We start from the raw sequence: 72,089 nt of genomic DNA, 5'->3' as shown, positions 1-72,089 counted from the left end.
AAAGTGCCATAACTAAGCACTAAATTAAGATACAACTATAAAATTTGGTGCAGAGGATCGCAATAGTAAATTACCTGTGGGCAAAAACTTTTAAAAAAGAGGGTGTGGGCCCGTCCTCTAATAAATTTAATGTAGGTATGTATCTCGAAAACTAGTAAAGCCCTAACAACCAAATTTGCTGAGCGTCGGTATTATAATACAGTGTGAAAACGGGCGAAGTCGGAAGATAACCCCGCCTAGTCCCATATAACGGTAATGTTTAAAACTACTAAAAGCGCAGCAAATCAAAAACTTATTACGCCGGAGGCATTAAATTTTTCTTCCGAGATGTTATGAGAAGGTTTTATGCGAGCCGGGTGCGAAATCGGATCACAACTACGCTAACTTCCCATATAACAAAATTTTTAATGTGGACCCCAGTATCTACTTGTTAGTTGAATTTTGTCCGAAAATATCGGTTAAATTGTGAGATATGCAATTGAAATTCATGCAGAATCCGTCCTTCACAGTAATAATTCTGTGTATCAAAAATGGGTTGTATCGGGTCAATTCTTAACTTGAATTCCAATCCTGGGGTTTATGTTTTACATCTTAAAGCATTTCCTGACTTTGAATTTTGCAACTTGCAAGAGCATAAAATGTTCGGTTGCACTTGACCTTCGCCCTTTCTTACTTGTTCTTGTAGGTGTTGTCGATTACAACGAGAATTCAAATTTGGTATTCACCAAGCATCCCCAAATTCTCGCCTTAATCTTAAAAAACCTATTTTTCGTACTTTTAGGCACTATTAGCCCTTAGCTAATTATTAACCGCTTTTTAATTTAAGAACGGTTTAAGAAGGAGAAATTCAGATCTATCGAATTATAAATAGATGCCTTAATAAAGCTTAAAGGTGATCGAAAAATGTTTTGAAGAGAAAAAAAAACAAGAAAAAACGTTAACTTCGGCTGCATCGGAGCTAATATACCTTTCACAGGTGCATTTCTTTTGGTAACTATGTGTTCAGTTTTTATGGAAGCTATATGCTATAGTAATCTGATCAGAACATTCGGAGATTATATTATTACATTAAGCAGTAATCCATGGCAAATTTCGTGAAGATACCACGTCAAATTCGAAAGGTTTCTGTACAAGCCCTTGATTACGATCGTTCGATTTGTGTGGCAGCTATATGCTATATTGAGCCGATCTGAACCATTTCTTCCGATATTACATTATTATGTTAGAAAATAGCCTGTGCCAACTTTTGTGAAGATACATTGTCAAATGTAAAAGTTTTCCATATTCCATAATATGTTCATAGAAATAAATTCTATTGGAAAAAATAACAAATTTAAGGCTGCTTTCTTTCTGGCTACCAGCCTTTCTAACCTGTTAATAGAGTTGTCCGCTTAATAGAGCTTTCACTGTATATTTTATTTATGAATTGTTTTTACTATTCTATCTTCTAAGTTGGTTCAAGCCGGACACAGTGTGCTAAAATTTACTTAAATCGGTGCACTCGTTTAGGAGTCCATCACGGACAAACAATGTGACACGCACTTTTTATATAAATATTTTATAAAGCAGATATGAACATAGAAGTATGTAAGTATACGTATGTTCATATGTTTTTATGCATATATGTTTGAGAACTCGTATACAAAAACTAACACCGTTATTATTGCATTTTAATTAAGTGCATACGAATACAGCTTGCATATCGTACATATGCAACTGGAAAAAGAGAGATTAGCGAGGGAATTAGCTGCAAAAGTAGGAGTCTTATTAGTTGTAATTGTTTCTGTTTGTAGTATTAACAATATCGATGGTAAACCGCTGTGTAGTTACAAGCCAACTGGAGGATTACAAAAATTAAACCATTTCGTAATTATAAGACCCATGTAAGAGCAAGGCATATTTACATACAAGTACACAGTGATGGATTACCGCCTAGGCCCGCGAGGCCTGGGCCTAGGGCGGCACAATTTGGGGGGCGGAAAATTTTTCAGAATGTCAAAATTTTAAATCTGCTATAATGTAACAACAATAGAATGTAATTCATTTTGTGATTAACTTTTTTATTCGTGAGTGCAATACTGATAAAAAATGTTTTATAACAGAAATAATTGAATATTGATAAGCTTTTTCTGACGAATTTTCAAAGCTCTGTTGACTTGTTGTATCTTTAGTAAAGTTAATCTTACAAGTGATCCGCTTCTAAAATTGCACAACGTTTTCTTATTTTATTTTCAATGATTCCGGTGTTTCATATATGAATTGATATAAGTATTCATTTAAAATTCATCTTTTTTTTGTATATAAAAATATTTTTATTCTTAAAAATGATTTCTATAGAATCAAATAAATGAATATATTCATTTTATAGCCAATTTTTTGAAAAAGAGAAACAATTTGAAGAAAATAAAAATTTGATAACAATGATGTTTCATTTTCGCAATATTGAGAATTATATTGACGAATATTAACGAACTTTTATAGCTTAAAGCAATAATTCGTAATTATTGTAAAATGTTACCTACCTTGTTGCAGCTAAGATTCGCATCCGCCTCTGTGCAGCAAAACACGCACGCCAATAAACACAAGGAAGGTTCGACGTCGAGAAGCTGCAATAACAACAGACAGCCGAACGATTCTCTACTCGGCTTGCACTCCTGCTCTCTGAGAGCACTCGTCAACAACTCGGTATAAGGGAACTGTGGGACGGCATTTCAAACTCCTTACATACAGCTGCAACCGAAACCATTGGTTTTCGGTAAGTGCAAAAGAACAGCTGGTACAACGAGGAGTGCCGTGTCGCAGCGGAGAGAAAACAGGCTGCCTACCACGCAACGTTACGATCGACCACAACACGTGCGGGATGGGATAGATACCGAGAGTTGAAGAGGGAAGCGAGACGCATTTGCAGACAGAAAAAGAAAGAGGCAGAAATGCGTGAGTACGATGAGCTTGATAAGCTGGCCGACAGGGGTACTGCTCGAAAATTCTACGAAAAAATGCGGCGACTTACAGAAGGTTTCAGGACCGGAGCATACTCCTGTAGAACCCCCAAAGGTGATCTAGCCACCGATGCCCAGAGCATACTTAGATTATGGAGGAAACACTTCTCCAGCCTGCTGAAAGGCAGTGAACGCATAACACCAGGAGAAGGCGAACCCGATTCCCCAATCGATGACGATGGAGCAGACGTTCCATTACCCGGCCATGAAGAAGTTCGAATAGCAATTGCCCGTCTGAAGAACAACAAAGCGGCGGGGGCCGACGGATTGCCGGCTGAGCTATTCAATCACAGCGGCGAAGAACTGATATGGAGCATGCATCAGCTTCTTTGCAAAATATGGTCTGACGAAAGCATGCCCAACGATTGGAATCTAAGTTTGCTCTGCCCAATCCATAAAAAAGGAGACCCCACAATCTGCGCCAACTACCGTGGGATTAGCCTCCTCAACATCGCATATAAAGTTCTATCGAGCGTATTGTGTGAGAGATTAAAGCCCACCGTCAACAAACTGACCAGATATTCACCATGCGCCAAATCTTGGAAAAGACCCGTCAAAGGAGAATCGACATACACCATCTCTTCGTCGATTCCAAAGCTGCTTTCGGCAGCACGAAATGGAGCTGCCTTTATGCCGCGATGTCTGAATTTGGTATCCCCGCAAAACTAATACGGCTGTGTAAGCTGACGTTGAGCAACACCAAAAGCTCCGTCAGGATCGGGAAGGACCTCTCCGAGCCGTTCGATACCAAACGAGGTTTCAAACAAGGCGATTCCCTATCGTGCGACTTTTTCAACCTGCTTCTGGAGAAAATAGTTCGAGCTGCAGAACTCAACAGAGAAGGTACCATCTTCTATAAGAGTGTACAACTGCTGGCGTATGCCGATTATATTGATATCATGGGCCTCAACACCCGCGCCGTTAGTTCTGCTTTCTCCAGACTGGACAAGGAAGCAAAAGAAATGGATCTGGCAGTGAACGAGGGCAAGACGAAATATCTCCTGTCATCAAACAAACAGTCGTCGCACTCGCGACTTGGCACTCACGTCACTGTTGACAGTCATAACTTTGAAGTTGTAGATAATTTCGTCTATCTTGGAACCAGCGTAAACACCACCGACAATGTCAGCCTAGAAATCCAACGCAGGATAACTCTTGCCAACAGGTGCTACTTCGGACTAAGTAGGCACTTGAGAAGCAAAGTCCTCTCTCGACAAAAAAAAACCAAACTCTATAAGTCACTCATAATTCCCGTCCTGCTATATGGTGCAGAGGCATGGACGATGTCAATAACGGATGAGTCGACGTTGCCAGTTTTCGAGAGAAAAGTTAAGCGAAAGACGTATGGCGCGTTGGCCACGGCGAATATCTCATTCGATGGAACGATGAGCTGTACAAGATATACGACGACATTGACATAGTAAGACAGTGGCTATGCTGGCTAGGTCATGTTGTCCGGATGGACGAAAACACTCTAGCTCTCAAAGTATTCGACGCAGTACCCGCCGGGGGAAGCAGAGGAAGAGGGAGACCTTCACTCCGGTGTAAGGACCAAGTGGAGAAGGACTTGGCTTCGCTTGGAATATCCAATTGGCGCCACGTTGCGAAAAGAAGAAACGACTGGCGCGCGGTTGTTAACTCGGCTTTAATCGCGTAAGCGGTGACTACGCCAATTAAGAAGAAGAAGTTATTAAAATTCAAGTATAGATATATTTATTTCAATATATACCGCCGTGGTCACGCAAATAGCACACATTGTCATAAGAAGCAATAAGAGCTTATACAATTGACAAAGTTCTTTAAAAGGCTAAAAAGGGCTAAAAATATCATTATTTGTTTATTAATTTATCCATTTAAGTAAAAAATAACAATTAGCTATTCACGAATTTTAATTGAATATTAAAATGCCTATTTGAATGTCAATAGCACAATTTACCAAACCTGCAAAAATTATGTGAAATTAATGAAATTTAATCAACGATGTGGTTCCATAATATATTTACGTTTCTAATACTTGGTACAATATCCCCGATTTTGCATTACATCTGCGTACCATACTTTCTACAAGCTTCTCACACCTTTCCTTTGGGAAAGAGTACCAAGCTTCCTTAATACCTTCCCATAAATGTTCAAATTTTGAGAAATTTTTAGCCGCAATTTTAATCTTAACATCGTTCCATAGGTTTTCTATGGCATTAAGGTCAGGGCTTTGGGCTGGCCAATCCAAAACATTTATATTTTATTTCATAAGCCGTTGGGAAATTTTAAGACAGCATACAAGTTTAAGACTTAAAAGCCCTTCTCAAACTCGTTGGTCGGCTCGACATGATGCATGCTACACATTAGAAAAAGAGTGGCCTGGCATAATTGTTGCACTAAACTTTATTGGCGAAAACAAAGATGAAAAACCTACTATGCGAGCTGAAGCTAAGGGACTGCAGCAAAAATTACAACATCTAGAAACAGCAATTCTAGTCATTGTTTGGAATGCAATTTTGGATCGCTTTAATGCTGCGAGTAAGAAGCTTCAGGATTCTCAAGCCGATTTATCATCTGTGATAAGAATATACATATAGTTCTTTGACATTATTTCTCCAAGATATGAGAGATAAACAATTTTCTGATTATGAAAAAAAACCAAAGCACTATCTGGAGTTCAAAGTTATTACCACTATGACGCCCGTCGTAAAAAAACACGAAAACTTCAGGCTGGCGAGTCATGGGAAAATGAAAGAAGATGAAACAAATTTAGAAAAATTAAGAATTACAATTTCTATTTGTTTTTATTCAAAAAAGTGTCATTTATCGCCTTTTTTATAAATTTTCCCCAATAACTCCAGACTTCTGGCCATACTAAAAAAAATAAAGTAAACATTTTTATAATTTCTTATTTTTATTTTGTTTATTTATTTTTATTTATTTTAATAAATATTGCCTAAAAAAATTTATAAAAAAGGCGATAAATGACACTTTTTTGAATAAAAACAAATAAAAAGAAATAGAAATTGTAATTTTTAATTTTTCTAAATTTGTTTCATCAAAATCGGACAAGTGGTTCGCGAAAAAACATCAAGATAAGGAAAAAATTTAAAAGGTCATAAAAAAACTGACACATACGAACGCCAAACCCTTTGAGGGTTTTACTATACTGACCTAGTACCATCACCCTGACTTGGAATTTCTCACCCCCCAGATTAGGTGTTGTACTGTGTAATATTTCGAATTCCTTTAGAGATTTAAGCAAAAAAAAAATAAATTTTTTGAAACTTCTAAAGCTGAAGTACAATCGATACAATTATGTTCTTAAAATAACATCATTCAAACGGCGTCCATGACTTCTTTTGCAGGAACGAACCGAATTTTCGAGTACTTTCTCCACTAAATAGACAATTTGTAGATTTTCTTTGCACCAAAATCTACAGTTTTGTTTATTTACCGCACCTCTCAGATGAAAGTGTGCCTCATCTCATTTCACCTCAGATAGTTATTTGTAGGTTATATTGGAAAAATGTTATATTGTGTTTTTCTTATCAGAGTTTTTTTTTAAAGGACGTTTGGATGGATTGACTATGGAACTTTTGTGTTACATATCAAAAATAAACTTTTTTCAGTTATATCTTTAGTATGGCACCCTCATGACATTAAAACATTAGAAGGTATTGAAGATGTCAGAATTCAAAATTCAGCTCTCCTGAAGCATTACTTTACCCTTGTTCATGCACAGCGACGGATGCATCGCCATTCCAGGTGACAATAAAGCATTTCATCCTAATGGTTACTGATAGTATGGTAAGACTTACCACTCTTTTAGTGCCAATCTCCTCCAAGTTACAGAAAAAAAGTAAATGAGTTCGAAGACTATTGTGATAAAGGAGTGCCATAGTTCTACAACTATTTAAGGCAGTCATTACACATACTACCAAAAAATCCAAATTATTTATATATCGAATCTATTTTTGATTTCAGCACACAAATAGTGTTTGTTTTCATTGTTGTCAAAAGAGAGGCAAGAGCACGAGAGATAGTGTCGCTTTCATCGCTCGTTGTGTACAGCATGTACAAGTACATGTACATTGCAGAGAATGAGTAAGAAATGTCTTCGAAAAGTTGTAAAGGATACCATGACTAATTTTGTCATATTTGCGGCGCATTTATAAAAATGAGAGAGAAAAAGTATGATTTAAGTAAAAATTTACGAAGAATAGCAAAAAATGGACTGCCCTTGTGAGATCATCTTTCAAATATTTGAAGAGTTTTTTCCAAAGCTTTCAGAGGGAAGAAGATTCTGGAATCTGTATAGGCCTTCAAAAAGTATATGGAAGAACAAGCAGAACGCTTCCATCAATATATGTATAATGGAATTTGAGAGACGTTATTAAGGCCAGTATAAAGTATTGGGGATTATATTTGAAATAATGTATGAGAAACTCCAAAACATAGAAAAGTAAAACCATTAATTTTGAAACAGGTGGAATCTATTTTAAAATGTCTGTCAAGGGAATGGATTCTAAATGAATGTTTGGTATCTTTTAATAATTATTTATATATACATAGATACATATGTAAAATTTGTTAGTATTTTTATTGAGTTGCATTTTTTCTACATAGAAGCAAATACAGAACTTTTTTATTCTAATTTTGAAATATTAAAGTAACAAAAATAAGATATGTATCACAAAATGAAAAGTAAGTCTACTTGTAGCAATATACATACATAATAAATGCAACAACTGAAGTATTACCAAGCATTAGCTCTATATGTATACCATCAACTGCAGGGTCCCCTACATAAAATGGGTTTATGGTCCACATAAAACTCATAGATGATGGGGGCGCAGCAGACATGAATGTTTAAAATTTATTTTTATAGTCAGAAGTTGCAAATCAGAACTACATATATTTCTATTGAACTAAAAAATGCGAGCCAATGTCAGGCCTTAGTGAATGAATAACAATATTTTAACGAAAAATTACCAAAAATAGTGACCGTGCCCGGTCATTGCAACATTCTCATGTCCGCTTATAGAAATTGTTTTTGTATGACAATGCTTTTTGATAGTGAAAGCATTGTGTTCATGAAATTACCGGCTATGATAACTGTTCGTAAAATTTCACCCGGGAACTTCACTGTACATATTTAATGATCACCATAACGAACGAACCACTATAGGCAGCTATAGAAACTGACCGATCATAAGCAAGTTAAAGAAGATTTTTTATAATTTTTGTGATATGATTATGGAAATGTAAAGTTTCGATGCACCCGAAGTTAACTTTTTTTCCTGCTAATCATACATTAATCATAATTAATTAATTAAGTGATAATATGCTGGACATTAGGGACCAAATATAACTTAATATGTTTATCAAATTTGTCCGTATCGATCGATGGGAAAGGCAAAAAGTTCGTATGAAGTGTAAACCTAACATTCGCATTACAATCTTGTTGACATAGCATTAGCTTTCCATTTAATATTACAGTGACACTGGTCATTAATGACCGTAGGGGAAAGCAAATTGTAGAATGTTGGAATATTCGTTTTTCGCGGGTTACACTATGTGTAGTTTCTTCTTCAAAAAACACACTATTAAATCAACTGTTTAGCGAATTTGCCCATATCGTTATATTATTTGGATCAGTCATTCAGCCGTTTGCTTCATCCGTTCAACTTGACGCGTTTGAGTTGACGCACGTGCAGACCGTTCAGTTTTAATTGTGGAGAGGGTTAAACGAACAAATAGCGGTTGTTGCGCCACAACCAGTGGTTAGAACGCCTGGTCCAGCGGCATTCTTGTTGGTGACGGCAACAAATTTTGTTCTGTTCAAATATAATTGCAACCAATTTACAAAGTTCTCAGTCAATGCCTCGTGCTCGCCATGGGGAACTCACTGTATGAGCAACAGCAGCAGGCTGGATGTAAATGCCACGCCTTTGCCACCTCCTACCACAAGAGCGGCCGCCGCACCAATAAACAACAAAAAGCGACTATTCATAAATTCTTGATATCAATCGTGGAGCGTGGCACCCTGCAGAAATACCATTTACATGCCAAATTAAGAAAGGCCATTTGCGCGGCAAGACCGGTGCTTATATTTGCCCTTCTATATTTTGAAATTTACTAACACACGTTTTCGGAGATCCTACAAAGTATATACTATATACATATCTAAATAATCAGTTGAGTTAATTCAGCCATTTCCGTTTGTCTGTCTATAAATCAAAGCTGTTAAGTAATGATTACTAATCATAATAATTAGTAATTAGATTTTTTTTTTTGAAAGGTGAAGTAATGATTATATTACGATTATTTTCAGATTCGGACGATTACTAATTGATTACGATTACAGATAATCGGAAAATAGTCAAAATTAATAAAAATTTCGAAAAAATAATCAAAAATAATAAAAAGTAATCGAAAAATAATTTGACTACTTTCGAAGATTACTTTTGATTGTTTTTGATTATTATTTTTTTTTTTTTTTTGCGAAATTATGGCACTAGTGTTTCATTTTAGTTGTTTTTTTCACTTTTTGTTATTACTACTGATGTTCATAGATTTGATAATTGATAACCTGTTGCATTCTTCTTGATTCTGCATTTTGTATAAAGTAAATATTTCTTTGGTGTATATTTTTTCGTCAGTGTTATGTTACACTTTACATACATGTTATCAGGGCTGGGCATAGTACACTAAAAAATAAGTACAATAAGGTTTCTACTTATTCAGTGGTAGTTAAACAGCAAAATCCATTATCACTGAAAATTTAGTGATAGTGGAAAAAATGTCATTATCACTAAACCTTTATTCATATTGAAAAACAAATTGCACTACTATTAAAGGTTTAGTAATAGTGAACGTATGTACTATATGTATGTATAAGCTGAAGCAGTATGAGGAAATGTATTCAAAATAAACCATATATTTGAGTAGAGACTTCTAATTATGCCGCACTAAAATTAGGCAAACATAATTTATTTTTTATTTGCTTCTTTAATACCAACATTTCAAAAGTATGGTCAGTGAGATTTTGTTTGCCATCGATTGACAATTCCAAAAATAGTACTCACTTAAATATTGCATTACAGTTACTCAAATGGGAGTGCTCACTTAAATATTGCATTTCAATACCTCCAATTTAGTAACATTAGTTCAATTTTACAAACAAACTTACAAACTAACACTTAACTTATGCATGCTTACGTATCGTCGGCTTAGCTTTTCCTTATAAGCTAGAGATACATATTGCATATATGTATGTAACATATGTACCTTTGCTAGCATAAGTGCTCATTAGAATTTTGCCACTTTGTTTTGTAACTCTTTTTCTTGAATGTACTTACAGTGGGGAGCAAAACCGAGAACATATTTGCTTTCTTGAGGTATTAGCATTGATTTTCATGATACATTTTTTTCGATAGGTTTTTTGAAAGTTTGATGTTGATTCTTTATTATACTAGCATTGAATGGACTATAAAACTGCATACCCAAAAATATTATAAACGCTCTTATTAAAGTCTTTGAAATTTGTACGAAAATTTTGTAAGTTGTCATAAATTTTGTATACAGTTTGGACTTTCTTCAAGGAGAAAGCAACATTAACTATGGTATTTTCATATTTTGGTTCTTTAAAATATAAATTTATATTAATATTATTACAGGATCTTTAATACCAACTCTTGTAACACTGAGCAATAGGCAGCATAAGCTATGCAAATCCCAAGAATTGCAACAGTTATCATCTCTTATTTTAAAAATGGAACAGAGGTTAAGAGAAAGGTTCCAACCATATTTCATGTTGAAGCCTGAGGCAAATATTGCAATTGTGCTAACTCAAAGCATCAAAATAAAATGGATCAAAGTGTTGCTGAGATTAAATCCGGAATTGCCAGAATTAACTGTCGAAAATATAACCAGCAGAGTTTTAGAAACACTTTACAGGTTTCACGCCAAAAATTGTAAAACATTTAATTTTGAAAGGAAAATTAATAATGTGTCGACTATGCCCGATTTTTTTGATTTCAGTGATGATGGTGAGCTTATTCTTACATTTATTTTGTTTTTCATTTTAAAGATTTGACTTTGCAGATGATGAAATTGAAGTAAGTTCTTCTCCACAAGAACAGATTAAAGTTTACCAACGATCCGTAATGAAACAGCAGTTCTTCAGCTATTTAAATGACAATGTAAAAGCTGACGAGATTTACCAAAAATATGATTTATTAAGGGAGGCATTTATTTTTTTAACACGCCCTTAACGTCTTCAGCTCCAGTTGAACGACTGTTTTCATTTGCCATCGTCAACAGTCCAAGGCGGCAATCATTGTCTGATTTTTCTTTTGAAAAATTAGTTGTAATGAAGGCCAATTATAAATATATGTAAATTATAAAACTTTTTTTTGTGAATTGTATGTATTTGTTTTCTTTACTATTTTTCCACGTATTTTTCCCTTTTTTTTATTTAGGAAGTACTAAAATGTTATTGGTTGTTTTGTTATTGAAGTGATTACACCTTTATTTTGTATACAAAAACTATTTAATTTTGTTTTATTTGTTCAGAATGTTTTCAATACGTATTCAATATAAGTATAAAATGATGATCTTTCAAATTTTTTTTTTAAATAATCGAAAATAATCAAAAATATTCCTTGAAAGTAGCCAATTACTTTTTTGATTACTTTTGATTATTTTCTCGTAATCCTAACTAATCTTAATTATTTTTGGATTATTTGTAATCATAATTAATTAATAATCAGGAATTGTTAAAAAGAGAATTATGTAATCAATACCATTCCTTTTCAAATTTAATCTAATTGATTACTAATCGTAATCCAAATTTAACAGCAATGCTATAAATACGCATATTGATCTGAAATTTTGCACACGCTCTTTCATCTAGAAATTGTTTATTCGACGCCAATATTCGCCACAATTTTTTATTGTACAAGATATCTGGCATGTATTATTATAGTAGGCAACACTACAAACATCGAAAAAAAAAATATTCAGATCGAACCAATACATGTTAGCTTATAGCTGTCATACGAATTGACTAATCAAAATCAGTTCACGTTTTGGTATAACAATTTGTTTAATTGTAAAGGGTATTATAGGTTCGCTTATAGCTGTCATACGAATTGACTAATCAAAATCAGTTCACCTTTTGGTATAACAATTTGTTTAATTGTAAAGGGTATTATAGGTTCGGTGCATCCGAAGTTAACATTTTTTTTTGTTATTTTCCCAAATTTTTGCTTCACTAATGATTGGTTTCAAAAAGTGTCCACATTAATATAATGGCGATGTTTTCAAATAAAACATTGCAATGCGATAAATCGATGTTTTGGAGATGTTCAATTCCATGTCCATGAATTTCAATGATGATTTCGACTGTTTTTTGATGAATTCACGCACAGTTTCGATGGAATTTCCGGTGATCACGGATTTTTATTGGCCCACATGTTGATCGTCATTTATGTCTTCAAGACCCTTTTGAAAACGTTGAAACCACTTGTGCGTTCTGCTACGGCATAGGCAATCATCGCCATAAACTTGTTTCATCAATTGAAACGTTTCGGTAAAAGTTTTACCAATTTTAAAACAAAATTTAATGTTGGCTCTTTGTTCGAAGTTCATTTTCGCACCAATAACACAAACATACGACACTTACATAAACATACTAAAACGAAATAACTTCACTTCCAATCAATGAAATGTCATGAAATTCTCACTGGACAATCGATAAATATACAAGTTCTAACGCACTAGTCGACATACATATGTATAAATAGCACCACCAGGGGGCGCTAGATTCAAAATTCCTTTTTACTTTGGAAAGCACCTTGTACATACATATATCTAAATATTACGCAGTCAATAAAATTTACAGGTAGGCAGGCGGCTTTTACTGGTGTGCTACTTCTCCTGTCATAACAACTCTCAACATGCATGGCATAGCTGTTTAAAGGACGCCAATATTAATTGTGACTACGCGTTTATCCGATTCAGTTTAGTGTTTTCGACACGTTTAATTGAAGGTTCTTTGTTGCTATACTCATTTCGTCACTTTAGTGCTGAGTGCGATGCTCATCGATTCGATTCTGTACTAAATTGTTAAGTCGAAAAATTTTATAATAAACTCTTTCGAAATTGATCACGTGCTTTAAATCGAGAGGGATCACGCTTCAACTAACTTATACAATAGTCAAAAGGGATTGGAGTGCCCTATAGTCAGTGGCGATGGCAGCGTTGACGATTGCTGCAAAGTTGACGCACCCTCTCCATCAAGGATAAAGCTTCCAAAAATGTACAGTGGGTGAATAATTTCCAAAGTATATTAATAATAACTAAGCTTAAGAAGGATGGAGTCTTGTGTGAAAGTTCGCTGTGCACAACAATCGGTAAATTCATCCTCGAGGAAACATCCCCAAATGGGTTGAGGCTGATCGACTTCGCCGGTGCTCGAAATATATAGATTATCTGTAGTACTAGATTCCAGCATAGAATAGAAATTCACTAAGCTACCTGGCTGTCTCCGGATCAAAAAATCACCAAACAAATCGACCATGTTTTGAGAGACAAAAGACACGTCTCCAGAGTTTTAGATGTGCGTACGCTCCTAGGTTCTAACATGGACTCGAACCATTGCCCAGAGCATACTAAAATTATGGAGAGAACACTTCACTGAATGGTAGTGAAAGCATAGCATATTAAGCATAGATATTAAGAAAAGGCAACCTAATTCTCAAATCCATGACGATAGAGCAGACCTTCAATTGTCCGACCATGAAGAAGTTCGAATAGCAATTGCTCGTCTGAAGAACAACAAAAGCGATGGATTACCGGCCAAGCTTTTCAAAAACGGTGACAAAGAACTGATAAGGAGCATGCCCGACGATTGGAATTTAAGTGTGCTCTGTCCAATCCACAAAAAGGAAAACTCCACAATCTGCGCCAACTACCGTAAGGTAAACCTCCTAAACATCCCACATAAGGTTTTATTGAGCGTATTGTGTGAAAGATAAAGCCCACCGTCAACAAACTAATTGCACCTTATCAGTGTGGCTTTAGACCTGGATCAACGACTGACCAGATATTCACCATGCGCCAAATCATGGAAAAACAGTGAAAAAATAAATCGACACACCACCTTTTCGTCGATTTTAAAATTGCTTTTGACAGGGCGAAAGGAGCTGCCTTTATACTGTCTGAATGGTATCCCGGTCAAGATCGGAAAGGAGCTCTCCGAGCCGTTCGATACCAAACGAGATTTTAGATAAGGCGACTCCCTTTCGACTTCTTCATTCTACTCTAGGAGAAAATAATTCGAGCTGCGGAACTAAATAACGGTGGCATCTTCTATAAGAGTGTTCAGTTGCTGGCGTACGCCGATGATATTGATTTCATTGGCTTCAACAACCGCGCCGTTAGATCTGCTTTCTCCAGAATGAATAAGGAAGCAAAGCAAATGGGTCTGACAGTGAACGAGGGCAATACGATAATATCTCTTGTCATTAAACAAACAGTCATTACATTCGAGACCAGGCTGCCACGTCACTGTTAACAGTCATAATTTTAAAGTCGCAGATAATTTCGTCTGTCGTGGAATCAGTATTAACAGCAACAACAATGTCAGCCTCGAAATCCAACGCAGAATAACAGCAGGTGCTACTTGCGCATAACTTGCATGTAATATTCCTTATTGACCGTTCTTCCCTGTGGCAAGAACTCATGATGCACCACGCCCCTGCAATCGAAGAAAACTGTCAGTTACGATTCGCGATACTTTTTGAACACACCTCGTATGTTGTTGAAGGACTAAAACTCTATCATACTGTAACAATGGTAAAAACAGTGCAACGTTTACTAACTATTAACAATTGGCCGTCAATTTGCTAAGAATGAAGAAATCGGTAATAGGTGCCAAATGGATTTTCGTCTACATAAAGGTATAATAAAATGATAAAAAGTTGCCTGTTGGCATATACTTTCATATCATATGGTATATTAACATTATTTTTGAAAATTTAAAATGTTTTAGGTTTAAGTAGCATTTGTGTGGGTGGGAATTGTTACATGAAATGTGAAAAAATCAGTAAGCGTACGAGCACATGCATGCAGCATGAGTTTTCTATTGCCGACCGGATAAGGATATATTATTTTAAATAGCTAAATCAGCTAGTTGTTCTATAAGCCAACCCACTGCGGCATGCTGCCGATCTGTTTCCAACGAGTGCGTGCGTCGAAGATATCAAGAAAAACAACAATGAGACTTGGAAACAGCAAGAGATGTCTAGGTGGTGGATGTAAGCGGCATGCTGCGAAATTCTCATAAGTGTGTTCAACAGGAAATTATGAAAAAGTGCCAATGAAGCGCTGCAAATCGTCTCCCACCCTTCAATTGAACGTTTAAAATTTAGTTGTTATTGCCCATTATACGCTTGTCTTATTTACTGTGATATATTTGTGAATTGTAGATAAACGTACATTTTACATGATCCCAACGACTTATTAATTTATTGTTATTCTGTACAGCAGACGTCTACTTCCTATAGTTTGATATTACTTAGAAGAGAAATGCTAACCGCCAAGTGGTGTGTGAACTTTCTACCCTCTAACGAGTTTTGAAGTCTCAAGAAAGATTTCTCAGGTACATTTCTTATATCATCAAGAGATATAAACAGATCTTTGCATTGATTTTGATCCATCAGTTTTTTATGACAGTTAAATATATGCTATAGTAGTCCAATCTGAACAATTATTTCAGAAATTGTACTGTTGCTTAAAAAATAATCCTCGCTAAATTTCGTGAAGATATCTCGGCATATAAAAAAGTTTTCAATGCAAGGACATGATTTTGATCTCTCAGTTTGTATGGCAGTGATCAAAACTGTCTGAGTAATTCGTTGAGTTACATTCAGTATATATTATGTAATAATTTCTTAAGTGATGTTTTGTGATTTGCATATTTTCCGTATAGTTCAGCAGAAAAAATTTGGTATATCACATGTAGCGAATTCTGTATTAATTTTTTGTCACACTCAAAATATTTTTCTTTGCTATTGCCGGCATGGGGTTCTCGCATTGGTTGTTGGATAATTGTAATTTTTGGCTAAGAAATGCCCACATCGACAACGATACGCCAACATATCGGCAAACAATTTTTACTGAAAAATGTTTAACTTTATAAAATGTAAGTTACTAAAATTGTGTGATGTCAACATGGTATAATTACATTTTAGCGCCCACCTTTTTTATTGCAACCAGTAAAAAATAAAACCTCGCTCTAGTGCACCCGACATATTTCCGCAAACGCTAGCGGTAAGAATATACAAATATATGTATATTCATGAGTGATAGCTGACGTACTTTCGATGTCAAGGCCTGAAAAAATCCTCAAAACGTGCCGCATGGCGTGGTGCTAGATTGTTGGCTATAGTACAGCCGGTTAAAGTCGTCCCTCATTGCGATGATGCTGCTTATGATTAAGTCGATTGATGGTGGGAGTAATGATAATGGTTGTGGGCACAATGGCGATGGAAGTGACGGTTGTTGGTGTTGAATGGTTGAATCACATCACTTCCATATGTATGAGTTTCAAATCGCTTCAATTCGTCAAGAATACATAGTTGTTCATATGTCTCTGCTGCTGCGCCCTTTGAACTTTGATGTGCTCTTTTTGTAGTCGAACCGCTTTAGAAACAGACAAGGAAATCGAGATTTCCGCAAGGGTCGTAGTTGACACGCGCACGCACGTTCGTTCAGCCATTTAACGGTGATGAAATTCACAAATGTACAGTCATTTTTCTCTGAAAGTGAAAATTCCATTTGAAATTCCGAAAAAAAATATTGTCATTTTTTACTTTCAGTTCAATTATAATACAACCCGCACTGTCAACGCATTTAGCTCTTTCATGTAACATTTATTTTATTACGTTAATGATTAACACTTTTTTTACTCTCACAACATTTTAAACACAAAGACCCAATATAAAAAGCTTCATAACATTTTAATCGCCAAACTCAAAAACTAACAGGACAAGAAGTTCGACACAACACTTATCTATATTTATTAAATAATACAGGGTTTGGCCGGAAAGTAATTGGACTGATCTTCTTCGGCCGCGACTGTACTTCAGAGGGTGCATTCGGTAGAGGGTGTTCCTAGCTAACGAACGAGCGGTTGGTCAGTTGTCTCAGAGCACCTGGAGAGTCGGGGAAAAATATTTTCGCGCGATGTGTTTCTGTGAGTGGTGCAAGCCGAAAATCCAGCGTTCGTTAGAGTAGAGGTACGCCATAAAATTCTGTGTGAAACTCGGTAAATCTGCGACAAAGACGTTTGATATGTTCAAGCAGGCTTACTCAGATCTTGCTTTTGCAAGAAGTGGTGCGTTTCGGTGGCACCAGGCCTTTTTGAAGGGCCGGGAAGAGGTCGCCAATCTAAAGTGAAAACGATGCTTATTGTTCGTTTTTTTTTTTTGCATCAAAGGCAAAGGAACCATGAATTTGGTTCTCCTGGACAAACCGTCAACGCCAAGTTTTACTTTATATAAATCAAAAGTAATTACAATAGTTTTAGACGTTTTTGACCTACAATTTGTTGCTATTATTGTATTATATTATTATATGTATGCTCCCCACTCAATTTCTAGTATTATTTCCGGATATTTCGACCCACTAAGTCCATGATCCAGCTTTTTGGCCTTATTTTGATGAAATTTGATGTTTTCCAATACGATTTTCAAAAAATTTCCAGATATTTTGAATAGGATTAATGTAAGGTGATTGCGGGACCTATGGAGTAATTTTTAATTCCATAACAACCCTGCACGTACAAGATGAGACGGGGGTTTTGGGTCGTTATCTTGTTATAAATAGAAGTAACCGCTATTAACAGCCGATTTAAGCGCACTTAATTTTTACATTTTTTTCTTAAAATGTTGGTGTTGAAAAACCAGGATGGAGTCATTTGTAGAAGTTCACGCAAGTGAGGAAAGTTCTCTGATTGCCATTCACTTGGGAGTGACCAGAAACGATTCTTTTACATGTGACTCAAGCAGCTCACGACTTCCGGTCTTTGACCAAGTATCCTCTGGGTAGCCTAAGAACATCCGTTTGAAGGCGAGCTAACGTGAGAAGGCGAAGCATACCCTGCATAGGGTTGTGCGCTGGGTTTGGGACCCGCCACGTAAAAAAACACCCCCAGTGAATAGTCAGAACCAGCCTCGGATGAGAGACCCCTCTTTTGATGACGACCATGGCAAACGAAATAACGACTACGAATTGAGGGCATGCACCTGGAATGTCCGGTCCCTTAACTGGGAAGGTGCCACTGCCCAGCTGGTTGATGTCCTCGTAAAAACAAAGGCTGACATCACCGCCGTCCAAGAAATGCGATGGACGGGGCAAGGACAGAGACGAGTAGGTCCTTGTGACATTTACTACAGTGGCCATATAAAGAAGCGCAGGTTTGGTGTGGGATTCGTGGTGGGAGAGAGACTCCGTCGCCGAGTACTATCATTCACTCCGGTGAATGAACGTCTAGCCACAATCCGCATCAAAGCGAGGTTCTTCAACATATCGCTGATTTGCGCCCACGCCCCGACGGAAGAGAAGGACGATGTGACCAAAGATGCTTTTTATGAGTGCTTGGAGCGCACTTATGAGAGATGCCCCCGTCACGATGTAAAAATCGTGCTTGGCGACTTCAACGCCAGGGTGGGCAAAGAAGGTATCTTTGGTACTACGGTCGGTAAATTCAGCCTCCACGACGAAACATCCCCAAATGGGTTGAGGCTGATCGACTTCGCCGGGGCCCGAAATATGGTTATCTGTAGTACTGATTCCAGCTTAAGAAGATCCATCAAGCTACCTGGCTGTTGTTGTGATAGACGGAAGACACGTCTCCAGTGTTTTAGATGTGCGTGCGCTCCGAGGTCCTAACATCGACTTGGACCACTATATTGTTGCAGCCAAAATTCGCACCCGCCTCTGTGCAGCAAAAAACGCACGCCAACAAACACAAGGAAGGTTCGACGTCGAGAAGCTGCAATAACAACAGACAGCCGATAGATTTTCTACTCGGCTTGCACTCCTGCTCTCTGAGAGCACTCGTCAACAACTCGATATAAGGGAACTGTGGGACGGCATTTCAAACTCCTTACGTACAGCTGCAACCGAAACCATTGGTTTTCGGAAAGTGCAAAAGAACAGCTGGTACGACGAGGAGTGCCGTGTCGCAGCGGAGAGAAAACAGGCTGCCTACCTCGCAACGTTATGATCGACCACAACACGTGCGGGATGGGATAGATACCGAGAGTTGAAGAGGGAAGCGAGACGCATTTGCAGACAGAAGAAGAAAGAGGCCGAAATGCGTGAGTACGAACAGCTGGATAAGCTGGCCGACAGGGGTAATGCTCGAAAATTCTACGAAAAGATGCGGCGGCTTACAGAAAGTTTCAAGACCGGAGCATACTCCTGTAGAACCCCCCAAGGTGATCTAGTTACCGATGCCCAGAGCATACTTAAATTATGAAGGGAACACTTCTCCAGCCTGCTGAATGGCAGTGAACACATAGCACCAGGAGAAGGCGAACCCGATTCCCCAATCGATGACGATGGAGCAGACGTTCCATTACCCGGCCAAGAAGAAGTTCGAATAGCAATTGCCCGCCTGAAAAACAACAAAGCGGCGGGGGCCGATGGATCGCCGGCCGAGCTATTCAAACACGGCGGCGAAGAACTGATAAGGAGCATGCATCAACTTCTTTGTAAAATATGGTCGGACGAAAGCATGCCCAACGATTGGAATTTAAGTGTGCTATGCCCAATCCATAAAAAAGGAGACCCCACAATCTGCGCCAACTACCGTGGGATAAGCCTCCTCAACATCGCATACAAGGTTCTGTCGAGCGTATTGTGTGAAAGATTAAAGCCCACCGTCAACAAACTGATTGGACCTTATCAGTGTGGCTTCAGACCTGGTAAATCAACAACCGACCAGATATTCACCATGCGCTAAATCTTGGAAAAGACCCGTGAAAGGAGAATCGACACTCATCACCTATTTGTCGATTTCAAAGCTGCTTTCGACAGCACGAAAAGGAGCTGCCTTTATGCCGCGATGTCTGAATTTGGTATCCCCGCAAAACTAATACGGCTGTGTAAACTGACGTTGAGCAACACGAAAAGCTCCGTCAGGATCGGGAAGGACCTCTCCGAGCCGTTCGATACCAAACGAGGTTTCAGACAAGGTGATTCCCTATCGTGCGACTTTTTCAACCTGCTTCTGGAGAAAATAGTTCGGGCTGCAGAACTCAACAGAGAAGGTACCATATTCTATAAGAGTGTACAACTGCTGACGTATATCAATATCATCGGCCTCAACACCCGCGCCGTTAGTTCTGCTTTCTCCAGACTGGACAAGGAAGCAAAAGAAATGGGTCTTGCAGTGAACGAGGGCAAGACGAAATATCTCCTGTCATCAAACAAACAGTCGTCGCACTCGCGACTTGGCACTCACGTCACTGTTGACAGTCATAACTTTGAAGTTGTAGATAATTTCGTCTATCTTGGAACCAGCGTAAACACCACCAACAATGTCAGCCTAGAAATCCAACGCAGGATAACTCTTGCCAACAGGTGCTACTTCGGACTAAGTAGGCAATTGAGAAGCAAAGTCCTCTCTCGACAAACAAAAAACAAACACCATAAGTCACTCATAATTCCCGTCCTGCTATATGGTGCAGAGGCCTGGACGATGTCAACAACAGATGAGTCGACGTTGCGAGTTTTCGAGAGAAAAGTTCTGCGAAAGATTTATGGTCCTTTGCGCGTTGGCCACGGCGAATATCGCATTCGATGGAACGATGAGCTGTACGAGATATACGACGACATTGACATAGTCCAGCGAATTAAAAGACAGCGGCTACGGTGGCTAGGTCATGTTGTCCGGATGGACGAAAACACTCCAGCTCTGAAAGTATTCGACGCAGTACCCGCCGCGGGAAGCAGAGGAAGAGGAAGACCTCCACTCCGTTGGAAGGACCAAGTGGAGAAGGACCTGACCTCGCTTGGAATATCCAATTGGCGCCACGTAGCGAAAAGAAGAAACGACTGGCGCGCTGTTGTTGACTCGGCTATAATCGCATAAGCGGTGTCTACGCCAATTAAGAAGAAGAACCGCTATTAACAGCCGATTTAAGCGCACTTAATTTTTAAATTTTTTTCTTAAAATGTTCAGATGCATATGCTTTTTCATTTTTTTTTAATAAAAAAATCCAAATGTTCAACTCCAGGGGCAGCCACATGCCCTCAAACCATAACATTACTCCTACCGTGGGAATACATTTATTCCTTACGACTCTTCATTGATCTTTCCCCACACTTTTCGTGATCTTGTTGAACCAAAATTTTTATTCGTCGGTGAACACAAAGTTTTCCCAAAACCAATACGTTTCATTTAAATATTGTTTAGCAACCGCCGACCTGTTCTTTTTATTAACCTTACTTATGTATGATTAACAACGTGCGATTCGTCTATGAAAACCAGCACTATTTAACAAATTCCCTACTATTTGGGGATTTATGTGTTTTGGGTACATTTCAAAAATGGATAAACAAATGTATCTGAACATTTTAAGAAAAAAATTTTAATTTTAAGTGTGCTTAAATCGGCTGTTCCAACAGCCGAATGGCTGTTATGGAAGTAAAAATAAATCCATAGGTCCCGCAATCACTAGACATTAATCTTATTCAAAATATCTCGAGCATTTTGGAAAACGGTAATCAAAAATAACGAATTTCTTCAAAATAAGGCCAAAAAACTGGATTATCGACTTAGTGGGTCAAAATATCCGGATATAATACTAGAAATCGAGTGGGGAGCATGCATCGACGTCTAGATACAATAATAGCAACAAATTGTAGGCCAAAACTGCTAAAACTATTGTAATTACTTTTGATTTATATAAATAATTATTAGTGTACGACCATCAACCTCAACCGATGAAGCTCACGTTCAACAAATCAAAGATTTGGTGTTGAAAAGCCGTCGATTAACAATTAGAGACCTTGCTGATGAAGTTGGCATATCGAAAGGCTCAGCCAATACCATTTTGAAGGATTTTTTGGGCCTCAGCGCGTCAAATCTCGACTGGTACCGAAAACATTGAATTTTTTGGAAAAAAGGCGTCGCGTTGAAGTGTATGAAACGATGCTTTCCGACTACCAGGGTGTCATGAAATGCATTATAACTGGCGATGAGACTTGGATCTATGCTTACGACTCCGAAACAACCGATAAATCGAGCGAATATCGAGCCAAAAGAGAGCCCAGCGCAAAAATATCGCGACAAACTCGCTCAAAAATCAAGGTCATGTTGACTGTTTTCTTCGATTATCGTGGTGTTCTGCATTATAAATTCCTTCCAACCGGTCAAACAGTCAACAAGGAAAATTATTTGAACGTTATGCGTCGTTTGCGTAACGCTATCCGCCTAAAAAGGCCGGAATTGTGGAAAGATAATTCTTGGTTTTTACACCACGATAATGCACCATCCCACACTGCCTTCGTAATTCGTGATCATTTCGCCACAAACTCAACCCATATCGTTCCGCAACCACCATATTCACCTGATCTGGCGCCTCGCGACTTCTGGCTGTTCACCAAGCTCAAAAGACCGCTCCGGGGACACCGTTTTTATACGATAGAGGAGATTCAAGCCGCAGCGAAGACGGAACTGAAGGCCATCCCGGAAAGTGACTACAACCAGTGTTTCAAAGATTGGAAAATCCGTTGGCATAAGTGCATTGCATCGGGAGGGGATTACTTTGAAGGGGATGAAATTGATTTGGAAGAATAAATAATGAGTTTTCAAAATAAATACATTGTCACCTTATTGGGCACAGTAGTATAATATATATATACCCAATTTTTTTACATAGAAAATCGGGGAATACATAGCAATTGTTTTTCTTGGCAAACAAACGGTTGGGTTTGAGAAAATAGATGAGTTCGAAAATGTTAACTAAAAGTTAACTTTTTAGAGCGGTACGTGGACGCTCAAATTCAGTCAACTTAGCCAAAAGTTTTACTTTCTCGCGAGTTAACTTTTGCGCGATTCTACTGTATATATTTTTATATATTAGGGGTTTTCAGACCAGCTTTATTAATTCTTTAGTCGTTACTCGGTAGTTTTTTAAGTGCGTTTTGTATTTGTAAAATTAACAGTTTACCGTTTTAAGCTTAGTACGCAGCTCTCAAGAAACGTAAAAACTTCATATAAAAAAACGCTTAAGAAACGGTCCAGAAACGTTCCTGCGATAAAGTTACTTGTGCTAGTACGCAGCTCTCAAGAAATCTAGTACTAATTTTTAATACTTTTTTTCAATAAAATGTGAATATGGCAAACCTGGTTTTGCGAAGAAACATCAAATCAACAATTGTTTCTTGAGGGATATTCGAAGTAATCGTCAAATTCATCCTAAATTAGTTGAAATCATTATTATAAAGTATATTCCATTTTGAAATGTTGTATTAAACCAACCAATCATCAACAACATTCCTTAAATCTCAATGAAAATATTTGTGTTACCATACACATACATACATACGCACAAAGTTTGTTTACTTTAGGCGTGTTTTATTCGACCAGCAAATTAAGCTATTAGCTTATTTTGTATGGAAGACTTAGACAACATAATTTTGTTGGCTTGTCATAAGCTTTCATAGCTTGTGTATTGGGCTAGAGGCATTGCCAGTTAAAATGCTTTTTTCATTCACAATAGCTTTGATTTTTCCCAAAAAAAGTAGTTGGCAATAGCGACAACCCCCATTTTGACAGACAAAAATGTAAACAAATGGAGATATATAAATGAAACGTATAGAAGTGCACGAAATGGAAAATTTTATAAAAGATGCGGTAAGTAAGGATTTTAAATTAAAATTAAGAGAAAATTAAATTTGTGTGTTTTCTAGTTGCTTCGTACTATGTACACAAATTCAAATGTTGAAGAGTATAACGAAATATTGACCATCCTTGCTGGCTTAGCTGCTGAATCAAGTTCGTCATCGGAGGATTCAGAACAAGAGCAGATAGAGCATCCAAACTGCTCTGATTTTGTGGACACCATTGATAGTTTTGAAGATGAGGATTTCAAATCTCACTTTCGTTTGAGCCGCACCACTTTAGATTACTTAATAGGTATGCTTTGTTTTTGTTACGATACTTTTCTCTATGAGTATTTTTTGCAGGAAGATATGAAGAAAGTGAACAAACCCGTTTTGCTACGAAGGCCGGAAAAACCAAAATTCCTGCTAAAACAATGATGTACATGTATGTATGGTATTTAAGTAACACAATTACCTACAGACAACTAGCCGTATTGTTTGGTGTAACGAAGTCCACAGCATGGGCGATTGTTCGTCGGGTTGTAGCGTGGGTTATCTCAATAGGTCATGAGTTTGTTAAGTGGCCAATTGGAGATGCGTTGGAAGAAACAACTCGCAAGTTTTTACAAAGGAAACAAATACCAGGTGTTATTGGTGCTATTGATTGTACCCATATAACAATTAATGCACCAATAAAAGACAAACATATATATTTTGATCGAAAACGTAATTATAGTGTTGTTCTACAGGCCATTGTCGATGCTGATAAAAAATTTATTGATATTTATTGTGGTGAACCCGGATCATATCATGACTCTAGAGTGCTAAAAAGGTCAGCATTTTATAGAAAAGCGGAATGTAATATGGAAAGTTTATTTCTCAATTCTACTTTTATTCTCGGGGACTCGGCATACCCTTGCAGAAATTACCTCATACCGGTATTTAAAGATTATGGTTCGTTAACGCCTAATCAAATCAGCTTTAACAAAACACATTCAGCAAGAATAGTTGCTGAAAATGCATTTGGAGCACTGAAAGGACGTTTCCGAAGGCTTCTTAAGTTTACGGAGCACAGAAATTTATGTGCAATTTCGAATTTAGTTGCAAGTGCATGCATTATGCACAATATATGTATTATTACTAACGACGATACAATTATTGACTATCAAATTGAAAGTGCCGAACCGGAGCCAGAAACTGCTAATGAGCTAGCGAGAGAAGAAAGTGGAGATCGCCGGAATCAGTTGTTTACAATTTTAACACGAAGAAATTAATAAATTTTAATTTTTTTAATTTTTAAAATACACTTTTAGAGCAACATTTTCCATTTTCAATCTCAAACAATAAAATTGTTTATAATTTTACGACATATTTGTTTTATATAACCACGTATACGTATGCATTTGTTCAAGATTTGAATGTAAAAAATGTTTATTTTATGATAAGCTTGATTATATATTTCCGTTAAATAAAACAATGTATATTCGTTATGAAATCAAGTAGCTTTTCTAATTTTTATTCATAAAATACTGTTTTAAAATTTTTAATTTTTCTTCTTCTATTTTAATTTTTTTTTGTTCAATTTCTATTAGAATTTTTTGATTTTCGGCCACATCCTGCATTCGTTTTTCGATATTTGCGTAAAACTTCGCCTGCACTTCAGCACTTTTTCTTTTTTGTTCAATTTTTTTTTCAAAATATAGTACTTTAGCGCTTTTCCTGTAACGCCGATTTGGAACAGAATTTGCTGCGTTCGGCTCCTGTAAATTCACAGCATTTGGTCTGCATATGCTACGGCTTAGTGCAGACCGGCTCTGCCTCGAAGTACTTGGCATATCGTCAAGGATTGTTTGAAAATCGGTTGAATCCTTACCTGTTTAAAAATATAAAAAAGCGAATGCAATATAAGCAATACATAATGAACATTAAATTTTAACTAACCACTAGACTCAACCAATGCCTCTTGAGGATCTATCCCAATGTTTAAGGTGTGGTTGTTGGACACCAAGCAACTTTCGCCAAAAATTTCGTCCATCTCGCGCATATATGGTACTGTGCACGGAGAAGTGCCAGTCTGTGTTTCGTTGTCTTTTGCTGCTTTGTAGGCATTCAAAAGCGTTCGCATTTTTGAAACAAGGGCAGCCGCATTAATTGTTGTATCCTGTGGAAACAAATGTAATAAATTTTTACAAAATAACTTTAAAATATTCTTACTGTAAATCCTTGATATATCATGTCCTCCATGACGTTTTCATATGCGAACTTTTTCTTTCGCGCATGCAGGAACTCGTCCTTCCTTTCGTTGTAGCATTTTAGGAATAGGAGCGTCTCCGCCTTTGTCCAAACTTTTCTTTTGCTGTATATAAACGAAATAAATAATTATTTAGTTTGTGAAAAGTTCGTTTACAAATTTAAAAATTCAAATTTACCTTTTCTCCATGTCAAACATTTCGTTGCAATAAATTGAATATTGATTGTTATTTCTCGCGTTGCCAACATAATGCATTTTTAAGCGAAAATGTGAAATAAGCTAAATGCGTTTTATTTGTCCATGGTTTAGCTATTAGCTTATGATGGTCAAATAAAACACGCCTTTTGTTTATTCTCTCTTGCTCTTCTAATGTGGATCATTCACAATGCGTAACCAGCTGTCAAACTTACTTCAGAAATAATGTATTTTTTTTCTTGAGTAATTACTTGAGAGCTGCGTACCAACCTTTATCGAGTAACGAAGTACCAGACTGGCAAGCATGATAGTTTTTTCGTTACTTGGTAACATCACTCGGCTGTTTGGTTTACGTTGTTGACTTAAAAGTTAATTTGATTTGTTGCGAAAAAGTACATTTCCTGTCCTTTAAAAAAAAAGTGTTTGAAAAATTTTTCAAAAGTAAGTACTTAATAAAATTTAATCAGCTATTTTGGAACAAAATTTACACCCACTACTAAAGTAGTGCAAAAGGTATGGTTACAGTTAAGTGTTTTAACGAAGTTTTAACTATTGAATTACTAGATTAACAAGTTCGGTCTGAATACCCCTACTTCTTAAATTCCGGTGGCCACATTCACCTTAATGGATGGTTTCTCCTTCAGTTTGCTTATATGGTGAATTTATCTTAGGACTGCCCTCAGCATAAATTATAAAAAAAAACTGTAAGGCTCTGGGAAAAGGGCCTTATTGATAGCTGTTGGTTTTCTCTGCGCTTATTCCTGGGTTGAGTTTACAGGAAGGGCATACCCAACTCATTATCCCTAGGTTTGCTGCATTTGGAATTTATTTGTGCAACACGTTGTCGAATGGAACTAAATAAAAATAATTCACACGGCTTCGAAAAGCACATAGATACATTTAAACTATCTCGCTTAAACAAGTTGAAGAAAGTTCTGATATGTAAAAACAAAGAAAGTTCATATACATTTCTTTGAACGGTTCAATGTATTCTTTGAAGAGCACAACTTGAAGCACAACAATATAATTACCTCAAGCTTCGAGTAATTCTACATTTACGATATACATCAACGTAACAACTGCTCCTACATATGTATGTATGTATGTACTGGTTCACATTTCCCAGAAGCTTGAACAGGTTATGATTGTATGTATCTAACCGGAGCACAACGCTGCACACTTTATTTGCTTTCGATGCTACGCTGATGAATTAAGCATGGTTAAAGCCAGGGATGGGCACATTTTTAGCCCGAAAAGTTAGCAAAGTGCGCACGGGGGAAATCAGTTTACGGAGAGAAGGGCATAACAAGTTGAGAAAAGTTGCGAAAAAAATCAATTACATTCCTCCGTAACTTGATGTTCATCGCAGAGTGGTTGCGGCAATACTGACATTGTACACAAATTTAAGAGTGGAAGTTTACTTCATATCGGAATTGTGCAGTTCTGTGAACAAAAAGAGGTAAACTGTTAGGAAGAAATATATATATGTTATACTTGTATCTAAAAACAATTTTATTTAATAAGAAAACAGCATATTTTAAAACTTCACAACACCTTATGGTTGTTCCTAATTTGCTCACACCACTGTAAATGTGATAGATCAGTCAATGGTGGTGATGCCAGTTGTAAAAATTCATTTTAGTTACAATTGGGAAAACTTTTATCAAGTTGTGGGCTTTGATACGTACATATGCATATCTGTATATATGTATAAAAAAAGATACTTATGACCATTATATTTATTGTGTTTAAACATATTGCAGTTCCATTTAATGAAAATGCTTATATAAATATATGATTTGTGATATTTTCAGTTTGGTTGTTTTATCAAAATATTCAAAGAATAGAGGTTTTTTTCTATATGTAATTGTTTTGTTAAATTTTAAAAATCTAAGTTGCCTTTGGAAATGTATTAAAATAATAATATGCGCTATAGAAAGGCAACACATATTTTCAAAAATATAAGAAATCATCAAATAAAAATATATTCGCGCGGTATGGCATTATTGATTGAGAGTGGCTAAGCACACAAATAGAATACAAACGCTAATGGCATAAACATCTTCTCATTTCGCTACGAGCGGCAAGCGTTTTGTTCTCGTTTTCATTCGAACAATGTTGCCATTATTCAATACGCATATGTAGTTTTGTACACATCTAAGTTTTCAATTATAATTTTTCATAATATGTAATATCAAAACTGAAATCAAACTATTAAAATTAGTTTATATATTTGTAAATAATAGCATTCGATTCTGAATTTGAGAAGAAAATTTCAAATATATTGAAGACAATTTTTATAATTACCACAGTATATCGAGCCTGGCAACCCTGCGGAAAACCTAATGTCGTTGGGAATTCTACGATTGGCGGGTGGTAGAAGGGTTGTTGGGTAATTATTTACATACATTGCGCTCTCATAAGATTCATTTGGTCATATGTGTTTGAAGAAACAGTGGTTCATAAATTGAAGTTATTACTGAAATTACTTTTTATAAGGAAGTTTAAAGAAATAGCCTGGTTTGAAACTTTTTGCTTCGAAAATTATATCTAAAATAAGAAGTAGGTTATCTGATTTAAATTTTGGTACAATAATGCGTGTAGCTATAGCAAATGAGATTAAACCAAACATATAATTTATTATTTCAAATAAACAAAATTAAATGCTGATATAAAGACATATTAAAAAAAATGATTACTAAAATCAAATATTTATTATACTTTTTGTTATTTGTCTTACATTTTATTAATTTATAGTCGTTACAAAGAAATTTAAAATTGTTAGGCAATTTTATAATTATTACCCACAGTGCAACTTCCCATATATGCGTGCGCTCTCATTTGTAAACATGGTGTGAGAAAATACGTTGCTCTCATTTGTAAATATGTAGTGGTAAAATACGTTGCGCTCACTTCCCTCTTCATGTTTGCCCGCGATGATCCCCTCACCTAGCCCTCAAAATGTGCACTCGTGCCCGCACGGGCAAAATGCCACTGAGGGCTAATATGCCCATCCCTGGTTTAAGCTGTGGCAAACGCGAACACATCCTACACGTGTGAATTTATCCTCCGACAAATCAGATATTTGAAAAGCCTGCTTATTGCATAAACTCAAATATATATACATATGTACATACTACATACAGAATGATCAATTTGAAAGATGAATTTTTAATTTATACTTCGGGTGTTTTTCGTATCGGTAAAATTTTTTCTGTAAGTTGGTAGTACTGTTAGTGACATCTATGCTAAATTTCTCGTCAAAATATTCATTAGTATTTGAGATACGCGTCGTTTTGTGAGGCTCTATACATATGTGAATTCTTCGATTTTTACTATGTCTGAATTTATTGAACAAAGAAGTGCGATTATGCACCATCTCATACTGCATTGGATATTCGTGAATATTTCGCCACATTTTCAGTTAATATCGCCTGATTTACCTCCGTGTAACCTCTGGCTATTCAGCAAATTCACATGACCACTCCGAGGACATTGTTTTGACTCAATTGAAGATATAAAAGCTGAATGGAAGAAGGTTCTGATGGCCATCACGACGGAGGATTTTTCCAAGTGCTATGATGACTGGAAAATTTGTTGGCATAAGTGTATTGCAGCGGGGGGGATTAATTTGAAGGAGATGAAATGGACAAAATTCACCTTTTAATTTGATCACAGTAGTATTTAAAACATTAAAATGGAGGCGTCCTTTAATAAGAGTGACGGAACAATTACATTTTTAATTATAATTAATTTTTAATTACAAACAGTACAAAACTTAAAAAAAGTGGGGGCTACGCCTCAGAGTTTGCATAATTTTTATACTCTAACTAGCTGTCCCCGTAGGCGCTGTTCTGCGAGAAATTATGTGTTTTGAAATGAAAAGAAAGGTGAACTTACATTGTGGTAAAAATCATTTATTTTCGATTTTTTCGAAACAACATATTTTGGTTTCTGTCCCAGTGCGTAAATGTACAGAGAAGATGGTTTTCCAACTCAAGAACACGCCACGTATAACCGGCCGTGTGAAAAGCATAGCGTTTCCAGATTTATGCCACACTTCTAGCGACTATCCTTGTGTCCTGTTGATTGCTTTCGCAAATGCAATTTTCAATTGAATACGTTCGAACTGAAATGGCAAATCGTTGGAACTCAAAGGAATTCGTAGAATCAAGCGTTCTGCCCCTTGTATTTGATAGCTGCGGCACTATCCGTAGGGTTCTATTACAAAATTTCGGCGCATGAAGATTGCGAAACATAATAATGTCAGATCCAAGTTTGAGACGCAAATAATTCGGCGGCATACCAAGCCTCTCCAAAGATTTTAGATATTCTACTGGACAATTCACGGTTTCATTTTTTTGGCAGCTAAAATTGAGCAACACTCAAGTAATCGTAGTTACGCTAATTTGGCCAATGTTCGGATAAAGATTCGTGATGAGTTTATACAAGTATTTCGTTGAAGTGAATTAACAAAAGGCAGATAGAATTGATAACAAACCACTGGAAGTATCAACCGGAATTAGCCAATTTCCAATTCTTATCGAAAACGATGTAAAATGTTTTCGGCAATGTAATTCTTGTTCGTATCCCATAATTGGCGTGAATTCGAAGGCTGATATGTCGAAATGATCATTGCGAACTTCAGTGGCATGCGAAGTAGCTATCGAATCCTCCATCGTTTGACTCCATTGATTATCATGTTCCAGCAATTGGAATTGCTGGCTTCCTTCTCAAAAAGTTACACACACCGTACCATTCACAGTACGAAATGACTCAAATGAAATTGAACCATGTACATTTATCAATAGCAACCGAAAGTAGAAGCAATCCTCGTTTTTCGGGTAGATTGTGTACATTCGTCCTAATGCATTAGTTGAGAACAGATGGATGTCCATCTATTGGTTGATCTTGCTTTCTGCATAACTATTTCTTCGACGATGCAGTCCATGTATAATATCAAGGCAAGACGCATGTTGAGAAAAAACTCGTCAAGAGCTATTTTGTTGCTAGCGGTGTTTCCACTGGCTCTAATTTATTCCCTGGGTTGAAATACACTCTTTGGTCATTCTCCCAATGAGCAGCGAGACGCATAACAGTAGGAAAACGTTCATGAATTGCAAAAGTAAATATCCTACAAAGCGTTTTATTGCAGTTAACGTATCGACCCATTTGATACTTGCTGATCTCATCTCATCCAAAGAAGAAGCTGTGATATCGTGACGATCGCTTGCTGATTGACCGCGATCCGTAATTCTAGACGTATGTCATCGCATCCTGGGAGTACTCGTTCATGTGTCCTGGGCTGTCATACGTTGGTTGCTAAAAGAAAGCCGACCGATATTAGCGCGACCTCTTCGTGGCATCGTGACAAATTTCAATCTGTAATTGATCACTTTGTGGGAAATACACATAAAGTTTTCACTGAATAATTTTCAATATCCCCGATCCACAACGAACAACGCCTGAAAATTTCATCAAGATTGGTGTAGCCGTTTTCAAGCCTTAGCCTTAGCTTACTAACAAACAAGCATTCAAGAACAGGGCTGTTTGTTGAGTTATGCGCTTAGCAACACATTTTGCGATTAATATTTATATAATAGAAGATATACTGTAATATGTCGCTACAGAGTATATTAATTAGGTCAACAATAACGATCGTTTGTATCACCCAAAAGTAGTCGAGATATATAGATACTTATATGTACATATACGGTACACTTATCTAAATGACAGGATGACCATAGAAGTTGAAATCCGGATAACTGTCTGTCCGTCCGTGCAAGCATGAGTAAAGACTAAAATATCTTAATGAATCTTGGGACACTTGTATCTTGGCATCATAAAAAGTTCGGTATGGGCGGAATGCGACCACGAAACGCCATTAATCTATAAAGTGCGGCAACTGAAAAGTAAAAAAAATAACCTACACAACTGTAATTGGTGCAACAGATCGTAAGAGGGAGTGGGTATAGGCTTCATGTATATATTTCTCAAACCCATCAAATTATATCAATCAAATTTTCTTAGGAAACATCTTTTCAACACCTCCTACGATAGTGTAAGAATAGATGAAGTCGGGTGGTAACCTTATCATGGTTTTGTTGAAAACTACTAAAAGTGCGATACCTCACTAACTAAACCAGTCCCAGATATAAATTCCACAGATAAAATGGTAAGAAAAGGCTTTGTATGAGCCGGTGTAAATATTGGCCCCCTCCTATATCTCAAGAGCTAATTAACAACTCTACCAGTTACATTACGAAGATTCTATCTGATTCTGTCACTTTACAGTATATAAATCAAGTGTTAAGGAAAATATCGTAATAAAACTTTGAACAAAGAGTTTCTTAAGAGCATGGTATCTTACGTATAAAAATTGTCGAAATCGGACAATAAATTGCCAAGTCCCCAGATACAGTATATGTAGACTTCGGTGCCTGTAACTGCTCTTGTAAAAATGGGTCAAAATATAACCTAGCTCTCATATACTTAATAATAGAATTTCAGCATCCGGTTGGCTCTACACCTTTGGCAATACGAGAACCAATAATTTTGGATATAATCTATAATATTGAAGCATATGAACGAACCTATTTACTGTCAGTTGGACTTTTTAATATATCGGCACAGTCGCGCTGATTTTAACCCCGCATCTCGACAGGCTAAGGTTTATGGCATACCAACTGTCAAATCTATTGTCATTGCCAAATTTGCATGTGAACGAACATTTGTTATCATGACATGATCATTTGCGAAAAGGGTAGGTGGGTTCGAGCTGATGTAGGGCATGTTTTGAGCTCTTGAAGTGTTTCGATTTTTATATGGATAAAAAAAATGTATATGGAAAATAAAAAAAGGAGAAATATACTTTTTTCTACAAATCTACTTCTTGAAAAAAAATCATATTTTCGGACTATAATACTTGTAGCATAAATTTTATATACCAATTAAAATAATAAATTGAATAAGCAATGATATCTTGATTTATGCTTGTATAAGTTTATTAAATTTAAGACTTCGCTCAGTTGCCAATCCATTTTGTATAATTTTTCTGCAAAAACAATATGAGAATGTTTTTGTATAATTTAACAAAACCGTCTTAATACTCGCTCTACTAAATTTAATATTACCGAAATTAAACTGCCGTCGGTATATACATATATAAATGGGATCTTCGAAATTTTCATACAAATGAAAACTGATCAGCCGAATTGCAGCAGGGTTGAGTATGGTAACTCCCAATGATTGTCAATGTCAATAATTGCGTTATTGATATTTTTAATACTAAGAAATAACGTTAGATTCACTATGAAAATAAAATTAATTGAGAGTTACATACACTGAAAAATTTAAATGTATCGTATAATGGTCCCTGCTGAGATCGATACATAAAAAAAAAAACAAAAAATAAATGGGGAAAATTGGAGGAACTTTTTGAAAATTGTATAGAAGCAAAAGATGCCGCCTTCGTTTTCACCCCTCCTTTATAACGGTTGCTGGTTAAGAAGTGACAACGGGGCTCGCCTGAGGAAATAGCTGATTGATTAATAAAACTACACATATGTATATGAAAATTATAGTATACTATAATTATTATATTCGATTAACATTTTGCAGATCTGTAAATGGAACTGAATTATATAAGCATTGCGATAAAAAATCCAAGAATGATAATATTTGGGTTGAACCACCCGATTCTTCGACCTATCCGATAAGCACACCAAATTTCATAAAATCGATCTAACCGTTTCGGCAACAAACACCGTAACACAAGAGTTTTATGCACGATATAGGATATATTTTATAAGATCTCCAACGTTTCCCTCTGGATGTTAAAATTTTCTTTATAAAATGAATACATACATATACCTTGGTAGTTGTTGCAGCGGCAGAAAACATTCCTGAAGGTTCAAGGTTTGCGCTCCAACACGTCAACCGTGGTAAATTTTTTGTAAAAACAGATGTTTTCATTACACATGTTTTACGATTTTGTCTCTACTTTGTATTTTTATCACCTGCATGAGTAATTTTTCAAAAAAACTGTGGATATTATCCCACACAATCAATTTGATACATATGTACATATGTAGTATACCTTTTGAGAAGAAAAATATTTTCGTTTCCTCTTAAAGACTTTTCACTGCGTTACTGCTCATATGATTCATACTTTTATACTCTTACAACATGTTAATACAGAGTATAGTAGTTTTGTTTATACAATGGTTATTTATATCACTTAAAACTAGTTGATATAGATATAGGTATAAATATATAAATAGTCAGGATACCGAGATGAGTTGAATTCCGAGTGACCGTCTGTTTGAGTAAAATTGAGATATCATCACGAAGCTTTAGGTTTAATGTATTTATCCCAAACCATTCAAGCTATATTACCCAAATTTGCACAGGACAAATCATTTCGATACCTCTATTCCATCTAGAAAAACTTTAAATTCCATCCAATTTTTTCACTTTACAGTATACAAATCGAGCATCAATTATTATTACGTAGTCTTTTCGTATTTCTAATCTAACTTCAACTTGTTTTTTTTTTATATTTATAATAATAAATAAATAAACAAATATGTATCATTTTGGTCGATTTCTTTTTGCTATTTTTCCGCCAGAGACATTATTCCATCAGTGTAAAACTTTCATCAGTGTAAATCGAAATTTCCAGAACGGAAGAGAGCGAACCATTGTTGTGCTACATGAACTGATACAGTATCGTTTCCGTCAACTTCACATTTCAAAATGTAACGAATTTCTTCATTATTTTCACTAATTTTTGAACAGCTGTAACTTTTTCAACTTCCCCGAGTTTAATCTTTTTTTAGTTAAATGAAGCTTAAAACTCATCTTTCCAACACTAAATGGTATGACACAATGTAATTGGTAGCACTGGAGACGAAAAGACTTTTTCAACTACCCAATATTTAGGGATACAACTTTTCACGAATATTGCCTTATAGGTATATTATCTCAAGTCAAAAAATTGACAAAATCGGATCAAAATTATTCCAGCCTCAGATACCGGAAATGTGGACTCTAGAACCCATGACGGACTATTTATCGAAACTATTGATCAATGTGTGAGATATAAAAGTGAAATTAAGGGAGAATTCTAATAGAATCGGTTCACTATTTCCCTTAGCCGCCATAAACCTGATACAAAGATTTTAGGACTTCCGGCTTACTTTATATTATATAATATATTATATATTTATATTATATAATATGTGTATACAGCAAATATTTAATTTATTTTAATAAATTTGACAGAATCTAACAGTGCATCATTGTGCTTTAAATGGATAAAATTGGGTAAAAACTTGAACTAGATTTTAATCAAATTAGCTGACGCGAAGAAAATTATTGCCGTAAAAATAATTGAGTCTATAACCAATAACAATAACTTAAAATATACCAAATTTGACCGTAACCCATTCACCATTTTTTCGAATATTGATTGTTGAATTCTTTTCTTTTTCCTTTTCTTTTTAATATTATATAAAGTTTTTGATCCCTGCATGTTGCAAGAGTATAAAATTTTCGGTTACACTCGAGTTTATTCCATCCTTACTTATTATATATGAATTTGAATATGTTTCTGTATGCATTTGCCGACGGCTACACGATTCGTTCAGTTCGTCGAAGTCACTTTGCGGCATATCAACAGCAAGCAGGTGCTTAACACCGAAAATGCGGCTGTCGATGTTGATGTTGATCTTGAAGACAATTTCTATGCCGTTCTTTATCGATGTTGACTGTGGTTGTCAAAGACAATATGATTGATCGCGCTTATTCCCGACGTGCGTGGTTACTACAACTTCAGGAACACCTCTGTATTAATTAAATTTCTTAATAATTAGGTAGTTTTGTTACAGTGATACATTTACTGACTTTTAACAAAAAAGTATGTATAAAGAGTTATTAGCATATGCTAAAAGGGCACTTGGAATATATGTAGAATCATGTAGTAGTATGCACATATGTGTATACACAAAACACTCTGCAAGATTTTCACAAAATAAGAAGCTTAATTTTCTATAAATTTTTATTTAGTAAATTTGGGGTAAGTATATTGTGTATACTACTGCGAGCAAAATATAGTAAGAATTTTAAATTTAAATTTTGCGCGAAAACCCATTCGTGGATATATATTTTTTCTAGGTTGAATATGTTCAAAATGTTGGAAAACGGAAAATTTCTTTTGATTGGTACAAATTATTTAAAGAGGGTCGTGCACGAGGAACCACGTCATCAACTCGCCAATAAACTAAAGGTAAGGGATTCACAATGAGATTTTTTACTAGCATCGATGGAATATATTTTGAAATATCATTTGGGCATAAGAAAAATGAAAGCACGATTGGATCCAAAATTATTAAATTTTTTCGAAAACAGCGTCTCATTAACGTTTGTAAAACAATGAATTCCAGCATGTCATGAAACGTATTATACTGGCGATTAATCTTAGATCTGTGTTTACAGAGGATCAGTTGGCCGAGTTTCGTTAGCCGAAGCCTAAAAAACCACATCAAAGCAGGTCAAAAGATAAGGTTATTTTGACCATTTTCTTCGATTTTCGAGGAGTAGTGCACACCGAACTCCTTCCGACCGGCCAAACTGGCAATAAAGAATAGTATTTCAGAGTTATGCATCGTTTTCGCGAAACTACTCGTAAAAAGAGGCCGGAATTATGAGCCGAAAACTCTTGGTTTTTGCACCACGACGAATGCACCGTCACATACTGCATTGATTCTTCGTAAGTTTTTCGCCAAATTTTCAACTAATATCATGCCGCAAACACCGTATTCGTCTAATTGCGCTCCGTGTAACTACCGGCTTTTTTAAAGACTAAATTCTTCTTCTTCTTCTTCTTTATTGGCGTAGACACCGCTTACGTGATTATAGCTGAGTTAACCTCCAACGGAGTGGAGGTCTTCCTCTTCCTCTGCTTCCGCCGGCGGGTACTGCGTCGAATACTTTCAGAGTTGGGGTGTTTTCGTCCATTCGGAAAACATGACCTAGCCAGCGTAGCCGCTGTCTTTTAATTCGATGAACCATGGCCGGCATGGACGTCGTTTATTTCATACAGCTCATCGTTTCATCGAATGCAATATTCCCCGTGGCCAACGAGCAAAGAACCATAAATCTTTCACAGAACCTTTCTCTCGAAAACTCGCAACGTCAACTCATCAGTTGTTGTCATCGTCCAAGCCTCTGCACCATATATTGTTCGTCGATAGAGGACTTAACCTCTCAATTGCCTACTCAGTCCGAAGTAGCACCTGTTGGCAAGAGTTATCCTGCGGTGGATTTCTAGGCTGACATTGTTAGTGGTATTTATATTGGTTCCAAGGTAGACGAAATTATCTACGACTTCAAAGTTATGACTGTCAATGTGACGAGAGAGCCAAGCCGCGAGTGCGACGACTGTTTGTTTGATAACAGGAGATATTTCGGGAGGATGGAGTCATGTGTAGAAGTTCACGCAAGTGATGAAAGTTCTCTGATCGCCATTCACTTGAGAGTGGCCAGAAAGGATGTATCCTTTGGTAGCCTAAGAACATCCGTTTGAAGACGAGCTAAAGTGAGAAAATGAAACATCCCCTCCACAGGATTGTGCGCTGGGTTTGGGACCCGCCACGTAAAAAAACAGTACCAATGAAAACTAATCGACAGCCTCTGATGAGAGACCCCCTTTTTCATGACGACCATGGCAAACGATATAAAGACTACGATTTGAGGTCAAGCACCTGGAATATCCGATCCCTTAATTGGGGAGGTGCTGCTGCCCAGCGGATTGGTTGAAAGAATAAATTAAGAATTTTAAAACTATATATAAGCAAAGTCTTACTATCTTTTGCTCATAGTAGTACTACATATTATAGGAAATGACGCCGCTTAAGCGTCTGCTTTTTCAATGTAATGATGGCTGCAGATTGCCAATGAGGCCTCAATCTATTCAAAACATTAAAATTTAATTCTTAAAAAATATATTGTGTATGAATTGTAAAATTTCAAGTAAGAATATAACCATGACGTCAGGGGTGGGAAAGTAAACTTTGACGGAAGAGTACGGGAAACCCCCAGGTACTTAGTTTGTAGGTAAGCGAATTACTGCATTTGAAGTTTATATTGTTTGTTCAGTTAACTTCATATTAAATATATTGTATATTAAATTTAATTATTTTGACAGCTCGAAGGATAAATGATGACGATGGTTGCACCAAATGCAAAAATCTAGCGATAAAATGTTCGAAAATCAGTGCTAAATTTACAGGTACTTGTATTTAACTTACGTCTATGGTATAAGCAAATTCGACATCATAAACATACCTAAACTATTTACTTTTACAGAATTACAACTTTGATGTTGATGGTGCTGTCGGAGTAGCCGCCTCGAAGAAAGAAAAGCATTGCTGGAGCTACATATTTCAAAATTCCTCCATAGAACAGACGTTAACATTTCAAAACAATTCAAAGCTTTAGGTTTAATGTATTTATCCCAAACCATTGAAACTATATTACCCAAATTTGCACAGGACAAATCATTTCGATACCTCTTGCGATAATGCAACTAAATGCGTCAAAGAAATTAGATTTCATATTCGGGATGGTACGAGGTGGCTGATGGGAAAATTGAACAACAGGAATGGCACCGCTCATGTTTAAGTGAAATAACATATACATATATCTCGGTATCCACTCGACCAATTTCTTCCGTATTTGGTACATAGTATTATTTTATCATGTTAAAGTGCGAAAATGGGCGAAATTAAACTGCAATCACGCCTATATCCCATCTAGAACAACTTTAAATTCCATCCAATTTTTTCACTTGCAAAAACACTTACTCTCTTGTTTATCGCGCCTTTTTAGTAAACAAAGAAACTGCTGATGAAATAGAAATTTTGTCAGACACTTCAGATGGAGAAGAAGTCAGCCAGGAACCCAAAGTGACATATGCGGAAGCAATTCAAAGCGTAAACAACTTGATCCACTGGTTTAAAAATGAAAACGATGCAAATCAGGTGTCAGACTTTTTGAATTGTCGTACAAAAATGGTCAGAAAATATATTGCAAAAGAAAAAAAAACAAAAGAATATTCAAGATTTTTTCTCTTCATAGTAAATACATATGTATGTATGTAAATGTGAATATGTTTTTCATGTAAATCCATATGTTTTAGTGAAGCAAATAAATGAATGAATTTTTTAAGTTTAAAAATGCATTTAATATTATAAAAACAGATAATTTATGTATATATTTGGAAAAGTAAATTATTCGAAAAAGGAAATTACCCAAAACACCAATCGATTTACTTTTCGAGAGTATACTGAATACAAATCGAGCATCAATTATTATTAGGTAGTCTTTTCGTATTTCTAATCTAACTTCAACTTGTTTTTTTTTTATATTTATAATAATAAATAAATAAACAAATATATGTATATCATTTTGGTCGATTTCTTTTTACTATTTTCCCGCCAGAGACATTATTCCATCAGTGTAAAACTTTCATCAGTGTAAATCGAAATTTCCAGAACGGAAGAGAGCGAATCATTGTTGTGCTACAAGAACTGATACAGCATCGTTTCCGTCAATTTCACATTTCAAAACTAATGATGAAATTTTATGATAGTAATCGAGAACGTTAAGTAAAATTCGTTTGATTTTAAAATAACTATATATTTTGAATATCCATTTCAATTAATTAATTTAAATAATTCAAGTTTAACTTATATCAAAAATTTTATTATAATAGCACTGGATCATAAATTTGAATTTGTTTTTTGTTCCACGGATGCCACTATCCAATTTGTATGTGAAATGGCTCGCTGATTTTGAAAATCGAGTTAATTTTTTTTTTATGGATAAGTTTTTGAGATATTTGCAATTTACCGTTATTCGACCAAAAAAAAAGCTGTCTTCATTTAATCATGTATATCTCACTGACCACTTGAGCAATCTTACTGCAAATTATAGAAAATAAAAGTGAATGAAATTTCCTAAAAATATTGTCTACTCCATTTTTCCATAGGCCTTATAATTTCTGAGAAATTGATTAATCACTTCGTGTTTTTAAATTTTTTTATGAAAAAATTAAAAAAAAATAAACTTTGGCAAGGAAAAAATTTTAAAACAAAAGATATTTTTTAAATTTTTTTTTATTTTATATGAAGTCCTATTTTTATAAAAAAAATAAGCCACCAACGAACAAAATCCATGGATAAATAGGAAAGTTGTACATAATCAAATAAATATATCCAAGTCGCGCAAAGTCAATCTATACGTATATGCGTGTATAGTGTGTAAAGTAGGGGTGGGATATCTAGCTATGCGCTGTTACTGTTAAGTAAAAAGTCAATTTTCATGTCGTTTTTAGTTTTTATAAAATCATTTATTTATATATTAGTAATATATATTAAAACAATGTGTTATTTTTGTCTTAAGTTGATGTTCTTACATTATAGTCGAAATGATTATGTGTTTTGTTTTGTCGTTTATTTAGTTTAGGATCGGTTTCTCTTATGAGAAACCATCAGTAGTCACCCATCATTCCGACGTCCCAGAAACCTTGGTATCGATTCTCAATTAATTTCATTTGCTGGTGAAAGCTTTTGCCATGCTCGTCACTTTCGTCTCCGAGATTTGCCGGAAAAAAACTTAAATGGGAATGCAGAAAATGAATTTTTAAAGACATATTTACGCCTGGAGAAAAAAGAAAATGTAAATAAGTGAATTATAAAATTTTATATAATTCAATTAAATAAGTTTTGAATAATCACCCATTTCTGCATAATTTTTAATAAGTCGCTCACTATCTTCTCGTAGTTTGGACTTTTGTGTTTACCGAGAAAAGAAGAAACGACTATTTCGAAGGAATCCCACGCTGCTGCCTCAACTGGTGACAATAGTCCTTTGAATTGTTCATTATTCATCAACTTTTTTATTTGGGGTCCAACAAATATACCTTCTTTTATCTTGACCTGGGAAATATTTGGGAAAAAGTTTTGCAAATAATTGAATGCTTTGCCTTCTTTGTCCAACGCCTTAACAAAATTTTTAATGAGGCCGAGCTTGATGTGCAATGGCGGAAGAATGATTTTTTCCTTCTTTACAAGTGGGACGTATTTGATATTATCCACACCAATTGTAAATTCAACTCTTTCCGGCCAATTGTTAATGCAATAGTGATCTTTACGAGCTCGGCTATCCCATTTGCAGAGAAAGCAGCAGTGTTTTGTAGCCACTTTTTAGACCGCATAACATTCCAACGACTTTAAGATCGGCACATATTTTCCAATCATGCTCTTCATATTTGATGAATTTTAACAATTTCTCCATTACCTCGTATGTTTCCTTCGTGTTTACTGCATACGCGATCGGGATCGAGGGCTCTTTGTTGCCATTATGCAGTAATTCGGCCTTCAAGCTCAGTTTATTGCTGTCTATGAACAATCGCTCCTCGGAATCATATGGTTGACCAAACTCTTTGAATAATCCTGGAACGTCTTTGCAATAGCATACATTGTCTTCCTTCGTATAGTGTTTGGTAAATGGTTCGTGACGATTTCTATAATATGTCACCTTAACATGGGGTGACACGAATTGAAATTGTTGCATACGAGAGGCATGTAGCTCAGCTTTTTCCTTGGATAATTCAAAATCTGAAATCCAATCGTTTAGTTGCGCTTGCGATAGAACGTTTCTCTCGTTTTCCATTAAATAGCTTGATCGCGAAAAAATAAAAAAAGGCAAAACCTACCTAAACAAAAAAGTTCCTTCATATTAACGAGCCGGGAAGAGAAAATACTACCTGCTGTTGATGTTGGCCTTAAAAAAATTAATGAATTTACCAAGATATGTGTGTGTGCATGTAGGTATGCATGTTTGAATTAAATTTATTTGCATTAGAAATTTTCGGCAACTAATTACCCTTCAAAAATCTGCCTGTATACCTATACATTGTTAAGCAAATTAACATGACTACAGGGGTTTCGAACCTGAAACCTCTTGCTTTCGATGCAAAATACCTACTACAACAGTATTTGAGTATTACTGTTCTAAAAGTCTTATTTGATTTTTTTTAAACGAAGAGCGTTATTAGTTTATTCTAATGATATTCGAAAACAATCCCACCCCTACTTTACACACTACATACGCATATAAAGGGTGATTTTTTTGAGGTTAGGATTTTCATGCATTAGTATTTGACAGATCACGTGGGATTTCAGACATGGTGTCAAAGAGAAAGATGCTCAGTATGCTTTGACATTTCATCATGAATAGACTTACTAACGAGCAACGCTTGCAAATCATTGAATTTTATTACCAAAATCAGTGTTCGGTTCGAAATGTGAAAATCCGCTTTTTTATCGACAAATTTTGTTCAGCGATGAGGCTCATTTCTGGTTGAATGGCTACGTAAATAAGCAAAATTGCCGCATTTGGGGTGAAGAGCAACCAGAAGCCGTTCAAGAACTGCCCATGCATCCCGAAAAATGCACTGTTTGGTGTGGTTTGTACGCTGGTGGAATCATTGGACCGTATTTTTTCAAAGATGCTGTTGGACGCAACGTTACGGTGAATGGCGATCGCTATCGTTCGATGCTAACAAACTTTTTGTTGCCAAAAATGGAAGAACTGAACTTGGTTGACATGTGGTTTCAACAAGATGGCGCTACATGCCACACAGCTCGCGATTCTATGGCCATTTTGAGGGAAAACTTCGGACAACAATTCATCTCAAGAAATGGACCCGTAAGTTGGCCACCAAGATCATGCGATTTAACGCCTTTAGACTATTTTTTGTGGGGCTACGTCAAGTCTAAAGTCTACAGAAATAAGCCAGCAACTATTCCAGCTTTGGAAGACAACATTTCCGAAGAAATTCGGGCTATTCCGGCCGAAATGCTCGAAAAAGTTGCCCAAAATTGGACTTTCCGAATGGACCACCTAAGACGCAGCCGCGGTCAACATTTAAATGAAATTATCTTCAAAAAGTAAATGTCATGAACCAATCTAACGTTTCAAATAAAGAACCGATGAGATTTTGCAAATTTTATGCGTTTTTTTTTTTTTAAAAAGTTATCAAGCTCTTAAAAAATCACCCTTTACATACGTATACATTGACTTTGCGCGACTTGGATACATTTATTTGATCATGTACAACTTTCCAATTTATCCATGGATTTTGTTCGTTGGTAGCTTAGTTTTTTATAAAAAAACAGGACTTCATATAAAATAAAAAAAATTTTAAAAATATCTTTTGTTTTAAAATTTTTTCCTTGCCAAAGTTTACTTTTTTTTTAAATTTTTCATAAAAAAATTTAAAAACACAAAATGTTTAATCAATTTCTCAGAAATTATAAAGCCTATGGAAAAATGGAGTAGACAATATTTTTAGGAAATTTTATTCACCTTTATTTTCTATAATTTGCAGTAAGATTGCTCAACTGGTCAGTGAGATATACATGATTAAATGAAGACACCTTTTTTTTGGTCGAATAACGGTAAATTGCAAATATCTCAAAAACGTATCCATAAAAAAAAATTAACTCGATTTTCGAAATCAGCGACCCAAGGGCTAAGATCGGGTATAACCGAATATTTCATAGTAGAATTGGCCCGTTTCAACTCATTTTTAACTAACGGACATATTACAAAGAGTTATCTCAAAATTTCAATTATACTTGTACATCTCACATGTTAACCGATATTTTCGATTAAAATTCAACTATTAGTACTGTTTTTGTTTGACTTGGGAAATTTTTAATCATAAGTGACACACTTTAAAGGCACTTTCCGCGCAAAGTTTTATCCTGATATATTAACTGATTATTGATTTGTATACTCTCGACTTTCGATTATTTTCACACCGTAACATAGCCCTCAAGATTCAATGTCTTTGGCGTACTTAGTTATTGATTTATCGCACTTTTAGTAGTTTTTAACAGTACCATTATATGGGGAAAGGGCGGGGTTATTTTCGAGTGCATCAATTTTCAGACTGTCGGTAGAAGAACTCCTTTTATAGTACGGTGTTTGTCCGGAAAATAGAGGACTGATTTTCTTCCTCCGCGACTGTATTGGAGCGTGCGCCCACCGACTGGATTCGACAATGTGACTCGTGTGCACAAAGTTTTGAACTCAGACCGTCGACCAAGCATTCGTTTAATTGCCTAGATGTTAAATTTATCAAAATCTGTGGTTCATGACATTGTGACGTCACCTCATGGATCTTGGATATGATCCCGAGACAAAAGGGGCAATCTTCCGAGTGACACACGTCGATGTCTCCTCGCCAAGCAGCATGCAACTCGGCTCTCAAGGCTATTCCGGAGAATAACGAAAGGCATGCTTTGAATGCTTTAAAGAATTGTAATGATTGGACAAACCCTGTATTTCTGCTAGACGAATTTGATTGTTGTAGTTTAAGTGGTTTAGGAGATCCACATTAAACCTATTAGAGAGCGGGGTCACGAGATCATCGATTTTTCTAAATCTTTCTGCCCACAAGTGCCCCGTACTACTACGATGCCTTGTCCCAAATCATAGTTCTGTATTTTAATTTTGTGCTTAGTTATGGTTCTTAAAATGTTTTCGGTTTCGGCATTTTGTGGTTTTTCATATCTACAACCATAAAAAACGTACTAACTATCTAAATTTAAGGGGTTAGGGGTAGTCAGAGGCACGAAAAAATTAGAGTTTTCAGTATTTTTTTATGCTACTAAATCATGTTATTTTCAAATGTAGTAATATGACATTATTAAAGGATGTGTTGACTTGAAGTCACGAAAATCTCAAAAAAAAAATTTATTTCCAAAGTTATAGTTGTTCCTGTTAACCCTATTCCAAAATAGGTACTTGCGGTGACAAGCATAAGTCCTTGGAGATTCGCCTAAAAACAATTGGCCAAAAAAAAATAGTTTTATAAATAGATAATCCCGGGCCTGACCGAAGGATTTTATTTTGGTTTTTTCAAAATTAACAAAATGGCGGCCTCAAGAAATTTTTGCAAAAAAATCAACAGTTGAATTTTGAAAAAATAAAAATCCTTCGATCAGGCTCGAGTTTATTATGTATTCTAATAGCTGTATAAATTTCATTAAAATCTACTCAACGGTTTTCGAGTTACAGTTGTCACCGATTCAAAAAACATAGTTTTGAGAAAAACGCGTTTAAAGTTTCACACTAGCGCTTTGAAGTGCCCAAGCTCTCTTTCTTATTTCTCGAATAACTCGTGAAATTTTCAGGGAATATTTTTAAGATATTACACTTAACGAAAATGCAAAAAAATAAAAAAAAAAATTTTGAAAATTCTAACTACCCTTGTTTTTTTGAGGGAGTTATCGAGTGGTGACGTTGATGTTGCTTTCGATACCACTACACTGACGTTGTTGTTGTATATAATAATATGATATGAAATTATGTGTATTATCAATGAGGCTGTCACATTGATTTTAAATATAATAATAGTGCAACTAGTGATTCCGTTCAGCCCTTCCGTAGTGACATTGCATGTTTCCATTTGAGCATTTTTGTTGTTTCAATGTAAATTAACCGTTTCTACGTTCCCAACGTGCATATTTGCCCGAATTGGATATTTGCGGTAGAAACGAGTTGGTTCTCTTAACGAGATTGCTCTTTTAAGAGCAGGGTTGCCAGTATATATTTAAATTACAGTCGAATACTATTATTTATAATTAGGTAGACTATTTTTAATAATTAAATTTTAGTTTTGATGTTTTGCATTATACAAATTTATAACTGTAAAACTAGATGTGTGCTAAATCATGCACAAATGTGATCAGGGGAGAACAACAAGAACTACGTGGTCACTACGGAAGGGCGGAACGGAAAAACATCAAAACTACAATATAATTTTGAGCTACTTTAAGAATATTTGAAATATATTCAAGTTTATTTTTAAAATACTGCAAAATATTTAGACTGGCTACTCTGCGTTTAAGAGAGTAAATTCGTTATGAAAAACTCGGTTCTACGGAAAAAATCCAATTTTGGCAAACAAGGGATCGTAGAAACGGTGGTGAGTTTTAATTTATATTGAAACAACAAAAATGCTCAAATGTTGTCGCTACGGAATGGCGAAACGGAATTCACTAGTTGCTCTATAAAAGATGACTAACAGACGCACAGGCAATTCTGAATATCGTTTATTTGACCGCAGATAGCATGCTAGTGACAGTGTCAACAAAAGAACTGCTGTCAGTGTCTGCATCTGATGTGTGTATTAATTATAGAACTTCGATAGAATATACGCTCGTGACCAAGCAAAGCTTAACACCAAATTCAATTTTTGTTAGGTCTTTTTGATTCGTTCGGGATTTTCTTCAATTTTGTTTTTTGTTTTTATTGATCAGAAGTAAACTAAATTACATTATCTAATTATAATTACAGTTTTCAATTATTACGTTTAATAAGTAGAACAAACTGTGCTATGCTTATACAAAAGCAACCAATTTTGTTGTTTTCGTGTTTCAATTAAAAAAATAAAATAAAACAATAATTTCCATTATAATGTAAATGAAATTAAATTAAAAAAATAAAAAATATCATTTTTTCGTCGCATATCAGTGTTTTACATTTTGAGCTCATTTTGTAAAGCTCACTAACTGTCAAATGAAACAAAAAAAATATCATAAAAGCCAATTTTTTAGGTCCATGAACGTGCTGCGGTTTCTATAAGAATATTTTCCTGTCAGTGAAAATGTGTAATTACTTTTTGATTCATACATGATTTATTCCAAATCTTCTTGCAATAGTCATAACCTATTCTCCGTTCTTAAGATCATTAAACATTTTTTCTCTAAAATCTATCAAGCCATTGAAATACTTCTCACTTTAGTGTACAACCAACCTCATTGAATTACGAATTGTAACTGAATATGCAATTTTTTTTTTATTTACCCAATAACTACACATATTCATCATTAAAAACCGTTAGGCAAAAAATTTATGTGTACAATTAGAAATCACAGCCCTGTGCTTTGGTTTTGTCGCACCAGAATTGTGGCGTTTTTCATAAATTAATCTACAACTTTGCTTCCGCCGTTTTCCAATAGATGTCTCTAGGGTCAAGCACTGGTAGATTAAATCGTTTTATATCGATCTTGGACATTTGTGTCAACATTCACCCAACAAAATATTTGTAGAGATCTGTTTGCATCCCAAACTTATTCTCAACTGAAAATGTCAATTTTTGAGCCGAATTCTCGACATTTGCGAGAAATTTTGCTTTTCTTTTTTAATTCCAAGAAAAGTGCGGCTGAGGACCCGTCCACGCTTTACTGAGGTTGACACATACATAGATAATACTATTACTCTACTACTACCATCTATATGATTTCTATTAGGTATTAAAAAAATATAGAATTTTTTAAAGCAAATTGTCTTAGTTTACAAAAAAATGGATCATAAAGCATTTCGTGTGTTAATTAAGCATTGCTTTTTGAGGGAATAAGGGAAAACACTTTTGGACCCATTTTTATACAATAAAGCCTTAAATTTACAAAAAAAAACGGTGGAAGCAAAGTTGTAGACCTAATATATTTTTTATTTACTTAATTTTTACTAACTTATAAAGAACAATGAATGACTTAATAATAAAAATAAAAGCATTTAATATCTGCTTAACGATTTTATTCATTGTAATACCAGTAATGCATATTAGATTCTGCGCTTTAGTTTAGTCGCACACTGAATATCATTTTTGTATTAGGGTATGTTGTGTTTTTTAAAAGAAATTTTTGAACTCAGTAACTATAGACTTAAGTTCTGTTAACTCCGCCCTTAAATTTTTAGCATGCTAATAAAGGATTCGAACTCAACCCTCCTTCATTTATAAAGAATAAAGCGACAAGTGTTGAAAGTCTCAAACTCATTTGGCACGGTCGTATTACTTTTGACAGCATAAATTTTGTTTGCTTTGTTTAAAACCTTACTGCAAGAACTGTGAGCATTGACATGCTCACATGCTTGTGCTGTGATAATAACCGTGATGGCTTGCAACATTTGGAGAGGGTGGCTCTTGAACATACAGTACATTATTATGATTTGTCACAGAAGTGTTAGTGATGAATCAATTTGGTGGAAAATAAATCTACCTACATGCAGTTTTTCAAGTATGGCACCATTCAAAAAAAGTGTATTTGAATGGTTTATAAATATTATTTTATTTAATATCTTCTCAAACAACAAGGCCCATACAAGAAAACAATACCATCAAAAATTCCTCAAAACAAATGTTTAGACATAAAAATCCACTTATATGTTGATAACAGCTGTTACCGATAAATAATTCCAACAAATTTAATACACCTAATTGATTGGTTTTCTATAATTCTCAGAAAACTAAAAGCACAAATGGGTTTAAATTTATCAGGATAAGGAATGTTAATGAAATCAATTTAATAAGTTTAACAAGTTTTTAAAATACGGTTACGTAACTTTAAAGGCTTCAAGAGTTGAACGATTTTTATGAATCCAATCCAATTCCAATTACAGTGACAAAATAAAGTAAATATTAAGATATGAATATTAAGGTAAATAATTTTAAAATATAGTTTTGTTTGAAATAAATTTTAATTTAATTTTAACTTATATTTCTGTAAGCCCTGTTTGTTCAATGTTTGTGCAGTGCAGTCTAGATTGAATTGAGGGACTTTTCATTTCCCTTGCGGACTTTTCTACTCACAATATTTTTATATTAAATTTGTTATGAAGTTTGTAATAACCTACAAAGTATATGGTATATAAACGAACAGAGTGGCGAGCTGTATCAATTTAGCCATGTCCGTCTACTTGTATGCGAACTGGTACAGCAGTTGTTGAGATATTAATATGAGATTTTGCATATGTCCTTTTATTCCCAAGGAATTGCTCATTTATCGTAACCGTCGATATCGAATTACTATATCATATAAATGTCATACAAACTAAACGATTAAACTTAAGTCCTTGTAGGGTAAATTTTTTATTTTATGACGTATTTCTATAAAATTTGACATAGACTGTTTTGCAAGGAAAGCATGCAATCTCCGTATAAATCACTTATGGTAGATCGGACCACTATAAATAAAAAGCAAGGTCCTGTATGGAAAGCTACTTTCTTTTATGAAATATCTATACGAAAGTTGATTTTTGATTCTTTAATTTCAAAGTATTTCAAACTTAAATATACATATATTATGCTTATCAATAGCAAATTAAGTGCCTATTGCTATGTGGGAGGAACTTGTCAATATTATTCATGATCCCTAAATAATTTACTGTTAAACTTCTTAATTCATTTATTTAAGCATTCGAAACACGCTTTAATAATACGAAGTGCGCAAAGGCTGGGAAATAAGCGACAAGGGTTAATCAAGACTGGCAATATTTCAACCGGGAATGTACGCAAATCACTCACTTGTCATTTCTTTCATGAACAGCGAAACTGTTTGCCACACGATCTGAAGAAATAGATGCAGTCACATTAGATTCCGCAATAGAGGATCAAAGAGTAAACAACCCTCATAGTAATAAAAGGTATAATTGTCAGAGTTTATGGATAAAATAAAACTTTTGAATTCTGTAAATGAAACCAGACGCCCATAAAGTAAGCGTCTTTTGCTAATAATATTTTGGCGCATATATCTATTATAACGATTTTCGAACTTTGAGTTGATTTAATGTCGTATAAATACAAGTTAGCAACATTAAAATTAACTGCGATAAACAGAATAATGCTGGATAAACAATATACCAATCAACATCCGGCACGCGCAGTATAAACTGCAGCCAGGAATTAATACTGACCAACAATAATGCAACCATTGCAACAATTGTCGAGCAATTAACAAATCAACATCCGGCACACGCGGAATAACGAGACACAAATAAATAAATCAATAGTGCTAGCATAAGTAATTTTTAAGTTATAAATAATTGAAATTGTAATTTGGTCTTAGCAGAACAATTAACAATAAAGGTCATCTTGACCAAAAAAATACAAATTTTTTAGCCGTTTCAATATAACCGGCAATAATTTACATATGTACACTATATGTATATTAGCCAATATTCAAAATTTCTTAATAGAATTACTTAAAAATCTTTTTATAGATGTACTGAAGTATAGTGCGAAATGTAAGTGGAATACGTCCATAAATTACCATTGCCGCCATTTACTACATGTACTGATTTCCGCTATTATAGTGGACTAAATACCGAATATATCTGTAAATAATTGAGGTATCACAATATTATGCCACTTTCTCTTAGTCCCAATATTCCAAAAATTTGTGAAGAAGCTATATACATATGTCCGGGGCCTATATAAGTTGATATTGTTGTAATCCATTCTCAATTTCGTCAAATAATGAATAGTGAATTCTTTTACATAACATACAAAAAGGTTCTTTAATACCTGGATTAAAAGTTTTTCTTACCCTGAAGGAAATATCGCAGGCCCTGTAAAATGTATATATGATCATATATGAGCGAACTAGATAGTTTTTGAGATATCGATCTGAAATTTTACACACATTCGGACCATTATAGTGTATAGCTGCCATATAAACTGATTGATCAAACTCAAGTTGCTGTATGGAAAAGTCTTATCTTTGAAATGGTATCTTTACGAAGTTTTGCACAGATTACTGTTTAAGGCGGCGCTGCAATGTTCTAAAAAGTTTTGAGGATTGGCTCACCGTAGCATATACATTGCTGCGATTCAAACTGAATGGTCCGTGAAAAGCACAATACATTTGACAGTTTTGGTATCTTGAAAACCTATCCCATATCCCATACGTAACGTAATTTTGTTACATCATCGGATATAAAGTCAAGCAGAGCTAAAGGAATTGGTATGCTTAAGGAATCCGCACGCATAACGATCCGTTCCCAGGACATTCGCACCTAAGTAAGCGCAACTGACGCGGGTTTTTATCCAGGCAAGAATTGTCAATTCGGCACCTCCTTCAGGACTGTTTTCTGACGCTACAACAACAACTTTAATATAAATCTTTTCTCATATGTCGAACTAAAGTCTTTATTGCAAACGCCCATTGTAAAATTTCCCTGGTATAATTGTGAGAATATTCTTATTAGTTCCATTCGTTTAATTTAATTTTCTGGTGTAACTGGACCGTTTTAGCACTTTAGATAGTTCAAAACAAAGCAGCAGAGGTGGACGCGCCTATTCTCCGATTTCGTTTGTTTTAACAGTAATGATATTATTTGCACAAAGCTTAACAAAACTTTGGTAGTTTGTAATACATACAATAAATTCATTATTATAGGGCGTTATCACATCCGCCTTTTGTACCACACACCCCTTTCCTGTACGCCATTCCCACCCCTGTACCAAATTTGAGTTTTGTAGCTTATTTGGCCAATCAGTAAGTTATAGCTTCCTATGTTTTTTCGAAGAACGGTATTTGTGTAATATGCTCACATCGGCTCGTCTGATTCCACCTACCTGCATTACCAACTGTTAAAAACTTAATGTCACTAATGTTTTTATTTAATGAAAACTTCTTATTTCTGTATATGCTTATACAAAACGACAAATACATAACACGTCGGATGAAATCTGCGGATGCCCAAAGTATCCCAGGAAATCGGGCTTCAATTAAAATAGCAAAAGTGTGTTAAACTGATGGTTTATGAATTCTGGGAATAAAATGATTATGTTTCTATGTTCCATGCACAGAACTTTTAGCCACATGTTCCAAAATTTGCATTCAACATTTTTTTCGTGCGAAACATTTTTTTATGTTCTTTAAGGCAAAATATTGGACAGGTAATTTTTTGTTTTGACTCAATATAAAAAAAAAAATCAACTTTTGAAAAAAGTAAATTTGCGTATACAAAGAAAAGTATGTATGTCAATATGAATAGTCCGCCTAATGTTAACGATATTGTCTCAGCTTTCCAATGGAATATACGTTGAATTTATGAGACTTTACAAAGGTACTTTTTTATAAACAAATAATGGAACAAATTATACTCATTATAAAGGGTGTAAATAAGTTGCATATGAGAATTGCAAGATTTCTGGTTAACTTTTCAATAGATATTATTCAACAATTACTCGGCCTTTGCTTTGGACATGAACCAATCTCCATATTCTTGATTAAGTTAACAAGCTGTACTGTCCAGAATGTCAACAGAACTTAGGTACTAATGTGGTTTCCAACAATTTGATGTAAATTTGAAGAATGAAATGTAAATATTTTTCAATTATCCTTAGAACTTGTATTTCTCACAGACAGACCAAAATCAAGGATATATTTACACAATATGCCCATATGTATGTATAACTCATGCGCATGTGTGTGCTTCTATCAAGCATAATTTTTTGGCAACCCCATTGTCGTCTGTCTAGTAAAGAGACGATCACTTCACCAGCATCCATTAAGTGATAGCATCACTAACTGAATTACGAAACAAGTCAGATGGAAGTAATATAATTTTTATGGTCATATTGAAGCGACGAACTTTTTTAAATTAAAAATTTTAAAATTGAATTTATCATAAGCACAAATTGATTTTGCTTTAAGAGGCACTTTCGTGACAATTCCGTATTCTGTTATGTATGAACATATGTATACGCGCGCATATACAATTAGGTACACTTGCATCCAATAAAAACGCACCGCCAATTTTGTAAACTTTAGCTATATAACTGTAAATTTTAGAAAAATTCTATAAAATGTAGTAGGCAATAAAAAATTAATTATTTCCAATGAAATGGGAATGGGTTGAACACTTTTCATTATAGTCTTATTTTGGTTGTGTACTTGAAAAGTTTAAAAAATTAAGGCGTGAGCAAAAAGTCCCAAATTGGCATAAGATGAAGAAAAGTGATCTCGGCAAATAGTAGCTAGAATTGGTTGTAGACATTCAACTAATGTTCGTCTTTTACGAAAAAAAGGATCAGGTCGTCTTCGAAAGTCAACTTACTGCGACGGATAAGTTTAAGCCCGCTTTTAAAAGTGCACTTTCAGCAAGTGGACTTAAGTTTTGCGACCATACGAGGGATAAGAAATGTAGGTTTATATGGAAAATGTCCTGTCAAAAAACCACTATTAACACAAAAAATGTAGTCTGGACACCTTTACTGGTTTAAAAATGATGAAAGAAAATTTAATTTGCTAAGCTCTCAAAATTCGCTTTACGTGCGCCATTGATGTAGTGAGAGGTTCCAGTATAATTGTGTAGTAAAGAAAATTAAATTTCCTCAAAGACAAATATTTTGATGAGGCTTTTCATACCATGTTTTTGGGATCTCTATACCTTGTTCATGGAATAATGAATGTACAAAAATATGCGACAGTGGTTAAAAATTTTTAGTACCCGCAATTGAAGAGCATTACCCTCATAGGGATCGCCTAATTCTCCAAGATGACTCAGCGCCATGTCATCGTGCAAAATGGCTAAGTTTTGACTGGAAACAAATCTTGTACAAAACATGTATACACTATTTTTGTATAAGATCTCATTCAGTTCGAATTTTAATTTTTAGTTTGCCAATACATTCAAGGATCTTTAATATTTAAGGATTCAACGCTTAGATTGGCAAGGAAATTCCCCCGATTTAAGCTTATATGGCACATAATGAAGTGTGAAGGTGTTAAACAAAAGTCAATTAATAAATATTTTAAAACTGCTTAGGTATGATTCCCTTATAGGGAAGTTAATTCAGGTCCAAGTGTATTCCATGCCTTCAAAAATTAAGAAGGGATGAATCTACTGTTAGTGACGAAAATGACTTAATCGTTTTAAATTAACTTCACATTGTTTTAATTTAAATCATGAATATCCCGGCTTGTACATTTTTGTAATTTTTTTTTTTTAATTTATTGGCTGTCTCTTATAAAAACCATTTTTGAGAAAAAATTTTGTGAACAACTATACTGCATACTATGTAGTCAAACAAATAAAAATTGCCTTAATATTCTATCTTTTTAAACAAACTGCTCACATGATCTTATTTCAATTATTTTTGGTGATGTATTTTTATTGAACGCAGGTACCTACATATATGTGCAAAAGGAACGCAACTGATTTGGGGCCTAATATACATTAATTTTGAGGGAGTAAAAACAAAATTTGGCATTCGTTGAGGCGTTAAGAAGTATTTTAAGAACCAGCTCCTCCAGTGGAAAGTAATTTTTTATGTATCGAAACAAATCGAAAGACTTACCTACGATTAAGAACATGAATGTTTTATATATGTACATAATTATATGTATGTGTGTAGAAATTTCTGCACATAAAATTACCATGAAAAAATTAGTATAACAGTTGTTCACAACTTTAAAATTCTCCCCAAGACACTTGTATCAACGTTTTTTTCAATCCTCGAGACAGTTGTTAAAGTCAATTTTCGGAATAGCTTTCAATGCGCGTAGCACTTCAGTTTTATGTTTTCAATTGACTCCATTTGAGTTTGCTTGAAGTTACATGGAGCTAAATCAGGCGAATACAGTGTTTGAGGCACGATATTGGTTGAAAATTTAGCGAAAAACTCACGAAGAATTAATACAGTATATGTATGTATATTCCCGTGGTGCAAAAACCTAGAATTGTCGGCCCATAATCCCGGTCTCTTTTTACGAATAGCTTCACTCAAATGACGCATAACACTCATATAGTACTTTTTGTTGACAGTTTACCGGTCGGAAGGAATCTGGAGAGCACCACACCTCGGTAATCGAAGATAACTATCAACCTAATCTTGATTTTTGACCCGCTCTGATGTGTTTTTTTTTCGGTTTCGATTCACCTTTGTCACGATATTCGGCCGATTGATTGTCTGTTTCCGACTCGTAACCATAGATCCAAGACTCATCGCTAGTAATAATGCGTTTAATAATGTCCTGGTAGTAGAAAATTATTTTTTCACAGACGTTAACGCGACCGAGTTTTTCCAAAAATTGACTGCATTTGGAACTAATTCTATCACTTTTCTCAGGCTGAAATGAGCTTTTCTTGTGGTTTTCACTACTCCTTCCGATTTTTAAGCAGCAATTCCTTTATTGTATCGACTTGTTGATCATCAGTTGAAGTTGATGACCGTGCTGGAAGTTGTTCGTAGTCAACGTGTTCAAAACCCTCTTTGAATAAATTGTACAGATCAAAAACGGCACCACAAATTTGATTCCACATACAAAATTTTATGGAACTTCTTTGTTGAACAATTTCACTCATCGTAAAAATCACAGAATGCAATTTATGTATTTCAGAAAGACAAGCGTATACTATCAGTAATGATTGCTTTGATGTGACATTTGGCACAGATGTCAATAATAGTAAAAATAAAAAAAGTTTTTCGCGCGAAATTTAAATTAAGAAGTCTTACTATTTTTTGCTCACAGTAGCATAGTGTGTAATAGGCGTCCACCGAACTAAGTGTTAAAATATGTTTCAGATATGAAAAACCCCAATTTGAGATATCTTAGTGGATGATGATAACCATATATTCAATGTTGATATGAAGCTTGATGGATCCAATTATTTGTAAAAATAGGTTAAAAAGTGTTTAAACTTCGTCATTGTCTGAAATCGTTTTGCTTTCCAGTCTCTATATAGAATATTGAAAAGTATATATACCCAATAGGACGGCAGGACGAGGGGATCAAAGAAGAGCTCTAAGAAGAAAGCCACCAAATCTTACCAATACAAACTTAAGGAAACGTACAACAAATTTTATCGTACTAAGCCGGAGCTTTGAAATTGTACAAAAATCCGTAAATTTACGCATCCATGCACAATTATGCATTGAATTGGAAAAGAAATAGGGAAAAACGATTGATGCAACTTCGAGCGCACACTCCAGCCTTCTGCCAACACTAGAAACTATGTTATGAGTCGGCAATAACTTTTGAAGCGTTTGCTGCTATGTATATGTGTTTATGTTGATAAAGGCATAATATGTAAGGGTTTAGCTGGCAGACGGTCGACAAAAATGGTATCCGAAGCAAATAATGTGCAGAGTGGGAGGAATAGAACAAGTGTACAAATTAAATTATATTATTTTTTTTTTTAAATTGGTTACTTGTTCTTATTCAAAATGCGGACTATTTTCAACAGTAAAGAACTTTTTTCAACTCCATAATATAAATTAACAATCTCTTAATTTCTAGGTACCAAAAGAACGTAAACCTCATCAGGAGTTCTTAAAATTATATACATATAATTATAAATTATTCTTCTTCTTTACTGATGAAGACACCGCCCACGCGGTTATAGCAACAGCGCGTCAATCGTTTCTTCTTTTCGCAATGTGGCGTCAATTAGAGATTTCACGCGAAGCCAGGTCCTTTTCCAACTGGGTTTTCCAACGGAGTGAAGGCCTTACTCCTCCTCTGCATGTTCCGGCGGGTACTGCGTCGAATACTTTCAGAAGTGAAGTCTTTTAATTAGCTTACCTATGCCCATGTCATCGTATATCTCATACAGCTCCCTGCCTCTGCATCATATGGCAGAACGGGAATAATGAGTGACTAATAGAAATTGGTTTTTATTCTTAGAGAAAGTTCTTTACTTCTCAATTGCTTACCCATTCCGAAGTGACACCTGTTGGCAAGAGTTATTCTGCGTTGGATTTCGAGAGTAACATTGTTGCTGGTGTTGATGCTAGTTCCAAGATAGGCAAAATTATATACGACTTTAAAAATATAACTGTCAACACTTACGTGAGAGCCAACTCGCGAGTGCCAAGACTGCTTGTTTGATGACTCGAGATATTTCGTCTTGCCCTCATTCACTACCAGACCCATTTGGAGAAAGCGGAACTAACGGTGCCGTTGTTGAGACCAATGATATCAATATCATTGGCGTACAGCAGCTGTACACTCTTACAGAAGGTGGTACCTTCTCTATTTAGTTCCGCGGCTCGAATTATTTACTTCCAGAGTAGATTGAAGAAATCGCACAATAAGGAGTCGCCTTGCCTGAAACGTCGCTTGGTATCGCAAGGTTCGGAGAGGTCCTTCCCGATCCTGATGAAGCTTTTGATATTGCTCAACAGTTTACATAGCCGTATTAGTTTTTATGGATATTAAATTCAGATATAGCGGCATAAAGGTGGTGAGTGTCGATCCTCTTTTCAAGGGTCTTTTCCAGGATTTACCGCATGGTGAATATCTGGTCAGTTGTTTTCCAGGCCTAAAGCATCACTGAAAAGGCCCAATCAATTCGTTGACGGTGGACTTTAATCTTTCACACAATATGCTCGATAGAACCTTTTATGCGATACTGAGGAGGTTTATCTTACGGTAGTAGCGCAGATTGTGGAGTTTTCCTTTTTGTAAATTGGACAGAGCACACCTAAATTCCAATCGTCGGGCATGCTTGCGTCCGACCATATTCAACAAAGATGCGGATGCATGCTCCTTATCAGTTCTTCACTGCCGTATGTGCATAGCTCGGCCGGCAATCCATCGGCCACCGACGCTTTGTTGTTCTTCAGGCGGATAATTGCTATTCCAACTTCTTCATGATCGGGTAATGGAACGTCTGCTCTATCGTCATCGATTGGGGATTCGGGTTTGTCTTCTCCTGGGAATATGCTTTCACTGCCATTCAGCAGGCTGGAGGGTGATTTCTCTCGGGGTGATCTAGTGAATGATGCCCACTTCATATGGAGGGAATATTTCTTCAGCTTCAGTTAGGATCGGGAAGGACATTTTCGAGCAGATCGATACCAATCGAGGTTCCAGACAAGGCGACTCCCAATCGTGCGACTTCTTCAATCTGCTGCTGGGGAAAATAATTCGAGCTGCAGAACTTAATCGAGCAGGTACAATCTTTTACAAGAGTGTACAGGTGCTGGCGTATGCCGATGATATTGATATCGTCACGCCACTGTTGACAGTGAAAACTTTGAAGTCAATAACTTCGTCTATCTTGGAATCAGTATAAACAGCATCAACAATGTCAGGCTGGAAATCCAACGCAGGATAACTCTTGTCAACAGGTGCTACTTCGGACTGAGTAATCAATTGAGAAGTAAAGTCCTTTTTCTATGAACAAAAACCATACTCTATAAGCCACTCATAATTCCCGTCCTGTTGTATGGCGCAGAGGCTTGAATGATGACAACAACTGATGAGTCGACATTGCGTGTTTTCGAGAGAAAGGTTCTGCGAAAGATGTGTGGTTCTTTGCGCTTTAGCCACGATAAATATTGCATTCGTTGGAATGATGAACTGTAGGAGATATACGACGACATTGACATAGTTCAGCGAAATAAAAGGCGGCTACGCTGGCTAGGTCATGTTGTCCGAATGGACGAAAATACTCCATCTCTGAAAGTAATCGACGCAGTACCCACCAGGGAAAGAAGAAGAAAAGTAAGACCTCTACTCTGTTGGAAGGACCAGGTAGAGAAGGACCTGGCTTCGCTTAGAATATCTAATTGGAGCTACCTAGCGAAACGAAGAAACGACTGGCGCGCTGTTGTTATCTCGGCTATAATTTTTGACTTTTTCCAAGTGAGCAGTTGTGTACATGTGGACCGAACGCGCATCTGTCTGCCCTGACCACTTCTACTTATTTCACATTCAATTGTTCGTCAAGTTATCGCTTGCACGGGTGGATCCACACGCATTAGGCTGTTAATTCGACTCATCATACTTGCCGTGTTAACATAATATACATAATTCAAACCTATCTTAGGGAGTTAAAAATGTTGCAAGCATAACTTTCTGGCATTTCGAAAGTATTTTCAACCTTCGTCCCTACCGGCAAACTGGAACAGTCAATTTTCACAAGCCTCTCTTGAGGTGAAATTTTCACTAGAAAAGTCATTTATCATATAAGGGAACAGATAACGATGACTTGGTTCCGGGTTCGAGTTATTTATAAGGTAGGTGCATAACAACCTGCGTTGTCCTAATTGTTCTCTTGTTTATCAAAGCTGACTGATTGCTTGCTTCAGATCCTCAGATCTTTGACAGTACAGGTACAATTTAAAAGTTTGGCCATATGGGAGTAGCTCATAGTAAATATTATAGTTCTACCGATAAACACATAGAAACCCATACGTCGAGTTTCTTTTTGTACTTAATTTTATTTAAACGATTTCAAACGAAGTTTTAAGCAATGTTTAGCTCCTGACAATCGAAACAGTGCTATCAAGATGTTCAGACTCGATGATTTCGGCTTCCAGAGGGTGATGCATCTTTGATATAAAAGTTAACGTAATGGAATCGTGCGTGATTATCTGCTACGGTATCAGGACTATAAACACTATTCACATTTACATTCGCTTGGGTTTCGTTTTCGCCTTTTGTAATTGCGTATTTTTTTTACGTTGTCAATCTTAGACGCGTGCTCAAACAAACAATACTGAGTCCAGCTATCACAAAATTGTCTGAAAAGATTTTTTAGCACAAAATCCCTGCCGCACTTATGCAACTTACAAATTTCCATTAGAGATAGCAAATATTTCAGTAACTGTGATTTTGTCACTGCTATTTAAAAATCACTGGTCACAGCTGTGACAAATTCCCTAAAGTAGCAGTAACATGGGAAACTTCAACAAAGTAGCAGTAACAGTATTATATGAAAAATTGCGACTGTGATAAAGTAGCATTCACAGTGGAACTTAAAAAATTGCGACTGTGACAAAATATCATTCACAGTGAAACATAAAAGTTGCGACTGTTGCAAAATAGCATTCACAGTGTAACATAAATAACTGCGGCTGTGATGAATTCATATTCATTAAAACTAAGAGTTATCTTCAATTTTAGATAAGTAAAAATTGGTTGACATATAAAATAAGTTAGTTTACACACATAGCTTTAAACTGGTAATACTTATGTACAAATTAAATTGATTAGAGAAACCTCCATGCGGTACTAAAGCCAATTATAAAACTTTTATTCTTAAAATTGCATAAATTTTATATACATACTTGCTGACCCCGCAGCCGTTATCCTGAAATTATGTGTTTTGAAATGAAAAGAAAGTTAAATTTATCATTTGATTTTTTTTTTTTTCAATGTAACGCAGCTTGATAAATAAAATTTTTTGGTTTCTGTTCAGGTGTACAGAAAATATTATTTTCTAACTCGTGAGCACGACACGTATATCTGGCCGTGTGAAAAACACAGCATTTCCAAATTTATGCTACACACTATGCGACTATCATTGTGTCCTGTAGATTGTCAGCTAACATTGCGCGAGAAATGAAATAAGGTTGAATTAAAAAGCTTAAGCTGTTATTTCTTCCTTTATTCAGGTGAATCTTAAGACTAATTTTACAATAATTTCGTTCTTAAAATGAAACCTTCAATATTGATCAAAATAAGCAAATGTAAACAAAATCATATATGTAATCTTTTAATACTTTTCCAAATATTAAATTCGGTGCATTGACATTTATGTGGCCTAAGTACTTTTTTAGGTGGACGTACAAATATTCCTACGAAATTGGATATTACTTTGACTTTTGCTTATGTAAGTAAAAGTAATAACGTTTCATGTAGTATTCATAAATTTAATTTAAGCCACAATGTTTAAATACAATTTGTTTACATTGCAAGTATCGTTTTTCATTTTTATGAAGCAACGACTCTTGCATTTTCGTTATACATATTTATGTGAGTGTCAATTTAAATCAATTAAATAAATAAATGTTTTACACAGTAATGTTGTTGGGTTGATTTAAGTATTTTCTTATGATTTCGTCTGTGGAACTATATATGTAACTCGCGTGCACTTAAGAAATCATAGTTACGATAATTTGACCAACGTCCGAACATTCGTAATGAGTTCATCTTTTGTGAATTGATAAACGGCGAATGGAATTGATATCGAACCACCGGAAGTATCAACCGGAATTAACCCATTTCCATTTTCTTTGCGAAGATGATGTAAAATGTCTTCGGCAATGTCATTTTTGTTCGTGTCCCATAATTGACGCGGATTTGAAGGCTGATATGTCGAAATGATTGTCGCGAAAAGTGTGCGAACTTCATTTTGATTTCAGTGATTAACACGTTCCAGCAATGGTAATTGCTGGCTTACTTCTCCAAAACTTGCACACACCGTACCATTCACAGTACGCTATGACCCAAATGAAGTTGAACCGCGTACATTAATCAATAGCAACCGAAGGTAGAAACAATAGTCGTTTTTCGGGTGGATGGGTTTTATTTATACTTAAATTAGTTGAGAACACACCTGGATGTCTATATACTGGTTGGCCTTGCTTTCTGCGTAACGATTTCTTTGACGATGTGTTCCATGTATTATATTTCCGAATAGAGCAATGTTCTCGCAAACGGATAACTGAGAGACGCACAACACGAAAACGTCCACGAATTGCAAAAGTAAATGTCCTACAAAACGCTTTATTGAAGTTCACGTATCGACCGTATTGTTGAAGACCAATAACCGCCATATTGCTTCCTTTGACGTACTTAAAAACGTATTTTATCGATTATACCAAACTGCAATACTCAACATTGATAAGAGTTTTGAATGTGAATTAGACAATAATAGGGAATATAGTACGATCCATGTGTTGTCAACTTCGATATTCACTCTTCTAAATTGAATGCTGAATGTTATGCCATTGTCGTCTTTTGAGTGACCCCAACAGAGTGGATATCCATCATTTTTAGTTTGTGTTCCTGAAAGAAAAGTACGTGGATAGTGTTTTCACATTTATTGTCAGACATACGCACCGAAAAGGGATTATAGTGTCTACAAGGTCCATGAGTCATATTGGTTTTCATCACTTCGGATAGTACTGGATCTTTCTCTGCATCAGGAGTTTCCGCAGAAATGATTTCATCAATTTGATCTCTTTTTTGCCACTCAACAGAGTACATCTAGCATCTAACAGCACCACATATACGTTGCTTCAAGATAAAGTCCATCAAACATCGTAACTCTTGTTTGAAAAGACGTGCTGTGACATCGTGACGATCGCTTGTTGATTGACCGCGATCTATAATTTCGCACGTATGTCATCGCATTCTGGTAGTACTCGGTCATGTGCCTTGCGTTGCCAATGTATGTTGACGCCAAAAAGAACGCCGGACGATATTAGCGTCACCTCTTCGTGGCATCGTAATAAATTTAAATGTGTAATAGATCACTTTATGTGAAACACACATAACGTTTTCACTAAATAATTTTTTTTGAGTAACCGGAATAAAGAAAGCAAACGATTCAAATAATTGAAAAAAAGCAAAAAAAATTTAAAAAAAGATTGTATAAAAAAGTTACTTTTTGTAAATTTGTATAAAAAAAATTACTTTTGGAAAAGGGTTATTCGAAATTTTCTCGTCGTAAAAACCATCTTTGAACCTCAACGAACATTTAGAAAAAAAGAATTGGCCAAATTGGTCCAGGCGTTGTTGAGTTATACGCTTAGCAACACATTTTGCGATTCATTTTTATATATAAGATATATTGGTCTTTGAAATATTTTTAAAAGTATGTTTTCGTTTACTTTAAATAGTTTCTATTGAGTACCCTTATATTGAAAAAAACATAAGAGATTATATTTATTGTGACTTAAAAAATGAGCTTCCTTAAAAATAACGGATCATTTTCATTAATTTTTGTACGAAACGGTTACAAATCATTTTGCTTATACATAATAAAAATTAAAGATATCTGTATCAAAAATAAACAAAACGAGTTATGTGTGGCAATTTTTTAAAGACGTGGATGCTGTTTTCGCTAAATGTGATATTTGTAAATCCAAAGTATCATATAAAATGTCAACATCAAATTAAAAAAAAAACATCAATTGGAAAAGCTAATATAATTTTGAAATTACCAAAGCCTTTAACACGAACTATGCTTTTAAATGTCGCGCGACTAAAATCAAAAAGTGAAATTACAAGCAAATTATTGCAGCTTTTTACGGCGGATTTGCAACCTTTTTCCTTAGTTGAGGACAAAGGTTTTCGGGAATTTGTAACAGCCCTAAATCCATCTTATGACATTCCTAGCACACGTGTGATTTCAAAATTAATGATTCCTGCATTGTATGAGGAATGTAAACATAAGAAATAATTAGAAGCGGGGAAAAGTTTTGCATCACCTCTGATTGTTGGACATCGCGCAACATGTCTAACTAGTTTTATTGCTGTAACGGTACATTATGTCTCCGAAAATTTTGAACTAACGTCAGTACTTTTATCGTCACCCCAACTAGTGCAAAAAAAAAGCTGAAAACTTAGGTGACGCTATACAACTAATCGTAAGTGATCGGAAAATTAACGACAAAATATTGCTGGCTGTTTCGGGTAATGCTACATAGTAGTAACATAAAAAGTGCCATAAGTTAGGTTGGAAGCATTTTGGATGTATGGCTTACACAATTAATTTAATTGAAAAAGAAGGATTGCACATTCCTGAAGTAGAACAAGTAACTGATAAAGTTAAAGTAATAGGTACTCACTTCAAGAAAAGTACTTCAGCGAATGAAGCGTTTGAAAAGTACCAGCGCAACAGCGGTAAAGAACCTCTAAAATTAGTTCAACAAGTTGAAATGAGGTGGAACTCCACGTTGGCAATGTTGGAGCATCTTTCGGAGTTGGAGGAAGCGGTGAAATGTACTTTGATAATTATGAACAAAAATTTACCTATATTAACCAGCGACGAGTGGACGACTGTTGCTGCTTTGTGCAAAATTTGCAAACCATTTAGAGGTGCTACAGTAAGCATTAGTGGTGAAACATATTGCACAGGTTCGCTGGTAATACCAATCGCAAATGGTCTACTAGATGTGACACTTGCGAACTGAAACATTTTCGGTCACCGTACAAAAAGTGATTGAAATTTTTTTAAATGGAAATAGGGAACGTTTTAGCAGTTTACAACACTGCAATACAATTACGGTAGCCACTTTTCTCCACCCCAGATTCAAAATAGTGGTGTTGACTGATGAATCAGTAGCACACAACACAAAAAAACTTATAAAACGTTATCTAATAGAAATGCAAAGGGAAGAAATGGAATTTCAGACTGAAAGAACAGAAGAAAATGTAGAAAAATCAGTATCAATATGGAGTTCTTTCGATATATACGCTAATGAACATAAACCACATAGTAGCGTAGAAGGAAAAGCCAGTATTGCAATTCAGCGTTATTTGCAGTGGCGTAGCTACAACTTCGGGCGCCCGGGGCCAATGATGTTCTGCCGGCCTCTTTTATCTACATACCTACAAGTTTCATGAGGTGGTTCGAACAAAAGTGAACTTTTACAAAATATCTTCGATATTAAGTATATAAAATTTGGGAATCAGAAGCCACGCAAATTCTGAAGTTCCAAAATTCTCACAATACGGTTTTTGAGGAAATTGATAGTAAATTTACAAGACATCTTATTAAAAGCCATAGAAAAAACCCATTTGCGCCCTATATCCCACTTTTGACACAATTGGCAGGAATTTTTGCCCGAATTGGAGTTTTTAAATACCATTTTTGAAAATTTGGAGTAATAAAAGTATTTGTTACATTCAAAGCATAGGGTGAGGGGTGATAACTGTGAGAGTGACACGTCGCGACGACAGAGTTAATATTATTGGGTTTTCAAAAAAGTCTTGCGGTATTTTTATTGAATCAATTCGTGTGGCTCCCATACATCGAGCTTCTTAGTGGCACAAAGCTTCTTTAAATGGTTTATAATGGTTTGATGACTACTATGCCGGTCTCTTTCGACCAATTCAGCTATTTTATCGCAATTTTCGACGACAGGCCTTCCGGAACGTGGCGCATCTTCGACCACCTCTACACCAGAACGAAAACGTTGAAACCATCGTTGTGCAGTGGAAATGGAAACTGTATCGGGTCCATAAACTGCACAAATTTTATTGGCGGCTTGAGATGCATTTTTGCCTTTATCGTAGTAGTACTATAAAATATGCTTCTCTTTATTTTGCTCCACGCTATAACTCACGAACAACTTAAAAGAAATGACAATCAATCAAACACGTGTTAGCGCGTGAAATGAGCTTTCCAAAAAGGTATGGCATGACCCGATGCGACGAATAAAACTAGAACTACGCGCTTTCAGCGGCAACTAGCGAAAATACCGCAAGACTTTTTTGACAACGCAATATATAAAGATACTGTTTTTTTTTTGTCACTCCTACGACTGAAGAGCATTCGAGTAAAAATTAATATTTTTCATTGTTATTCAGATTATTGTGAGTGTACAACTATTTATCTTTTATAATAAATTTTGTAAAAAAAAATTGTTGAAGTATTTTTCTGAATATTAAAAAACAGCGAAGATCGCCCAAGACGTTGCGCCTATGTTAATTTCTGTTTATTATAATAAATATGTACATTGTACCTAAATGAAAAAAGGAAACAATTTTGTTCTACTTTATTGGCCTCTGTCTGTAACAACTTTTATTGCAGTCACATTCACAGTTTAAAATCATTGCTACTACAAAGTCACAGTCACAAGTAGCAGCGTTCCGTAAAAGTCACAACATCGCCCATCACTAATTCCCATATCCATCGATTGGAAAATAATTTATTTCTTCTTAGGCTTTATAATTTGTTAGATAGATAAATACGTAAGATTAAGCTTCAACTAACAAATAAGTGAAATATTCAATGAAGCTAGATTTTTAATTACAAAAATAAAAAAAAAATATGTAGTTTCTACCGGTCGAACTCGGCCTTCCCTTAGATTCCTTTTTAACTGTGTGAAATCTAACTTGAATCTGGCATACCTACAATATAAACCAGCATTTTATTTTGTGGAAATAAAAGCCTGGCCACAATTAATTTTATATTCACAGTTGACTGCATTGCTTCAGGCATCAGCAGGCGGGCAAAGTCAACTACAAATGAAAGTTTTGCACACGCGGCATTGTTGGATTCTTAATCCGTCAGCAACAGGGTACCACCTTATCGTGCGGCATTTCTCACCCTTATACATTTCTGTAACATGTTTACTATTTCGCTAGATTAATCCAATGTTGAACATACATTTAATCCTGATACAGTATACTCATAGTATTGCACAAGTCGCGCAGAGTGCTTTATTTATGTAGAAATCCTAAACTGTCATTCACAGGATATTTTGAGAGAACGTATGTAGTTGGTTTATGCATGTGTATGAGAAATAAAAAATGTCCTTAACACGATTTCTTATTCCTTCCCAACAATGCCTGCGTAGCCCTTTGATTGTTTTTCAGGATTATCATTATTACATTTCAATGATTTTGAATTAATAAAAATTAAGGAAACATTTGTTATATATATGATTAAGTATATCCTAGCTTACATGTGTGCACAAATGTTTTTGCCCTTCTTCATGTTTTTTGTGTGGTTTTGTGTGCTGACGATAGTGCCATTGTGAATTCTAATAACGTTTCGCATAAACCGCCCTACCTTCTATGACACAAGCCAACGGACTAAAATCATTTAAGACCACAAACTTTTAAAGGCGTTGAAAACCAATCCTAATGTTATATATTATAGACTATTTTCTTCATCTTCTTTTTTACTGTCGTAATTATAGCCGAAATACCAACAGCGTGTCAGTTGTTTCTTCTTTTCGCTTTTTGAAGCCAATTCGATATACCAAGTGCAGACAGGTCCTTCCCCACCTGATCTATCCAACGGAGTAGAGGTCTTCCTCTTCCTCTGCTTCCACCGGCGAGTACTGCATCAAAGTCCTCCAAAGGGGAGGGAGGGTTCTCTCCCATTCGGACAACATGATCTAGCCAGCGCAGCTGTTGTCTCTTAATTCGCTGAACTAAGTCAATATCCCCGTATATCTCGTATAGCTCATCGTTTCATCGAGTACGCTATTCGCCGCTTCCAATTCGCAAAGAACCATAAATCTTCCGCAAAACAAAAAGCAGAGCCAACGGCGCCGTTATTGAGGCCAATGATATATCATCGGCGTACGCCGGCAGCTGCACACTCTTATAGAAGATTGTACAGTCTCTATTTAGCTTTGTAGCTCGCTTTATTTTCTTCAGCAATAGATTGAAGAAGTCACACGACAGGAAGTGTCCTTGTCTGAAACCAAGCTTAGCATGGAACAGCTCGGAGATCATGATGCAGCTTTTGGTGCTGCTTTACCTCAGCTTACACAGCCTTGTAAGTTTTTTTGGAGATAACAAATTCAGACATAGCGTCATAGAGAGATTTCCTTTTCGTGCTGTCGAAGGCGGCTTTAACCCCTTGACGTATCAATTATCACAACGAAATTCGCTCCCAACTGTTCGCACACAACTTGCATTAAACAAACCAGTTTTGATACTTACGAACTTTCGAATGCTTGTTTTACAAATTTACAAAAAATAAAATACTACGATTTAATTTTAATGCGTAACAAAAAATATGGATAATTACACAGTATATAATGTACTCACCTGCAACAATGGTTTTTGGTTTACATTATTAGCTGAAAATAACGGGAAAATTTCAATCCTCTTTACATCAAATGTATACTTCTACGCACCACGAGCCAGACTCGTGATAATCATGTTAGGCACAGAAATTGTACCACAAGCCAGACTAGTGGTAATCATGTTAGGCACAGAAATTGTACCACGAGTCAGACTCGTGGAAATACGTCAAAGGGTTAAAATCGACAAAGAAGTGGTATGCGTCGATCTACCTTTCACCAGTATTTTTCAAGATTTGGCGTAAGGTTTGATTGATTTGGTTGATAGTACATTTTCCAGGTCCAAAATCACAGTGTTAAAAAGAATTTTCCCAAGGTAGCTGGCGCAGATTGGTGGGTACCCCTTTTTTGGATTGGGCAAAGTACACTTAGGTTTCAATTTTCGGGCATGCTTTAAACCGGCCATATCTTACAAAGAAGTTAATGCATGCTCTTTATCAGTTCTTCACTGCGTATTTGAATAGCTAGGCCGGTAATCCATCCATTGGCCCCGGCCATCCATCAATTGGGGAATCTGGTTCGACATCTTCAAATGCTACACTTTCATATACATTCAGTAGGCTAGAGAATTGTTCTCTCCATAATGTCAGTATGCTGCGAACGTCAGACACCAGGATCACCTCCTATGGTCCTACAAGAGTATGCTCCGGTCTTGAATCCTTCTGTTAGTTGCTGCATCTTTCCGCATAATTTTCGAGTAGTACTCCTGTCGGCAGACTTCTCAAGCTGTTCATACTTACGTATTTTGGTCTCTTCCTTTGTTGTCTATCTCGCTTCCCTCTTCAACTCTTGGTATCTTTCCCACCATTCCGGTCGATCGATGTAGGATTTTTACTTTCTATTCTCTGCGACACGACAGTCCGCAACGTACCAGCGGTTCTAGCGACCTTTCCAAAAACCAATGGTTTCGCTTGCAGCTGTACGTAAGAAGCTTGAAATGCCGTCCCACAGTTCCCTTATACCGAGTGCTCTCAGAGAGCATGAGTGCAAGTCGAGTAGAAAACCGTTTAGCTGTCGGTTGTGATTGTAGCTTTCCGACGTTGTACCTTCTCTGTGTTACGAGCTGCAACAAGATAGTAGTCCTAGCTGATGTTAGGTCCTCGGAGCATACGCACTTCAAGGATACTAGAGTCATGTCTTCAATCTGTCATAATATGATCGATCTGGTTTCAATTTTTTGATCCGAAGACAGCCAAGTAGTTTGATGAATTTTCTTGTACTGCAATCTAGTACTACAGCCAACCACATTTCGAACCTTTGCGGAGTCGATAAGCCTCCACCCATTCGGAGAGGTTTCGCCATGGGGACTGAATTTTCCAAGTGTTGCACCAAGGATGCCTTTCATACCTGACGTTAAAATCGCCAAGCACAATTATGACATCATGGCGCAGGCGGTCGTCATAACCACCCTCCAGCCGAGATCATAAAATATCAAGAAATCTATTGAATACGCCATAAAACAAGTCGAATAAAATCAAGTTTTTCATTTGATTTTGTTAATGAGATTGTTCAAAAGGATGATCAATTTTAGCTGTGGTCTAAGGATTCTAAAAGCCTGTATATGCGTTTGGTAATCGATGTTTTACAATATATGTATATTCGAGTCTGTCATGTACATTTTTTCTGAATTAAGCATTAAAATATTACTTTAAATATACATATCGCTCATTTGCTGCAAGACCGGCATAAATCAAAAAACGTGATTTTTGAGTTAATGCTGCAGAATTGTTCGTTATATCATACTTCATGTTGAGTGAAAAATTCATATGAATACCTCTTATATGCTCCGCTTGAGAAGAGGTGTAAGGTTGGAGTCACCGTGTAAGGTTGTACTCAGTTGAAAACTTTAAACGCGTTTTCTGGAGAATCGATTTTTTTGACTTATGCCGGTCTTGCAGCAAATGAGCGATGTGTACATACATATTTGCATACACACGCTGACATGCTTTGAAAATCTAAATGGATTAGTCTTCGTACGTTTTCAGCTGAGCAACACGAATACGAGTATACATATTTTTCGATTCAATCGTCAGACACATTCACAATTAACACATCACCACTGCACCAGCCATAGCACTGCGCGTAGCTGAAAGTGACTGATGAAGAACCCCGTATATTTGCGCTTTTTAACATGGACTAGGTTTTTTATGGTCGAATGCGTTTAGCTTTGCATGTTCGTGAATATCTAGGAATGAGTGAATGTAATTAACAAACTTTTTTTTTTTTTTTAAATCAGTGAAGCAGAACAATAGCGGGAGGGCGTACTGCCGTTGTTAAACGTTCTAGTATTGTTGTGGTTAGTCCATGCACAAACATGTGTACATATTTTATATCAGGCGAGCTCTCCCTTAGCTATAAGCACTAATGTATATTCTGATTGAAGGCACAACTTCGGGCATATTATTTATGTATGTAAGTCTTTTATAATTTCGTCCATTTCACTTAAATAATTCACAATATGACGAGATATAGTACATATGTATGTACATTGTGAAGTCTGCTATCCTGAACGCATATTTGCAAAGCAGAAACGAAGGATATGCCTGAATAGCATCTGAAATGTATGTCTGAGACTGAGTGCATATGGTCGTTTGAGCATAGGTGCCTCATATTCGGTTGCAGATTAGGTAGGTGCGCATGCGTAAATATAGTGGCTTAGGCGGAATTTGGATTATGTTAACCTCAAAAAACAAAACACTTATAAGAAGTATTGTGTATACTCTATCCGAAGGCGCAGGCACTGCTACCGTTTCTTCAGCTCATAACGTATGTATGTGTGCATTAAACCTTTAAGTAAAGAAACAATGTAGCATTGATCTTCGCTGCCACGTGTCGGTACTGTTTGTTCCTTATCCTAATTATTATTTTCAAAGCATTTACTTTTCCCTTGCAAAATATTGTGTTTCATATGAGCCGTTTTGTATAAGCATTCTCCTATTTGTAGAATTTGTATAACCATTAAAATTGGAGCGGTCACAGTACTCAATATATAAAATGCGTACTCGATCTTTTCTGTTAGAAATTGTTCTTTACCCAGACAGCACAGCAAAATACCGATGTAAAAGATGAATCTATTATAATCTGTACGAGGCGATTTTCCATGAAGTCTAAAGGAAACTTCGATCACCGCAATAACAATATGAACTTATACTCATATTGTAATCTAACTTAAGCTATTTCTTCTTATTATTTATTAAAATTTTTCGTTGTTAATTATTATCTGCCTATTTTGAGTGTGCGTAGCCAGGAGCGATCTCAAGATACGTAGTTTCTATGATATCTATAGACCTACAATAAACTTAGAATACATATTCAACTGGTTATTGTATTGTAGGTCTTTTTCGTAAACCTAACCATTTAAAAGGTATTAAAGGTTAAAGTTTGATTATTTAAACGATTTGTTTTTGTGTAACTGCACGAATAAAAATTTTATAAATCAGAAAACATTTGGGGCTTTACAAAAATGGCCACTTATATTTAATATTTTTATTGGTTTTTAAATTTATTTTTTTATATTTTTTTTCGTTGATTTTTGACTGCAATATTTCGTAAACGCTAAACTTAATCGAAAATATTGGGTTGTCAAAAAAGTCTTGCGGTATTTTCGCTAGTTGCCGCTGAAAGCGCGTAGTTCTAGTTTTATTCGTCGCATCGGGTCATGCCATACCTTTTTGGAAAGCTCATTTCACGCGCTAACGTGTGTTTGATTGATTGTCATTTCTTTTAAGTCGTTCGTGAGTTATAGCGTCGCAAACATGGAGCAAAATAAAGAGAAAATACGGCTTATTTTACAGTACTACTACGATAAAGGCAAAAATACATCTCAAGCCGCCAATAAAATTTGTGCAGTTTATGGACCCGATACAGTTTCCATTTCTACCGCACAACGGTGGTTTCAACGTTTTCGTTCTGGTGTAGAGGTGGTCGAAGATGCGCCACGTTCCGGAAGGCCTGTCGTCGAAAATTGCGATAATATCGCTGTGAATTGGTCGAAAGAGACCGACACAGTAGTGATCAAACCGTTATAAATGATTTGAAGAAGCTTGGAGTCACTAAGAAGCTCAATGTATGGGTGCCACATGAATTGATTCAATAAAAATACCACAAGATTTTTGACAACCCAATATGTAGAGCAGAAAATTTATTACAAAATAAGAAACAATTTTGCCCTAAAATGGTCGAATTTCAGCCATTAATGTTTTTGAATCGATTAAGTTTACGAAAAAAGTAGGAGACCGTTTTCATACAATATTAAATCTATAAAACGAAATATTTTTTTAAAAAGTTGGAAGCGAGATACAAATATCACACAATAAGA

General features: G+C 35.6%; 1 protein-coding gene and 3 long non-coding RNA genes across 4 annotated transcripts; 2 read left to right on the top strand and 2 right to left on the bottom strand.

The window, feature by feature from the left end:
- Window positions 1–23,154: 23,154 nt before the first annotated feature.
- LOC125779340 (uncharacterized) lies at window positions 23,155–25,387 on the top strand. The gene is made up of 3 exons (XM_049460633.1): window positions 23,155–23,919; window positions 23,976–24,201; window positions 24,252–25,387. The coding sequence occupies exons 1-3, from the start codon at window positions 23,872–23,874 to the stop codon at window positions 25,160–25,162; spliced, it is 1,185 nt and encodes a 394-aa protein (XP_049316590.1). The 5' UTR covers window positions 23,155–23,871; the 3' UTR covers window positions 25,163–25,387.
- Window positions 25,388–25,408: 21 nt separating this feature from the next.
- On the bottom strand, window positions 25,409–27,380 carry LOC125779574 (uncharacterized). The gene is made up of 6 exons (XR_007423348.1): window positions 27,366–27,380; window positions 26,605–26,740; window positions 26,318–26,548; window positions 26,103–26,244; window positions 25,830–26,049; window positions 25,409–25,761 (listed from the first exon to the last, which is right to left on the bottom strand). It is a non-coding gene; the product is annotated as an uncharacterized LOC125779574 (long non-coding RNA).
- Window positions 27,381–29,481: 2,101 nt separating this feature from the next.
- LOC115066364 (uncharacterized) lies at window positions 29,482–39,677 on the top strand. Its single transcript, XR_003845953.2, has 3 exons — window positions 29,482–38,451; window positions 38,543–38,626; window positions 38,704–39,677. It is a non-coding gene; the product is annotated as an uncharacterized LOC115066364 (long non-coding RNA).
- Window positions 39,678–50,446: 10,769 nt separating this feature from the next.
- Window positions 50,447–71,158, bottom strand: LOC125779606 (uncharacterized). Its single transcript, XR_007423389.1, has 4 exons — window positions 62,061–71,158; window positions 57,057–62,006; window positions 56,921–56,997; window positions 50,447–56,864 (listed from the first exon to the last, which is right to left on the bottom strand). It is a non-coding gene; the product is annotated as an uncharacterized LOC125779606 (long non-coding RNA).
- Between the last annotated feature and the right edge of the window lie 931 nt (window positions 71,159–72,089).

This window comes from Bactrocera dorsalis, chromosome 6 (genome assembly GCF_023373825.1).
Source record: "Bactrocera dorsalis isolate Fly_Bdor chromosome 6, ASM2337382v1, whole genome shotgun sequence".
NCBI lineage: Eukaryota > Metazoa > Arthropoda > Insecta > Diptera > Tephritidae > Bactrocera > Bactrocera dorsalis.
This window is presented reverse-complemented; position numbering and strand designations above follow the sequence as displayed.

What these genes read in the sequence shown, in the direction of transcription:
- LOC125779340 (XM_049460633.1), top strand. Translation starts at nt 23,872, where the DNA reads ATGAAACGTATAGAAGTGCACGAAATGGAAAATTTTATAAAAGATGCG. An exon ending in AAAATTTTATAAAAGATGCG is followed by an intron (nt 23,920 to 23,975) that starts GTAAGTAAGGAT and finishes TGTGTTTTCTAG; the next exon opens with TTGCTTCGTACTATGTACAC. An exon ending in CACTTTAGATTACTTAATAG is followed by an intron (nt 24,202 to 24,251) that starts GTATGCTTTGTT and finishes TATTTTTTGCAG; the next exon opens with GAAGATATGAAGAAAGTGAA.